This window comes from Cajanus cajan, chromosome 5 (genome assembly GCF_000230855.2).
Source record: "Cajanus cajan strain Asha chromosome 5, NIPB_CcT2T_4, whole genome shotgun sequence".
NCBI lineage: Eukaryota > Viridiplantae > Streptophyta > Magnoliopsida > Fabales > Fabaceae > Cajanus > Cajanus cajan.
Genome location: NC_138521.1, coordinates 18,346,529 through 18,418,617, shown reverse-complemented (window position 1 = coordinate 18,418,617; position 72,089 = coordinate 18,346,529). Strand labels below are relative to the sequence as shown.

Sequence of the window (72,089 nt, the reverse complement as noted above, 5' to 3'; positions counted from 1 at the left end):
TAAAGCTATAGAGTCTTGTGGAGTGTTTTGTCAAAATTCAAGAGTAAACAAATGAGTTTGTGAGTAGCTCTATTCAAAACTTAGGGGCTAAAGTGGAGCAATTAACAAGTAAGGTGTAAAATTTAACTATTCATGGAAAAGTGTTGGAGACTCAAATTACCCAACTCCTTCCTACCTCATGTTGTGCTCTAGGTAAGTTCCCTACTAAAACTGAAACAAATCCATTTGAGCATTACAATGCGATTATCTTAAGGAGTGTGAAAAATTTAGAAAGTCTTAAGTCTAACAGAAAGGAAAAATATAGAAATAGAAGTGGAGACACTTCCCATAGTCTAAAAGGAAAAAAATTAGGGCATTTCAATAAAAGAAAAAGTGTCTCCTAAGACTTCCTCTAAAGCTTATCAACCTCACATTCCTTTTCCTCAAAGATTAGCCAAATCCAAGTTAGATAAACAATTTGGAAAATTCTTGGGTATGGTTAATCAAATTTATGTTAATATACCTTTTGTAGGAGCTTTACAACAAATGCCTATTTATGCTAAGTTTGTAAAGGATATTTTACCTAATAAGAGAAAATCAAATGGACCTAAGACTGTGACCCTTGTTCAAAGTAATTTATCTCCTAAACTTAAGGACCCAACTTGTTTTCTATACCATGTTTAATTGGTAACATTAGGCTTGAGAAAGCCTTGTGTGATTTAGGAGGTAGTGTTAGTTTGGTGCCCCTTGTTGTTTACAAAAATCTTAGTGTTGGGAAATTACAACCTACCAACATGTCATTGCAATTGGCGAATCAATTTGTAAAACATCCAGTTGGAATTGTAGAAGATGTTCTTGTTAAAGTAGGGGATTTAATTATTCCATTTGATTTTGTTGTGTTAGAAATGGAGGAGGATGTCCAAACCCCTATTATTTCAGGAATACCTTTCATAGCCACCGTTGACTTAAACATAAGTTGATTTGTTTAAAGCTAACAATCACCCTGTTCTTAAGAAATCTGTGTGCAAGATTGACTCAAAAGAACAAAAAGTGAAAAACAAGGTAATGAAGTTTTCTAGTAAAGATCCATTATAGCCATGCTTAATAAAAAAATCAACCCATTGACCATCACATTGAGGAAGTCAACATTCTAAAAAAGGAGCCTTATATCCCTCCCCATTGGCATAGATTAGGAAACGTAGGAAATCTACAAAAAGGAGACAAAAGGATTAAATAAGGATTAAAGTCACACCTCTATGAAGATCAACTTGAGAAGACAATGTCAATTAACCTTCTCAATTCTCTCTCAAATTGCTAAAATAGTATATGTGTCTACTTGTAACATTAATCAAGTCTTTATTGGGAGGCAACATAATCTTTATTAGTTTTAATTATAGTTTAATTAATTTTAGTAAGTTAAATATGATCACTTGATCTGTTTTGTTGAGGCACCTTGTAGGAACTAAAGAGACAAAGCTAATTTTTAAAAAATCCATTCATAGTGAGATCTTTCATTTTCACCCTTCTCTCTATGATTCATTGCTTAGGGACAAGAAATTGTTTAAGTTTGGGGTTGAAGGGGCGATGCATTTACATTTGTAATCATGTTTTCTTGTTGTCTTGCATTCATGCATTTATTTAATAATCTGAAATTTGAACTTAGAGCTTGATAAAATTTGATAAAAATGCATGGTTCTAGATAAATAGATGAATTTAATCAAACTTTGTTCAACCCTCATGGTTAGAAGCTTATGGGGATAAATAAAAAGGAAAAAAAATGAGAGTTTTAACCAAGCATCCCTTTAAGGTCATAGGTTTGAGGGGAAAATGTTCAAAACCTTAGAAACCTAAGGAAAAGAAAAAGATAATTGATTAGCTACTGGAGAAATGTTTGGTATTTAGCCAAGCACCCCTTTGATGCTATAAGTTCAAGAAAAATGGGTCCCTCAAACTAATTGGTTACTGGAAAAATGTTTTGGTTGAGAAAAAATATATTAATTAAAAATAAATCTTGTCCATATTGTGCTGCATACATATTGAGAAATTTTTTACAAACATTCATTTGTCTATTCAAGTTAATAAAAATAGAAATGTGTTTGCTGAACATAGTTTTGAAAGAATGTTTCCAATGGAGAAAATGATAGTTGAAACTAGTTTTGAAAATTTAAGACTCTAATTGGACTTTAATGAGATCATAAAAAAAATTTAATTGGATAATCTGCCTACATTATTACAATGTCTTCCTAGTAGATTAGTTCAAAGATTATGATTATTGTTTGAGGATAAGCAAAAGTTTAAGTTTGAGGTTATTTGTTTTACATTTTCATCAAGTCTTTGTCTTAAGTATTTAACTAATTAGAAGTACTTTCATGCATGATATAAGATAGTTTACCATACGAATTGCTTTAAATTCATTTTTTTTCTCTTTAAGTGTGTTACATTTCTCTTTTGTTGTGTAATTCGCATACATTTTAGGTAAATACATGATCTCTAAAAAACCAATAAATAAGGAAAAGAAAGAAGGAGATAAAGATGAAAAGATAAAGAAAGAAGGAGAACAAAGACCAATAGAACATGTCATGGTCATGACTCACCAGTCTCACTTGTGATCGATTGTTACAAATTATCTTTTAGGATTATCTTGTTTTATTTTGTCATTAAAAATTCATTGTTGGCTTGTCTTTTAAGGTTTTCTAGGTTATAAATTAGACTATTAGGGCTAGAAAATAATACCTGGCATTTTACGCTTGATAGATATATTGAAGAGGAGTAATCTGTGTTGGTGTTCCTCCAATTCTTAGGTTTGTTTCTTTTTATGTTATATTTCTTTTCTTTTGGGAGAACTACTTTGAACATGTGTGAGTAGTCTCTTTTTGGGATCGGGGTTTAGCCCTTGAGAACCTTTATGCTAATATGAATTATTCAATTATTTAATTTTTGTTCTATCTTTGATCTTATTTCTTTACAATTTATATATGATAATCGATTAGCCATCGTTTTTCATAATCTTAGATGTTTAGGAACGTACTAAGAAGTGAACCTAAATATTGGAACCTAAAGAAATATACTAAGGCTTTAAACCACAAAAGTAGGTTTAATCCTTCATGGATCAACTAAATTAACACAGGTCATAATGGGTTTAATTGAATTGTAGCTACCCTGAGAGTAGGAGTTAATTCTATTAAACACGCCTTCGTATCTTGAGAAAGTAGGAAGGATACTCTTGGTTAATTTACCTTCAATAGTATTAAATCTCTAGGTAAAGGCATGTGAACATAAAGGAACTCATTGAACGAACCCTAATTTTTAGAATTTTCTTTATCAATTAAAATTCCTACTACAATCAATCTTAATCATTCTCAACTTAATCTTTAATTACTCTTTTCTATTTTTATCTATTCAAATTTAACTAAATATTAATAATTACAAGGTCAAACACGTAGTCCCTATGGATTCGATAAATTATTACTTGACGATAATTATACACTTGCAATTTTCTCATAATCGATAATGAATATAGAATAATTAATAAGATACAAATTTTATAAAATATTAATATTATTAAATAATAATATCATAAAAAAAAGTACTATAACTATAATATTGATAAAGTGATAGTATGAGACAATAGTGTTGGACTTATACGTTACTAATAAGATCATAATATTATAAAATAATATTAAGTTAATAATTATAATAATAATAATTTTAATTGGTTCTATTCTCAGATCTTTCAATTTGAAAAATGTAAACTCATAATTTGAACCAATTAAAATTGAATTTAATTGGTCGATAATGTTTTTTAAACCTTCAATGCATAACTTTTAAGCTCTTGGTACAATGCGTAAAGTGTAAATCTTGAATAGTTATTTTAGTTTTGTCCTAAATTCATTAGGAATATTTTGCTCAATATTTGGTCATATCTGGTTCCTTAAAGAAACGAATAAAATCAGCTTAGTGACCAGAAGTTGAAATAATGTCCAAGACCTTTAAATTGAATCTTGTTTTGGTAGTTTGAAAGAAGAAAAAAAAACTCGGCAGATATTTTAAGCACAGATGATCAACTTAGACCATCAAAATGACAAATAAAGCAACAATGTCAATTTTTTTCTTTAATAATGAAGAAATAAGTAAAAAAATACTTCATATGAGAGAGATTGTTTGGTTGAAGAAAAATAAAAAGAAAAGAAATTAAAAGATAATAAATTCTATTATTTTATTTATTTATTTATTTTTCTTTCCTCTCTTTTATATATACCTTATTTCTCACTTATTTCCTTTTAATAAAATAACTAAATTTTTACATATTTTTCTTCACTTTTTATTTTATTTCTTATCCATTTCTTTGTTGTCAACCAAATAGATCGATAAATGAATGAAATTAATGGTAAACAATCAAAATTCTCAAAACCGAGGTGTCCGTTTCACTTCGCGTCATGTGTACTTTTCAAACTTTCAAAAGCTGAAGAGTCCCAAACATGAACGAGTATACCTCAAATACAAAGTATTGGCTTCCAAGCCATTATTAATAATTGGCTACAAACAAAAACAAACAAAGCTAAAAACACACCAACACACATTTTTTCAGCACACTACTTATTATTAAATGGAATTCGTATGAATCTACCACTAAAAAATAAGACTTGTTAAACGAGAGAAAGACTAATATTATTTAGTAAATGTTGAAAGAATTGCATCCAATCCAATAATAAAAATGTGTCCGAGAGAGCATGTAACACAGTGTATTATTAGCATTTAAGTCCCTATATAATACATCTGGTGATGTGAGCCCAGCTATAATACAAAGGTAATGAAGGGTAGGGACCCAATTCAACCTACTTTTAAGTAATGCCCTACCAACAGCTCTTAAGACTCTTTGAAAAAAAAAGGGCTCTTCTTGAGTTTTCCCTCATCAATGCCATCAACCTAGCTTTGAATAAAAAGCTTGGTTATGTGTTAGTCCGAATCACTGTCCAAATTTTCCATTCCTTTTAAGCCTCTGCGCTTTTGCTGCATATCCAAGATAACCCCCAACAACATGTTAGTCTCTTATAATGCACAGAACATGATAAGATTAAATATTGTATATTCTTGATAATATAGCAATAGAGTAATACACCAATTTAGTCCTTAAAATTATAGTTACCAATTAGTTTAGTCCCTAAAATTACTTGAAATTGCCAAACATCAATATTTTGATTCTTATTGTTGAAATTTCATAAATTAAAGTAAGGTGACGTAGTTTGGGAACTATTAGAGTAACAGTGAATTAAATAAATAAATAAATTATATTTAGGTGCGATTTATCTTTAATAGAATACTTTGGAATAAGTTAATTAGCAAAGTTTATTAGAAAGTGTGTATGTATGCGTATGAGAGGTGCAACATAATGATTCCTATAAAATGTGTTGTTCATATTCTTTGAAAAAGAGAGAAAAAGAGAATTGTAATATTTTTATCTTCATTGATTGATTTTATGATTTTAAAGGATATGATCAATACATTTTGTAGGAGCATTGTAATGCACATACATACAATACAAGTTTTCTAACAAACTATGTCAGCTAGCTTATTTTAGTGTATTCTATTTAGAATAGATTGACACATACATATAATTTATTTATTTAATTCACTATTACTTCAATACTTCAATAGTAAATTGAAAAAATACAATGATCATCTTTTGATAATTTGGAATTGGGGACCTAATATTTTTTATTTTTTTAATTTCAAAAACTAAATTTATCGGTACTTACTTAAAATTTCAGGATCAAAATTGGTGCATTACTCTAAAAAAATGTGTGTATAAGAGGGGGAGAGAGGAAGGGGCCAAATTTTATGTATCTCCAATGCCCCAGCATCCAAGCTCAAGCAAAAAGAGCAAGGTTACCTTTTTCACTGATTTCTTCTCCCTAACTTCATATCTACTCTTTGTCAGCTCTGATAGCCACATCCCAGGAAAACAGCACTGTAAACCAATAATAAAGATATCATAAGAAACCAATTTCTCATTTGTTCTGGTTTATAAATTAAATAAGCATAGAATTGAAAAGTGTGTGGCAAAGGAAACCAATTATATTTTATTCCCTTTTGTGTAAATTGGAAGTTGTTCTAGTAGTAATACCTGTAGAATTCTGTCAATGTTCTTTGCTCTCTTCTTTGGTCTTTGAGGGATTTTTGTTCCCTTCATAGCAAGAAAGTCATCTTCTTTCTCCTTTCTTGAGAGAGCAATGTATATCCTTGGCCACTGAATCACCTCAACAGTCTTGTTTCCATTAGCAGGAGCAGTGGGAACCCCACCTTCTTGTTCAGATTGCACTGAGGCAGAATCTCCATGACTATTATTAGTCAGTCTCTCATAGCCTTGTGTAGTTGAAAATCCAGTTGGCTTTTGACACTTTGCTGATCCAGAAGAAGGCATCCTCCTGCTACTTCTTTCCATGCCAGAAGAAGACACTTTTGGTGCTGCAGATCTACACACAACTGGGTTACTCCCCTGGCTGTTCCTTGATGGTGACTCACTTCCACCTAAAGAGGGATCTTCCAAATTCCTGTCTCCAGAGAAAAGATCCAGGGTTAGATAAATCAAAGACACAATTTAATTGCCACAAGTGGGGATATACATAATTGACTATTAACAAAATTTGAAGGACACAAACTTGACTATCTAGTTTGAATTTGAAACAGAAGAAATTAAATCTTGCAGCAAATCTAAGAACCTATTAAGCACTTATTTCATTTTTCTTTTCTATTTTTCTGTCTTAGATGTGTTTCTGGTGAAATATATCCAAACAATTCTCAAGTCCATTACTCCATTATAATACAGAATCTGAAACAAAAACAAACAGGGAGAACTGAAACAATATTTTAAGAAAGTTTACCTTCAAAAGTTGGGGGCAACAGTAGAATCAAGGTGCTTTTGGAATATATGTGTGTGTTTATCAAGCATAAAGAAGAGAAGGAATTCTTCCATAAGAATGAATGCTATATCTAATCTCACTTGTTTTTGAAACTTTGATGTTCAATGCCATGACAAGATAAAAGGGAAACGCAGTAGAATCTAAGAAAGATTGATAAGCAAAAGCAAATGTGTATTTATTTTTAATTAATTAATCATAACACATAATGTTATTTAAAAATGAAAATGTTGATACCTAGGGCTGTGGCTGTGGCAGTGGTTTCTAACTCTGGCACTGGAGGCAGTAGAGGAAACAAGAGGAGGTGGCGGCGGCATGGAGAAGTTGGGAGGAACAGTGTGAGTGATTACTCTTCTCATGTTGTTGCTGTTGTTGTTGTTGTTGTTGTTGGTGTGAACAGAAGATGATGAATCTTCAATGGCAGCCCTTGAGAGCCTTGATCTCTTTCTGTGACCCCACTTCAGCAGCACATCACCACCACTTTGACTTGTGTTGGTGCTCTCTCTTGTTGTTTGGGGAGAATCAAAAGGACACATGTTGCTCTTGTTATCTTGGATGATGATATGAATCTCAATGAAACCTTTGCTTTCAAAACCAACACAGTAGGGAGATGCAGATGCTGCTGTTGTTGCTGTTGCCAAGTGCCAACTCTTAAATCACTTTTGCATTTCTATTATTATTATTATTAGTAATAGGGTTGTGTATCTATAAGATATAGGTGGTTATTAAGATGATATAAGAAATTATTTTTTTTAACAATGGAGAGATATAATGATCTACTTCAAAAATAGAAATAAAAAATATTATAAATCTTGATATAATATTATAATATATATAGATATGATATGAATTGTTATTATTATTCTAGGTCTTGCACGTGCTACCCATGATGTTTCTTTTTTTTTTTTTTCTATTTTCTAATCCTTAAACTCTCCCTTTGAGGGAAAAAAATTCAAAATAAAATATAAAAAAAAAATAAAGATGCATCTGTAAATCAGGAACACAATAACAACCCTGCTAAATAAAATAAATATACTTCTATTCATCCACAAAATGAAGCACCAATGACTAAATTTGACAACATGAAAAGAAAAGAAAAGCCATCTGAATTTAAGGTGATGTCAATATTGGAGATTTAAGAGCAGGTAGACCTCATCATTATGTTCCTTCCTCCAAACAATTACAATGATTATGATTCAAAATGGAATTCTTTCGGATTCGCAGAAAAATGGCCTAACATGCAGTCCTCTATGCAAAAGGAATTACAGAGTAATGCATAATTTGAGTCATGCTTGAAAAAAAAAAATCTTCTTTTAATTTTCTTCTTTAATTTTATTTAATAGCAATATCCTTATATTATTAATTACTCAAATATCACTCTTAATATATAATTTTTTACTTTTTCATCTATACTTATTATAAAGAAGATATATTTTGGTAATTACCCTTTTGGTTTCTACTTTTTAGTGGATCATTATATTCTTTAGATATAAAAAAAAATTTCTTATATTTTGGTAATCACCTTTTTTATTTCCACTTTTTAGTAAATCAATATATCTCTTGAATATAAAAAGATCTTCTTATATTCTCTTTAAATAACTATCCGCAACTTTTACTATTTGTCTGTTTATAATTATTTGAGACACGAAGTGTCTCGACTGCTCTGATCTATACTAATATATAAAAGGGATACTTTTTTAGTAACTACCCTGATTTTCACATTTTTTTTAACCATTCTACCCTTCTATTTTAAAAAAAATTAGAAAAAATATTTTTTTATCAAATTTAAGAATTTAAAACTAATGGATTAATCATAACATCAATTAGATAAATATACTTTTATTATTTAATTTTTATTTTTATTTTATTTTTATTTTATTTTTAATAAATGCACGAAGTTCCTTGACCGTACTAGTTATTCTAAAAGGAATACATTTTTAAATAATTGTTTTGGTCTTTATTTTTTTTAATTTTTTTATACATTCGATTATGCAATAAATTTTTATGGATAAGGATAAAATGGAGAAAATATATATAAAAAATGTAACTGTGTATAACTGTGAGAGGCACGAAGTGTCTCAGCACCTCTAATCATAAATAATGATAGTATAAATTTATTTTACACTTGTTAGTGCATTAATTGTTTTCTTAATTTAATTGGTTTAATTTGTTTCACTATATTATATTATTTTAATTAATTAATTAATATAAAATACATAAAAATATTAAATCAATTTAAATTTGAAGACTGTTATAAAAGAAAGTAAAATAGAGAGAACAAACAAGACAATATGAGATGGAGAAAAGAATCTGACTAGTGTATTATCTTTGGGAGAGGAGTAACCTATTTATAAATACATGTGGTAACTGAACAATTACACAATAAGGGAAATAATATATAACGGAAATATAAATGGTAATAATTGATAATGAATATTGGCATCCACTAAGTAAGCCACTAATTATTATTCATAACACTCCCCCTTGGATGTCTAATATTTAGAATGTGTCTCGTTAAAACCTTATTAGGAAAAACCTTATGGGATAAAAACCTAGTGAAGGAAAAAGAGTACATCATTCATAAATATTTATTTCTCCCCCTCATGCATACAATCTTTAAGAAGACGGAGTCCAATCTTGTGTATCAACTGTTCAAAAACTTTTCTTGGAAGTGACTTTGTAAAGAGATCTGCAAGGTTGTCACTTGAGCGAACTTGTTGAACATTTATATCACCATTCCTTTGAAGATCATTAGTAAAAAATAATTTTTGTAGAATATGCTTTGTTCTATCTCCCTTTATGTATCCATCTTTCAATTGTGCAATACATGCAACATTATCTTCATATATAATTGTCGATGTCATTTTTCCAGAAGATAAACCACAAGTTTCCCGTATGTGTTCAATCACAAATCTTAGCCAAACACATTCACGACTTGCCTCATGTAATGCTAAAATTTTAGCATGATTAGATGAAGTGGCTAATATGGTTTGTTTTACAGATTGCCATGAAATGGCCGTACAACCACTTGTAAACAAATATCTTGTTTTTGATTTACCATTATGAGGATCCGACAAATAACCTGCGTGTGCATAACCATTTAGTTCTGGTTTGGAAACATTTGAATATAATAACCCCATATCCATTGTACCTATAAGATAACGAAGGATTTGTTTAACTCCATTCCAATGTCTTTGTGTAGGTGAAGAACTATATTTTGCTAACAAATTAACAGCAAATGCTATATCAGGTCGTGTATAATTAGCAAGGTACATTAGTGCTCCTATAGCACTAAGATATGGAACTTCAGGACCAAGTATTTCTTCATCCTTTTCTTGGGGTCTAAATGGATTTTTATTAACATCTAAAGATCTTACAACCATGAGAGTGCACAATGGATGTGATTTATCCATATAAAACCTTTTAAGCACCTTTGTTATATAAGCTTCTTGATGCACAAGAACTCCATTTTCTAAGTATTCAACTTGTAGTCCTAGACAAAACTTTGTCCTTCCTAGATCCTTCATTTCAAATTCTTTCTTTAAGCAATCTATTGCTTTTGAAAGCTCTTCAAGAGTTCCAATAATGTTTATGTCATCTACATAAACTACAATTATGAAAAATCCATTTTGAGATCTTTTAATAAATATACACGGACAAATTAGATCATTTTTATATCCTTCTTGTAACAAGTATTCACTTAGTCGATTATACCACATACGACCTAATTCCTTTAGCCCATATAGGGACTTATTTAATTTAATTGAATAATCTTCTCTAGAAATTGCATCGTCAGGCAAATTAAATCCTTATGGGAATTTTATATAAATGTCAGCATCAAGAGAGTCATATAAATATGTTGTAACTACATCCATTAGATGTAAATTAAGTTTTTCATGTACAACCAAATTAATTAAATATCGAAAAGTACTTGCATCCACTATAGGTGAATATTCTCTTCAAAATCAATACCGGGTCTTTGTAAAAAACCTTGAGCAACTAGTCTTGTTTTGTATCTCACAATTTCACCATTTTCATTTCGTTTTTGCACAAAAATCCATTTGTATCCAATTGGTTTTACACCTTTTGGTGTACGTAGTACTGGTCCAAAAACTTTTTTTTAGCAAGCAAGTGTAATTCTGCCTCAATTGCATCTTTTTATTTTGGCCAATCATTTCTTTATCGACAATCGTTGATGGACTTTGGTACTTGATCCTCAATATCATTTATTACATTTAGCGCTATATTATATGCAAACACGTCATCAATATTGACATTGTTTCGATTCCATCGTATTCCATTCATGACATAATTTATTGAGATCTCTTCATTTTCAATAATTTTAGGTACCTGAGTTTCTTCTGGAACTGAAAAATTAGTTATGTCAGAGGAATCTTTTTGAGTTTTTACATCCTCAATTTGATCATTTTTTTTTCTTTAGCTCTCTTTTTTATTTGAGGATTCTTATCCTTGGAACCAAGTGGTCTTCCACGCTTCAGGCGTATTTGTGACTCGTTTGCAATATTAGATTGTCCAACAGGGACTGCTACTCTTATTGGAGCATTAGTCGCTAATACATATGACTTAGTCACCCTTTTTGGATCTATGAATACATTTGGTAATTGATTGGCTAGATTTTGCAAATGAATTATCTTTTGAACTTCTAGTTCACATTGTTTTGTACGAGGATCAAAATGAAATAGTGATAACTCATTCCAACTAATATCTTTTTCTAGCTATTTGTGTTCTCCCCCTAATGTTGGGAAAATAAACTCATTAAAAGAATGATATGTGAATTCACCAGCATTATCTAAACGAATTTTCTTAATTGGATAGTCAGGAAAATGAGCTTTTAATTTAATTAGTTGAGCTAATAATCTCGCAAACGTCTGGTTGCGAATTGATAATAAACAAACATGTGATCATCTTGTTGATGCATCAATTAAAATCATAAAATATCTAAATGGTCTACATGGGGAGTGTATTGGTCCACAAATATCACCTTGTATTCGTTCTAAAAATAAGATAGATTCATCCCCAATTTTTGCTGGTGATGATTTGATTATTAACTTCCTTTGAGAACAAGCAGTACATGAGAAAATATTTAATTGAAGAATCTCCTGGTTCTTCAATAAATGTCCACATGAATTTTCAATTATTTTTTGCATCACAATAGTCTTAGGGTGACTCAACCGGTCATGCCAAACCTCAAATTTATTTTGATTTGTAAACTTCTGGTTTACAATAGTATGTGTTTCAACTATATTAATATACGTGCAATACAGTCCATAAGAAAAAGCAAATAATTTTTCCAATACTTTCTTTTTATTCAAGTGGAGTTTCGTGATGTAAAGATATTCTACATTTCCTTCATTGTTTGTTTCAATATGAAACTCATTTAAACGAATATCCTTGAAACTCAATAAGTTTCTATAAGACTCAGAAAAATATAATGCATTTTTAATATGCAACTTCGTGTCTTTCAGTAATAATATATTAGTTCTTCTGAGGCCTTCAATTATATTTGTAGTATCATATAACATTAATTTCTCGCATTATTGAATATGAGAAAACAAAAATTAATACATTAGAACATTCACTTCAGGGAATGAAATAATGCTAGTTAAAATGGTCTCTTGCATAAAAAAATCCCAATATTTTGTTTTAGTCTTAAAGAGACAATAAACCAACTAAGGATATTTCTTAATCCTTTTTTTATATAAAAAAAATATTGCTACTTCTGGAGCAAAATAGATGTATGAAAAATATAATACGTTTTTCAAATTGAGAAATCATTATAAAAATGACATTCTTGTTATGTATCTTTAGACACCAATCACTACAAAAAAAAGTCAATTTAGCCACCGAAATTAGCAATATTTTTTTTTTCGTCGCTAATAGCGACATAATTAGCGACCGAATATGATTTGGTTGCAAATTTTAGTTAGCGACCGAATTTTTTAGTGGCAAATAATCGGTCGCTAAAATAATAAATTTTGATTAAAATAGCGACAGAATGGGTTTCGGCCGCTAAAAAAATAAAAATAATATTATTTCTAATAATTTTAGAGACCAAATTAAAATCAGTCGCTAAAAAATTAATAAAAAAAATTATTATTTATAATAATTTTAGCGACCAAATTAAAATCGGTCGCTAAAAAAATAACAAAAATTATTATTTATAATAATTTTAGCGACCAAATTAAAATCGGTCACTAAAAAAATAAAAAAAAATTATTATTTTTAATAATTTTAGCGACCAAATTACAATCAGTAGCTAAAAAAATAAAAAAAAATTATTATTTATAATAATTTTAGCGACCAAATTAAAATCGGTCGCTAAAAAATAAAATATTATTATTTATAATAATTTTAGAAACCAAATTAAAATCAGTCGCTAAAAATATAAAATAAATATTATTATTTATAATAATTTTAGCAACCAAATTAAAATCGGTCACTAAAAAAATAAAAGTATTATTATTTATAATAACTTTAGCGACCAAATTAAAATCGATCGCTAAAAAAATAAAAAATATTATTATTTATAATAATTTTAGCGATCAAATTAAAATCGGTCGCTAAATGTAAATTTTTTAAAAAATTTAGAAATATATTCCTTTTAAATGAAAGCAAATATAAAAATATATAATATTATTTTTATAATGATAAAAATATTAATGATAAGAAATAAAAATCAATACCCTCTTAATAAAATTAATTTTTTTAAAATAATACAAATTATATAATTTAAAATAGATAATTAATATATCATGATGTATTAAAAAATGAGAAACATAATGTTATAAATAAAAATTAAATAATAATCTTTTTATTAAATATTTTTTTAAAAAAAAATAGACTAATTTAAATAATAATTTATCTAGAAAATTTATTTATTTTTCTCTTGAGAAATTTATTCTCTTTTACCATGCTTAATATTTTATTACATTATTAGATAATATGAAAATACATAATTTATTGTGCTTTCCAATTTTGTTAAGATAAATAAACTTCTTTTCATAAATCTTATTTTATTTTCATTATTATTTTCAAAATTGACTAAAACATCTAGTTCAATTGATATAAACATGTTAGTTCCATTAAATTAAAAATAATTGGCTTATATATAAGGATTAATAAAAATTTATCAAACAAATCTAAAATTGATAAAATATAATTAATGTTCCATTAGTTTAATAAATAAAAATTATAAAATAAATTATATATATATATATATAAATATATACACCAATAACACATGAGATCAATTACTTAAAATACGTTATACCATCTATCTTCGATTATGCTCGTACTACTTTGGAGTAGATATCGCTTCTTTGAGGAGACATGATTCTATTATTATATATGAATATGATCCCACCATGGGAAATTGATTCAACAACAACCATATTTTGAAATATTTTTATTTTGTTTAATGATAAATGAATTTTTAATATAAAAATATTTATTTAAAATATATCTAATTATACATATATATTTTAAAATTATATTAATTAAATATGTATATAATAGTTTATCTTAAAAATCAATTCATTTAGATATTATAAAATATTTTTTTTGAAACATCAATTAAATAATACCTTGCTACTTATAATTTATTTAAATATTTATAAATGAATATTACATTAACTCCATTGATTATTTTAATCCTTGTCTTTAATTTTATTATATATAAAAATTATTTACCTAATATATTTTGAAATTATTTTCATGAATCTTATTTTATTTCAATTGTTATTTTAAAAGTTAGGCTTAATCATTCAATTCAATTGATATGATCGTGTTAGTTTCATTGTTTAAAAGCAATTGACTTATACAAAAATTAGTAAGAATTTGTGAAACAATTATAAAATGAAATATTTTTTAGTAATTTAAAAAAATTATTATCCTTTGATTTTAATTTACTCATAGATGTTCATAGTATTTAACTTATGATATATACACCTCCTTTTTATTACAATTACACATGTTTTGTTTAAAAAGGCTAAAATTGCTGATAGTAGAGCTCGAATTCACATACATACTTAGGTGGAGAAAATCTTAAGTCTTCCCCCTTAACTAATTGGGCAAACCACCCACTGGTTCTTTTTGATCCGTTTTTAATACATCACAATGCGTTTCCTTGCTTTTTTCTCTATCAAATAGAATATGTGACTGTTTTAACGAAGTTTTTTTTATTCGCACATTTATTTTAAAGTTTCATGTTGAAATAAAATTCCAACACAAATTAACATATTTTATAACTAATATCTGGTTTTAAACTTGATATGAAAATATTATGATATAACTTGATAAGATTTTAAATTAGTATTTTATTAATGGTTGATAATTAGAAAATAAAATAAGGATAAATACATTTTTTGAATTTTATATCTTAGATTTAAGATGAATAAATATATTAAGTTAATTAATAATTTATTTAAAATGTTAAAATTTAATTTATAAAAATAATATTTTAAAAGAGAAGTGTTATAATAACACAGGTGTAACTTTTACTAAGTATTACATTGCTCAATAACTTTATATTAAATGTGAATTTTATAAATTCAACCGTTAGATTGAAAGTTTTTGACTCTTAAATCATATATACAAAATTTTATATGAATTCAAGATGATTTGATACTTCATTCTTGTAAAATAAAATTGACGTAACATATATATTTTAAAATATATTAAAATATGGACACTTTGATTACCTTCAAGTTGTTGTATAATTTTAACAAAACTTGATATAAACATATAAAGTGATATGAACTTTCAATTTAACGGTTGGATTTACAAAATTCACATTTAATATAAAGTTATTGAACAATGTAATACTTAATAAAAGTTATACCAGTGTTATTATAACCATTCTCATTTTAAAATATAAAAATTATTATTTAAATTTTTAAATTTATAATAGATAATTTAAATTGTATCATAATATTAATTTTAAATAGAAATAAGTAGATTGTTAATTATAAAAGTAAGTATATATAAATAAAGATTAATTAAATATAATATAATTATTATTATTGGTAATATAATTATTAAATATATTATTATATTTTTATAACGGTTCGGATACACCGAAATGAGAGGGATCCAAAGATAGTATATGAGATTGTATATTTGAGGATGACTTAAATGAATTAATTTGTACTACCTATACTGACAATATGCATATGCCTTTCTGTAGCTTATCTCATAAGAACTCCATAGTTAAGCGTGATTGACTTGGAGTAATATAGGGATGGGTGACCTTCTGGGAAGTTTCCCAAAAATTGTGTAATTAAGGACAAAACATGCTGAAAAGTGAAGTATTGTGAAATAGAACCCTTGAGAGGCCAAATATGAGTATTTCGTAGCGACTGAATTTGCAACGTCTATAAAATTTAATAAAATAAAAAATAAATATTTAGCGACTGATTTATTCAGTCACTAATTTGGTCCCCATACACATCAGCGACCAAAATCATTGCAACCATTTTGCGACCGAAATTTTCGGTCGCTAAAGAGCGACCGAAAATTTTTTGGTCGCTATATAGCTTTGCGACTAGGGTTTTTGCGACTATTTAAATTCGGTTGCTAATTCGGTCGCTAAGGAAAATAGCGACCGAATTTAGCAATTTAGCGACCGATTTTGGTAGTCGCTAAATCCAATTTTTTTTGTAGTGAATTTAATATTAAAATCTACACTATTTTTTTTATATCATCTCATGTATATTATCTACAAATTAATGCTTCACACAATTTTTTTTAAAAAAACATATCTTACTAACACTTTATTTTATCATTTTAGGAAATGAAAGATACAACACAATCATATATTCATTTGGAAAAAAAATCATAACTTGTTTATGTCTTTCGCTATAAAAAAAAATATGAATCTTTCTCATTATGTAACGACCCGTCATGGTCTCTACACTTAGTGGAATCGCACTACTACTGGTGAACTAAGGAAAATATTAAATTGGATAACTCATACATACGGGTATAGATAAGAATAAAAATAACCAAATTCTTTAAATACAAAATAAAATGCCATATATGTACAGTCATCCCAAAAATAATATTCCCTAGTGCCGGTCAAACAGACAAAAATCGCTACCCAAAATGGTAACCCTAACACGAGGATCAAACTCCCCGTCTCGCAGCGGTCACCTCGACTCCAAGCTAGCCCTGATCTGCTCCCATACCAAGTATGATCATCGCAGTTCCACCACATGGAAACATAAGGGTAAGCTAGAATTCACAAATGAATCATAATAATCTATACTACACAATCGTATTCATAGAGTCACACCATACACTCTATCCAATACTACTCATGCATAAAATATAATCCACCAGTCATGAAGTCAAACACCACACTTCATCATATTAATAATCATGCAATAAATGCATCTCATGACAGATATCAATGCATATCAATCATCTAATGCGTCGTCACGCATACACCTAGGAGATCTCCATAACAATAGAGCTGTATAAGTGACATTCCATCCTACCGAAACCACCCCAACCGTTTTCACGCCCAAAGCGCCCGCTCGGTCACAGCTAAACAGGATATAATCCTCCCTCGGGTTTACTCGGATGATGTCACTTACACACTTGGAAGTACAGATCCATCGTCAGGTATAGCACAGCTGGGTACGGGCTTACCACGACCTTGGCATGCATTAACCAAGTCAATTGTGGAGTTTGCCCACCGACTATCCGCAAGGATCCACGCACCTTCCCGAGTACTTGGTTAAGGGAATAACCCTCGACCTCATACCCCGCTCCAACACTAGCTAAGGACTTAGAGGAGACTCACCCAACCCAGTGGCCTATCTGAGCACCACTCTCCCAAATCCAGTGGCCTCCCAAAGCACCACTCTCATATATCAGTGGTCTATCCAAGCACCACTCTCAAGAGACTCTATGTGAGCTCTTCCAGTTCGAAAATATTTTTCCTCTCCTCAAGTCCTAGGCTAGACTCATGCCATAGGCATCACATGCAATCATGCATCATACATCATAATGGTCTGCCCACCATCATGATCAACAATCATACACATGTCATAAGACATCACATGCAATAATGCATCATACATCATAATGGTCTGCCCACCATTATGATCAACAATCATACTCATATGAACATATACGCATGTCATATCATATTCAAACATTCATACGTATCATCACAAAGCATACATATGAATCACACCTCACCATACATCATATATCATACATACATGATCTAAAACTTTAACTTTAAACATGCATAAGCATCAATTCATTCATAAACTTATTCACCTCGGCGTAGCCTGAGCTCGCCCAGCCTAATCCCAGCCTGAGAGTCCCAAGACTCATCCACGCCTAGCGCATTCAACCTGCGCCCGGCCTAAATTCCAATAACAGAGTTCACAAACTCTCATCCACACCAACAAATCCAGCCACATGCAAACACAAAATACAATGCATAGACTCCATACAACTTAAATAAACCTAGAATCAACATGCACCCATCTGATGCATCAAATTCACCAGAACCCCCATTTTTTTTCCAAGACTTTGAACAATTAGCGAATTCTCCGATCCAGCCATGGATCCTCAACTTTCATGCATCAATTGAGTTTCTAAACTCACATGCAACTTAAATAACAAACATTCTAGCTTCCCTTACCTGAAGATTGGCTCAGATAGCCAAAGACTGAACAAAAGTAGAATTTCCCCTCGAGGCTCAACTCGGAACTTCAGTCTTCCCAAAACAAGCTTTCTGATCTGAATTTCAAGAAAAGTCAGAAGGAGTTAGTGATCTAGAGGAGAAAAGGAGTCAAACAGAGAAATTTGGGAGAGAAAGGAGCTCACTGACCTAGAGACCTTCTCTCTAAAACTTCTCTCTAAAAACTCCGAAACTCCTGAAGGCCCCCAACCCCCTATTTATAGACTTTCGGATTGGCCCAGAACGGCCCGTACCGAGTTCATAACGGCCCGTTCCGAACTCCCAAATCACGCACAAAAATAACGCCCAGAACGGCCGGTTCTGAAATCAGAACGGCCCGTTCCAGGACTCATCCGGAACGGCCCGTTCTCCCTCTAGAACGGTCCGTTCTCCCTCCAGAACGGTCCGTTCTCCCTCCAGAACGGTCCGTTCTCCTTCCCAGAACGGCCCGTTCTCAACTACAATATGTAGTTCAATTCAGTAGCTTGGAACGGCCCGTTCCAATTTGGGAACGGCCCGTTCTGGGCTACTGAATCAGCCTTCTTTTTTTTTTTTAACAATGTTACACATTATGCTTATAAAAAAAAAAATCATTTAATAAAAATATATTTATGTCATTGCTAAGTTGACTTTAAGGAGATAAAAAATAATGCTAAAAATTAGGAAAATTATTCTCCTTATAAATGTTGTGTCGAAAAATTAAGGAAATAAACATTGATCATAATTTTATTAAATTCTATATTTTTGTACAAATCACAATCAAATTATAATTCAATGATATTTTCATCAATTAAAATAATAGACGCAACATTATGAAAATAAATAATCCCAATTCTATCAATAAGATTTGAAACTAAACTCTTTAAGATTCAATGACGTAACACACGATGTCTCAAATATCATTCAACATTATAATTATGACATTGACAAAATTATTTCACTTTCGGTGGTGACCTCATTTATATCAAAAGATCAAATACAATGTAATATATTTATATCAAAAATTTTACTTCTGGTGAAATTTATTTTATTTTTCACTTTTCATATTATTTTCTCACTTCTAGTGAGAAAATTTATTCTTTCGGTTTTTTTTTTCACTATTTTCCCACTTCTGGTGAGAGAAAAAATCTTAATGTATGACGAATTTTTATTTTCACCATTCTTCTTTGATAGTGTCTTCTAGACATATTTCAAAAATGTATGAAGAATTTCTTTATTTAATAGTGTCTTTAGAACTACTACAATGTCTTCAAGAGTACTTTGATTCATAACAATGTAAACAATACAAATATTTGATAAAATTCTTATTATAAAAAATGAATAGCTAACCTTGAAATATTTGTCTTGAAAAATATGACTTTCTTCAAGAAAATTCTTCACAACTTTCTCTTGTAGTTGCAACACCAATAGATAAAAGACCGTCGTGCTGATAACGTGTTATAAAAGAAAGTAAAATAGAGAGAACAAACAAGATAATATGAGATGAAGAAAAAAATTTGACTAGTGTATTATCTTTGGAAGAGGAGTAACCTATTTATAAATACATGTAGTAACTGAATAATTACATAATAAGGGAAATAATACATAACGAAAATATAAATGATAATAATTGATAATGAATATTGGCATCCACTAATTAAGTCACTAATTATTATTCATAACAAAGACAATATATATAGTGTAATCTTTACGTACGATGAGCTCGATAGTAAAACTTAGAATCTCACGCTATTTTTGTGAGTTTAATCTTTAAAAATATATAAAGGTAATTCATCATTTTTTGTTTATACAAATTTTAAGATATTTTTATCCTTTATTTATTATGATAATTGTATAAAAAAATTTGAAAGATAACTCAATAATTTCACTCAATCAATTTAAATAAAAATTATTATTTTTAAAAATAAACTGCAACATAACTATTTGGTAACTTCCATATCTCACAACACTAACAAGAGACGTGTACCTTTTCTTTTACCAGTATAATATTATATCAATATTTTTTAAAAACTAAAATTTGTTAGAATTTAATTTGAGTTTAAAAATAACATATAATATTAGTAATTAACACAGTCTAATTTAAGTTTAAAAGTGATAATAATTGTTATAAAATATATGATGTGTAAAGGTTTACATTTTTTTTCCTCTCTATATATTTACATAAACTTTATGTTTTAATCACTATAAATGATTAAAAGATATAATTCGTGAAATTAGAGAAAAAAAGGTATTTAAATCTTATTAATTTATTTATCTATTGAAACGTATAATATGATTATTTTATGTTAATTTAAAAAAATTTCCTTTTTCTTATAATTTTAGGTTAGTTTATTACTTATAAAGGTAACATGATAGTATTAAATCTTAATTTTTAATTTAAAAATGTTAATTTTTTGACAATTCTATAAGAAATTTATGTTAAAAATACTTTTAGAAAATAATGTTTCTTAGGAATATTTTTTAAATAACAAACAAAACATGAAAAACTAACATTTTTAACTTTAGATTTAAAAAAATTAAAAATATTTTACATGTTATAAAAGAAAGAAAAATAGAGAGAACAAAAAAGACAATATGAGATGGAGAAAAAATAGAGAGAACAAAAAAAAATATCAGATGGAGAAAAGAATCTGACTAGTGTATTATCTTTGAGAGAGGACTAACCTATTTATAAGTACATGTGGTAACACACAAAAAAGGAATAATACATAACGAAAATATAAATGGTAATGATTGATAATGAATATTGGCATCCACTAATTAAGCCACTAATTATTATTCATAACACTCTCCCTTGGATGTCCAATATTTAGAATGTGTCTCGTTAAAACCTTACTAGGAAAGACCCTGTGGGATAAAAACCTAGTGAAGGAAAAAGAGTACATCATTCATAAATATTTATTTCTCCCTCTCATGCATACAATATTTAAGACGAAGGAATCCAATCTTGTGTATCAACTGTTCAAAAACTTTTCTTGGAAGTGACTTTGTAAAGAGATTTGCTAGGTTGTCACTTGAACGGACTTGTTAAACATTTATATCACCATTCCTTTGAAGATCATGAGTAAAATTTTTTTTGGGTAGAATATGCTTTGTTTTATCTTCCTTTATGTATTCATCTTTCAATTGTGCAATACATGCAACGTTATCTTCATATATAACTGTCGACGTTATTTTTCCAGAAGATAAACCACAAGTTTCCCGTTTGTGTTTGGGAATATTTGAATATAATAACCTCATATCCATTGTACCTCTAAGATAATGAAGGATTTGTTTAACTCCACTCAAATGTCTTCGTGTAGGTGAAGAACTATATCTTGCTAACAAATTAACAGCAAATACTATATCAGGTCGTGTATAATTAGCAAGGTACATTAGTGTTCCTATAGCACTAAGATATGGTACCTCGGGACCAAGTATTTCTTCATCCTTTTCTTGGGGTCTAAATGGATCTTTGTTAACATCTAAAGATCTTACAACCATGGGAGTGCACAATGGATGTGATTTGTCCATATAAAACCTTTTAAGCACATTTTTTATATAAGCTTCTTGATGCACAAGAATTTCATTTTATAAGTATTCAACTTGCAGTCCTAAACAATGTCTTCTAGACCATTATAAAAATATTTTTATAATTTTTTTTATCTTTAAAATCATTTGTATTTAAATAAATTTCACAATCATGAAAATACAAATATTCTATCAAATTCCTAATATGAAAAACATGATTACATAATAATGACAAAATATATTACATCAATGAAATATTGATATTTCTCACTTCTGATGAGAAAAAATGATAAATTAAAAAATATTGAATATTCTCTTTTGATAGCATCTTCTAGACACATTTCAATGATGTATAATTTTTTTTTATTTAATAGTGTCTTCAGGACTACTATAGTGTCTTTCAGACTACTTTAATACATAACAATGTAACAATACAAATATTTGATAAAATTCTTATTGTGGAAGATGAATAACTAACCTTGAAATATTTGTTTTGAAAAATATGATTTTCTTCATGAAAATTCTTCATAACTTTCTCTTGTAGTTGCAACACCAATAGATAAAAGACTATCGTGTTGATAACGTGTTATAAAAGAAAGAAAAATAGAGAGAACAAAGAAGACAATATGAGATAGAGAAAAGAATCTGACTAGTGTATTATCTTTAGGAGAGAAAAAAGGAATAATACATAACGAATATATAAATAATAATGATTGATAATGAATATTGACATCTACTAATTAATCCACTAATTATTATTCATAACACTACATGCCAAACACCCCATTAATATATTTTATATTATTTGAAACGTATCTTAACCAAAATTCAACAAATAAATTTTTGGCCACTATCTTAACTAATACAATTATCGATCTCAATTTAAGGGGGGTGTATTGGATTATGATTTTAAAGGACTTTTTTAGTTATAAAAAATCCTGCGGATTTTAAAAGACTTTGCAGGATTTTCATGACTTTTAAGATTTTGCAGGATTCTATAAGATTTAAAATCAGGATTTTAATGGATTCTGCAAGACTTTTAAATCAGGATTTTAATGGATTCTATGGGATTTTGTGGAGTTTTGACATTTGATAAGATTTAAAAAAAATGCATACATTCAAATTTCAAAAGAGTCAAAGACAAAAATAATATAAAAAAAAATAATGTCTAGATAAATAATAATGATAATTCTCCATAATATCCTATCATCTTTTTATAGCATCCACTATCAATTGTAACAATTCATCGGAATCCTCCTTGGTCCAAGCTTCATAGTTTTCTTTCTCTTTCCCTTTTTCTTTATTATTTCCTCGTGAATCTCTCATTTGAATTACTAAAACAATATATGTTGAAAACTAGTTATATAAATAATTATGGATAAGAGACAAAATCAATAAAATTATATTATATTATTATTTTTAGAAGCATACCAATCATACAAGATCGAATATATCTTGGCTATCTAAATGGATCAAATACCTCAGTCATTATAAAAAAAAATATGTAAAAACGGAAATATAGAAACATAAGATAATTTTTTATATAAAAAAGAAATTAGTATATTCGATACTGAGAAAATATTTAGATATATAATTTTTTTTATATAAACGAAAGTATTTAGATATAGAGAATATATATATATATATATATATATATATATATTATTTTAGTTATATATTATATAATAATTTTTAACGATATTTATAAATGTAAATTATTCTAACAAATATTTTAACAATATTTTCTTTTTTAAAAAATAAGCTAATGAAGGCATAAATCCTAAACCCTAAAAAATTAGATACTACAATGTCTTATGTTAATTTTCTTTTTTTAAAATATAAAAAAATCTTAATTTCACAATATAAAAATAAAAAAGAAAAATTCATAGTAAAAAAAATAAAATAATTGTTGAGTCATAAAAGGATGAGGGATAAAAGTAACAAATTCAAGGGAAGGAGAGAGTTTGCAGTTTTTATGTTGAAAGGGTTCTTTCCCCAACTAAAATCCATTTTCATCTCATTCTACTCACAGAAACCCTAACAAATTCATTTTATATATATATATATATATATATATATATATATATATATATTGTAGAGATTATGTATCAATTTCAACTTTCACCTTTTTCTTTTCTTGACGTGTGTTATAAAAAAAATTGTCACTTAAAATTTGAAATTTCAAGCATTTTTTTGTGTTATATAAAAGAACAAATTCAACTGCATAAAATAAATAAAGCAAGTCAATTAAAGAGAACGAACAGAAAAATAGAGCAAGTCAATAATACTATCATTTACATAGAAAAAAAAATGAAAAACTCACTTGAAAATTCTTGAAACACTTGAAAAATCACTTCAAACAATCCTTCAAAATCCGATGGGTTTGGATGAGATTGTTTTATGAATCTGGTATTTATAGATAACACTAGAAAGTCCTTCAAAATCCCTCTCACACAACAATCCTTTAAAATCCTTATATTTTTGAATACCAATGGATTGTTTTTAAGTCGTAAAAAATCTCAAATGAATACCAGTGGATTTTAATAGACTCTTTAAAAAATCTTGAAAATCCATATTGAATACCACTGGATTGTTTTTAAGTGACATAAAATCTTGATTGAATACCAATGGACTTTTTTACTCAAAAAAAGTCTTTTAAAATCTTTCGAAATCCTAAACCAATACATCCCGTAAGAATATTATCCTTTCAACGACCATCAAAAGATTTATACAAGGGTTATAGTCTTTTTTTAATCGATTATTAAAATCATTCTAGTAATTTGAGGGGAGACATTAGTTGTTTCACATTAAAATAGTGTGAATGTTAATTACTTTTTCCATATTGAAATATATAACTTGAAAACTGCAAGACTAAAATATATATAAATTTTAATTACTTTTACTATATTTAATAATATCATTTTTAAAATACTTTACATTTCATTAAGATCTTATTTTCAATTATTCTTTTAATTATTCATATCAAGTTCCGATGGAGATTATTTAAGAAAAACAATAATTTTAAATAAAATTAGTAAAATTAATTGATGTTAGCAAATTAATATTATTAATCTGATTCAACTTTTATTTTTCTTCTTAAATTTAGACAGAAGAGTATTATTTGATCTTGGAAATGGATTTTCATAAGGGATTTCTGTAAGTAAGGATGTTTATTGATACAAACCAATCCAATGAACCTGAAAATTTGAACAGAACCGAATAAATTGGGTCATTTTTTATTTATTTATTAAATCATAACTTGAACCAAACCAATGAAATTCAACTTTCATCATTCGAGTATTAGATTTACAGTAAAACCCGATAACTTGATACTCGAACCCATCACTCTTAAGCTTATAATTTTATTATTTTATTACAAAGTACTCTGATTGTAAAACACTAAATGGACTTTTATGATATAATCATGTATTTTTTTAATTAATTTTATCTTTAGATAGTGCAAATCAATTCCAATCGAATGATATTATACACTTTTAATACCAAATTAAAATTTGAGTTTTAAGACAAAATCCTGTATTTTTTTATTTTTTGAAAAAGAAAATATTTTTCATTTTTATTTAAAAGGATATACAATTAACCCGAATCAAATCAACTCTCGATTAAATTTGGTCCGGCTTGTAAGATTTTTTGTTTTTTGGACAAAATCATCCCAAAATATATGATTGGCTCAAATTTCATTTTCCTTAAATAAGAACCAAACTGATTTCGTAAGATTCTTCCTTTTATGATGAAGTGACAGCAATTTCGTCTCAAATGAATATGAAGTTATATTGAGCATTTATAAAACGAATCAAAACCACATTTACATGACAAGTTTATATCCCATCACATCAGATATGACTATGTAGCCAAAAAAAATTTAAAAAAAAAAATCCACTAAGCTGCTCCAAAGAGGTATTTGCAGAAACTTTTTCTATGCTTCTGCAAATTTAATAGGTCGGTCAAGATGTAGATTTTCTTTCTCCGCATATGTTAGCCATTTACAGGCATTGAGGCATAGATGCCTCAACTCAATTCTTTTCAGAAATTTGAGAATGTCCTCAGAACCGCAAGACAACACTAACTAGACCAAAATGGTTGACTTCTATTCTGTGAATTGCAAAGGGTTTGCTCTCCTTGCTTACGAAAGCTGACTTCCTACAAAGCACACACTTGAGGCCAAACCTAATTGTTGTACATTAAGGACCATATTTTGTTTCATCAACATAGAGGTGAATAGCTATAGGAGTTATAGGGTTCCTATTGCATTGTCCAACTCATTGTCTTCAACAACTTAAGCTCAATAACACTAATGCCTCATATGCTATGCACTAATGACTCACAAATTGGATAGTTTCTTCCTTTTTGGGTTTGTCTTGCCTGAAGAATCACCTGAGTCTCGCTTCTTCCTGTTTTTCTTGTCATCAGGGTTATCATTAGGATTAACAGCTGCGCCCCCATCTACCTTTTCTTGCTCTTCTAGAGCATCTTTTACAAAAGCCTTCAACCTCCATAGAGTGTAGTCACTCTGTATATAATGACAAAAACACGTTGCGTAACTAGAAAAAGTAAATGCTAAACAAAAGAACCACTTAAATTGTATAGGATAGAAAAATTTTGACAATAGATGAGGTGAACATAATCGACTAGACAATGATCAACAGCACTGACCTGAGCATCTAAGTCAAGGTCCACCTCATCAGCCGTAGGTTGGAAGGTTGGGTTAGACTCAGCAACTATCTCCAATGCCCTATAGAGGTTTTCGGAAGACAATTTGCCAAGAGCTGTCCCAAGCATTTTCTTCTCTTGAGTAGACAGTTTCCTACAGTAATCAGAGCAAAATATGCATAATCAGCACTATCATAGAATGACCAAAAAAAAACAACAGAATACCATCACAAAACAAGTTAGAACTCCAAACTGAAATACAATATTTTGGACAAATTAAATATTGCCACTTGCACATTTCCATGTGACGAGTACAATCCTAACACGTCTAAATTCCCTACCCTAAAAAGTTGGGAGGAAATAACACACTAACTGACTGATTTACAGGGTACGAGGTTAATTATAACTTGTACCCTCCGGTCTTTTGCCGAAAGGGTCTATACGGGAGAGTGCTCCAATTTAGCCTCTGTACTAGAGGCTGGTGAACAAGTGTTGCCAAGAGGGTTTGGCCAAGTGTCTAGTTAAGTCCCTCACCACTCATATCCCTACTTGTAAAACATATCAGCATTTATCTGACTCAAGGCCTATACCTGATACAAAATTTAGTCATTAATGATCATAATTGAGCACCAAAATACGATACTCTAATAGGTAAATTTTCACAAAATCTTGAGATTCTCGGAGCTCATAAAGGCATAACAATTAGTTATAAAATCCTCATTCTAAGTAAAGAAAGATAGAATACATTTTTGAATACTCTGACTTTGGACAGGCAGCTAGGTTACTGCTAGAGCATTTTTCAGATCAGAACATAACTAAATATTAGATTTCTGCACAGTACACATTACTGCTCCGTCCCAGCATGGTTCTGCAATTACTCTTCACATTACTGTAGTAGTTTATTGTAGCAATGTTAGACTGTACATGTTACTTTTATTTTATGTTAAACTTTAGCAGTTTCGCACCAAAAAGAATAAATATCCAGCGGCTTAAATGACTAATCCCTTAATTTTTATCCAAGAAAGTAATTATAACTAGTAATAGTTTTACCTTTAAATCTTCTGGTAATAGCAAACATAAAGGGACACTTGCAACAGGGTTTCCTATGATATAGATTTCTTTTATTCTCCTCATTAAATAGGAACAGGACTTCAAAACTTGACCAATGACCACAATAAACACATACTACCTCTTCATATATTGGGAATAGCTTATTTTGAGTTTAAAATAACTAATGAAAATATTCCTGACAGATGTTACCCCATGAAAAGAATCTTACTGAAAAAGCTTTAGACTAAGAAAAAAGTAATTTTCCCTAAAAATTAAGCTAATCCAAACATGCACTTGGATCATGAAGCATCGAAGGAATTTTTCATGTCTTCATGGTTGTTGTAAATATCATTGAATATCTTCATGTTTCCTGGCTGCACTTTCTGTGAAATCTTATTGCGCAATAATAATTGAGGATAAAATAATTACTTTGGACTCTAATGAGTAATGACCTTCCAGATTAGGTAAATTCCTATCCACTTGGGGCCCATTTGGTAGCTAGGATAGGATAGGATATGATATAAGAGTAGGATAGGATAAGAGTATGATTTGACAAGAGCAAAATAAACTTTAACCATATCCAAATGTTAGGTGCACATCATGATAACAAACCAGATAACATTATTATACTATATGTTTTGTATTTAATATATACCAATAAGATATTGTATAAATTATATTTAAGTAACAAAATTTATATTTTATTAAAATTACATGTAACTAGTATTTTAGCCTGTGTAATACATAGACATGTTTTTTTATATATAATATAATTAAAATTTATAAAAATTATATATGAAAAATACAATATTTGAATTTATAAATTATACTTAAAACAAGTATACATAAGGATTTTTAAACATATAAATTATATTTTAGATTTATGATAAATAATTTATATTGTAAGAAAATATTTTTTAATTATTGATAATTTATTTTAAAATATTAATATCTAATTAATAAATAATTATGATAAATAAAAATCGAATTAGATAAGAAATTAAAAAAACCCCTACAAATCCTTTCGTCCAAGAAAAGCCCCTAAAAGAACTCTACAAGATAGAGGATTGTTTTCATATATAGGAGTTAATTTTTTTTAAAAAAATATTAATTTAATTTTTAAATTAAAAAATATAATTTTAACTATATAATATTTTTTCATCTATGTAGTTAATTTTCTTAAAATTAAATAATATTTTTAAAATTAAAATTATTTTCAAATATTTTTCTAAAAATTATTTAAATAATAATTTTTATTTTAATATTTAGTTAATAATATATTCTATATTTATATATAAATTCTGAATATAAATTTTATAATATATATTATATAAATTAATATATTATATTATAATATAATATAACATTATATATATTACTATGCAAATTAATATTATATAATATATATTATGATATATTTTATAAATTAATATTTAATATTATATATGTTAGATTTATTAATTTTTTGTTATTTATATTATTATTATTATTATTATTATAATAATAATAACAACAACAATAATAATAATTATATATTTTAAAATATAACATAATCCATAGAGAGAGAGGAGGGAGAAAGCTTATGTTGTTACTTCCTAACCCAACTTCTCAGGATAAAAAAAAATATACTAGACTAATAGGACATGATAAAACTATCATATACCGCTAACACATCAAACAACAAAGTATAACAAGATAGGATAAAATTATCATTTCCTGACTGCCGAATAGGCCCTTAATAGTCATAACTATCTACATACCCTCTAAGGGCATATGAAACTAAGTCATAATGAAGGGGGTGGTCCACCTCAAGCTGACCCAAGGTTTGATACTTTTATGCTTGGGATAATCAAGATTCCTATGACTTAAGAAATAAGTCGAAATTATTTGTGTTATCCCTTTGTACGTGAGCTGTGGGACAATCTTAGTGAGACTACTCCATGAAGGACATTTTTCTACCTAGCCAATAGGCAACCATAGACTTAAGCAGCTTCCCAAATTTGACTTCACCACAAGCATCTTGAACATCCTTTTTTTAATTTGCTTAGGTCTTTATTTTCCCATTTGTTTTTGACATTCATTGAGGACTGTGTCATAGACCTTTCTTATGAAACATAAAGGTTTGTCAAATATTTGTCAATTTTTAATGTCTTATTAAAAACAATTTGGTGAGTCTATTAAGAGACTTTGGTTGGACAATGATACAAAATATGTAAATCTTGAATTCTCTAAATTTGTTAAAGACAATAGTATTAACTTGAGTTAATACCCCCAACAAAATGGAGTTTTGGAAAGAAATAATCATCACCTTCTTGAAGTTTCCAAAGCTTTCCTCTTCCAAATATCTATCCCTTATGTCTATAGGGGAGAAATTTCCTAATTGTCACCTATTTCATTAACATGTTACTCGCGTTTTAAACAGTATTAGTCTAATTGAACACATGTTTTCATCATTTCCTTTTCCATGTCATGTATTTGGGTGTGATGCCTTTCTCAATCCTCATTGTCCCCACTATGGTAAGTTAAACCCAAGAGTTGTCAAATGTGTCTTTATTAGTTACCCCTCAAATAAAAGAGTATAATTGTTATCACCCTCAAGGTCGTTGAGTCCTTGTATCAATGAATATTTCATGAAACAAAATCCTTCTTAGTTGGCCTTCAGCTTTAGGGGAGGGTATTCTAGAAATCAAGTCTGTCTTAGGGTCGTTAATTTTTATTTCTTTGCAAGATGTTCAAGAAGTTGACACTATAGAAGCCCATAGTGAAGCAAAAAAGGGAGATCATAATGAAGTAGAAGAGAAAGATCGGTTCTTTAGAAAGAAATACCAAAGGGGAGAGAAACCCACTCTGGTCCCACAGCAAAATCAATTGTCCAAGCAGGAGGTATATGTCCCTAGAGATAATATCAAGGAGGTTACTACTAACATGCCTATTGCTTTGAGGAAAGGAAGAAGATCATGTGTCAAGTATCCTATTTCTCAGTTTGTTTGTACTAATCGTCTGTTTGTCAAACATCAAATTTTTATGGCATCCATTGATGCAATCAAAAACCAGGTATTGTCTAGGTAGCCCAGAAAAACAAAATTTGGATAAAAGCCATGAATGAGGAGATGAATGCATTGTAGAGAAATTCAACTTAGGAGATAGTTGACAAATCCAAGGACAAGAAGCTTGTAGGGTGCAGATGAGAATACACATTGAAGTGTAAGTCAGATGCAACCTTCGATTGATACAAGGAAATATTGGTGGAAAAGGGATACACAGAGACCTATGGATTAGACTATGAAGAGATGTTTGTCTCTAGGCAAAAATGAATATAGTGAGAATTATTAGCTGCCCATTTTGGCTAGGACATGCTACAGTTTGTTGTTAAAAATGTCTTCCTTCATGGAGACCTAGAAAAGCAAGTCTACATGGAGATTCCCCTAGGATTTGAATCTAATGGTGGAAAGAACAAGGTGAACAAGCTAAAGAAGGCTTTATATGGCGTCAAACAATCTCCTCGAGCATGGTTTCAAAGATCTACTAAAGCTATGATATCCTTGGAGTACAAACAAAATCTAGGTGATCACACCCTCTTTATAGAACATTCTCCTAATGGAAAACTCACTCTTCTAGTCAATGAAGACAACATGATCATTGCATAAGGCAAAGAAACTGACTGAAAGAAAAGTTAACAACTCATTTTGAAATGAAGTTGTTGGGAAAGTTGAAGTACCTCATTGGAATAGAGGTTGCCTATTCTAGAAAGGGCATCTTTTGTTGAATCCAAAACCCTAGTGGTTTTAATTATGACAATAACATTTATATATGCAAATAATAAGAATGATGAAATAACATCTGAACTAATAATTCTGGTAAGTGTTTCAGTAGATAAAGTCAGAATAAGCAGTTCAGATTATAGTTCAGAATGGTGACTTCCAAGATGAAGAACGGAAGGCCCCTGCAAACTTCATCTAAATGATGAAGAGAATGCTCATCTCTGATAACTTAGTCAAAATCAAAAGAAATATCTTAAAGGACTACATCAGAAAGAAGCTGTCTTAACTATTACATCATAATGGTGTACTTGGATTATTTCAATCTAAGCATGTATTGTATAAACAAAAAGAAGTGAGATTTAATTTCCTGAGAGGAAACCTCTACCATTATAGACAAACTTGTTGTATTTTCTACCTTGGGTATCTCAACCAAGACCTGTGAGGAGTTGTGGTTAAAGTTTTGCTGTGAGCACTGAGTGTATCTGTTTTAGGTGCCTTGAAAATAGTTGTGTGCTCTAGACAGTTGTACAACCAAGTGAGGTTGTTGTATTACCAATTGTGTTGGTTGGAGTTTACTTATTATATAAATCTCATTAGAATAGTGAGGACTAGATGTAGCTCTAGATTTAGGGTAAACCAGTATAAATCTGTTGTGGCTACCTCTTTACCTTTCTCTTTGATTCACTGATCTGAATCTATTTATCTATTAAATCTGAAGATTTAAACTTCATTACAGAACAATATTTTCAAGCAAAGTAAAATATAACACTAAAACCAATATTCTTGAAAAGTATTCTGAGCCTCATACTAATTTTATAAAACTACTGTTTTTACATTCTGAGCTTGGAACATTCTGAACCAGTAGTTTCTAAACATAAGAAAGGAACTCCCACCCCCTCCCCCCTCATGTGTTAGTTTATTCACTTCATCTTTAATTCCCGATAGATGTACTTTTTTTTCTGAAAGAGACGGAAATAATTGGAATATAAGACCTCAAGGGTAACCATTGAATATAACCACAAGGTTGGATGTGAAGAAAGTCTATTTGTAGAGAAGTCTCAATACAAAGATTGGTAGGGAAGCTAATATATCTATCTCACACTAAACCTAATCTTGCTTATATTTTTAGTGTGTTCGGTCAATTTATGCATGGCCCTTGAGAGATGATGCACCTTCGAGCAGTTGATAGAATCCTCAAATATTTGAATGTAAGTCCAGGGAAAGAACCATTATTCAAGAGTATGTACATTGTTCGAGGAAATTTATACTTAATGCAAATTTTGTAGGGTTAGACGTATATCAGAGATCGACCTTTGGTTACTACATGTTTTTGGGAGGGAAGTTGGTAACATGGAGGAGCAAGACAAAATTTATTTGCTCAATCTAGCACAGAAGGATTTTGAGCTATGACACACGACATATGTGAAGGATTATGGATGAAGATTATTCTAAGTTAAATATGAGGGACCCATGACGTTGTTTAGTGGCAACAATTCAATTATTGGTATTGCCCATAATGCAGTCTAGAATAATTGGCCAAAAACATAGAGATTCACAAGCACTTCATCATAGGAAAATAGGACAACGGCCTTATAATTATAGCACATGATCCTACGGGGATCCAATTGGCCGATGTCTTCACTTAGCGGCTTCATATTGCTAAATTTTAGAAACTTATTGGCAAGTTGGGGATGATTGATATTTATTTACTAGCTTCAAGGAAAGTGTTGTAAACATCATAGATATTTTAGGGGGTCCAAAACCATCTCATTGCATCTTGATATTTATTTCTTTATTTCCTTATTTTCTTATTTCTGATTTTCCTTTTTAAGATTTCCTTACTTAGACATAGTTGATTACCCTATTAAAGGGAGATTAGAGAATGTATTGTATTGTACAATCAATATACAAATCCTTTATCTTCCAACTATGTTTCATCACCAGGAAAATTGAAAATAATCTTCAGCCCATTGAGGGAGACCATTACCATAATTGGAAAATTGTGAGCAAGTAAATTAGGCATAAAGTTTCATATCTAGGAGCTGCTGGGTTCTAAAGGGGCAATTTTTTAAAAATAGACGACATGGTTTTACTACAACTACTACAAGAATCTAGTGATTATATACATAGACTGAAAGTGAAAAGAACAGAAAGCAACAAAAGAAGAAAGAACAACAGCTATCAATCAAATTACTGCCTAAAAAGACAATCATATAATTTTGTTGGTTTTATTGTTGATGTATAAGAATAACTTTCAACTTTGACAAAGTTGGAAAGACATTTTTTCAACTTATTTTATCTTTAGTCTCAAGTCTCAACAGCTTTTATTTTAGTAATTATGTAAATAAAATCCTTCAATGCACTTATTCTTCAACTGACTACAGAATGGATGATGCCTAGTTAATCTACAAGATGTTGAACTATTTTCCAAACCTAAGTGCATGTTTGCTCCAACTTATTTTCAAGAAATAATTGCATATTTTTACTAGTTTTCTTAAAAGAACTTTTAAAAACTAAACAAGTATTTCTTCAAAATTAATCTAGAGATTAACAAAATTTAAAACTACATAGGCAATCAAAGTTTCTTAACAACATTTATTGTTCTTTTTTTTGGCACCAAACAACATTTATTGTTGAACCTTCAACAAAATTACTTGTATGACATAATTAAATTGTAAAAATAAATTACTCATTTGATTTCAATATTAGAAATATGGCGGTTTTCATTTTCCACTTCTTAATGAATCAACTTTTCAATAAACAAAATATGCACTACATTTTAAACAAACTTAACGAGAGGGTTCAGTAATTTTTCATGAATTTAATCACCATTGAGTTTAACATCAATCATATTGTCAAAAGAGCAAGACTTAAATAAACCAGACTAATAGTAATATGACACAAACTTCACAGATGCAATATCAAATTTCCACTCCATTTGATGTCAGTGACATGGAAAAATGATGAATGGTTCACAAACCTGCACTTTTGAATCACCATTTCTTTGAGATTCTTCAAAAGCATATCAACCTTATTAAGCTGAAAAAATAGGTAGTTGACAGCATAAATTATCTAATATACTCCTATGTGACATCAAATAAATGGTTTTCCTGAAAAACATAATACTAGCAAACAATAACCAACAACTAACCTCAGTGCTTATATCCTTAGCCTTATTGGCATAAGAGGTCTCTTGAGCAAGTTGAATGTCTAGTTGTGCCTGTGCTTCTTCCTCTAATTGTCTTTTTTCCTACCATGCACAAATATAGAAAGGTAATGACAAATAATATAGGAGGACCAATATTGCAGCTGCAACATGTACAGCCTCAGAAATTGTACATAAACATTTCAATTTTTTCTTTTTTGTAAAAGAAGAATATCATTGAGATAAATAGAAGACAAATAGACATAGGAGGATAAAGGATCCTCCAAGAAAAACAATCATTCAAACAAAAGAAAACAATGCCCCATTCAACTAAGAGAGTCACCTTTCCGAATAGCATTGACCTATAATGTCAAAGCAGTCATGCCTATAGAAATTGGAGAAGGAAAATGAAAATCTCCTCCCAAAGGAGTTAAACATGATTGATGAAAGAAGAGCAACTACCCACAAGTTGAAGCGGACAAAGGGCCACCCTACAACACAAGAATGTCATCCAATGACATTCAATGTCAACAACCTCATTCTCAAGACAAGAAGGTTAGAATAAGCGCAAAGGACTTCCTAAAGGAAAATTGGCTCCTAATTGGGAATGCCCACTACAAGGAATCAAATAAAGTCATGAAAGAAGCCTATCCCCTAGAAACATTCTAAGGGAAAGAGGTATCAATTACCAAGGTATGGGAATGTCAGAAACCATTGGAGATACCACAGTTAAAACTTACTGTCTATTCTAAGCACAATGTTCATCTACATAAAAGATTAGTTTGGCCAGATCATATGATCCTTGTAATTCTAGGTGCTGAGATGTGATTCCAGCATGATCCAAGCTAAAACAAGTTTCTCCTAGGATCAGCAAAGTTCCATCCTCCAAACTTAACAGGATCATGATTTTGACAACCATGTGTATAGGTAAAAAGACCATAGCTTTAAACCCAATCCCTTAACAAATCTATAAGAAAGTGCTAGAATCCAATGGCAAGGTATGGGACTTGTGTCCCACATTAGAAGTATGGGTTTTAGTGTGGGATTTTATGATATTGGGTTCTCCAACTACACCGGCTAGTTTTCATGGTATGGTTCTCCCAAGATTCTTATTAATTGGTGTCGGTGTTTTTTACCATATCTCTTAGTTGAACATCCAATGCACATGGTGATGTCGACATTGCAGTGTTTGTTAGGCACTAGTCAAAGGCTCCAGGGCTACGGTACACAGTGAAAGGTTAGGATCCAATTACAAGGCATGAAACTTGAGTCCCACATATGAAGTATGGCATTCTAGTATGGGACTTATAAGGTCTTGGGCCTCTCCAATTACAACAATTTTTTGTGGTGTGGTTCCCCCAAGATTATTACTAGAAAGCTTCATTTTCAAAAATTAAGGAAACTATTTTGGAAAACAGTTTACCTCTTCAGCAACTTTAGGTAAAAGTTGCAGCCATTTTTCCTCAAATTTTGCCAGCAAGGTCTTTGCCATAACATGGACATCATTTTTGTCACTGTTGTATTTCATTGCATTCTTGAATATCAACCTTACATCTGCGTATATCTCCCGGACATTATTATATCCTGTGCCATCCTTAGCTTCCATTTTATTTTTTATTGTACTGAAATCCATGGGCTTATCAATAACCTAGGGCAGAAAATTAAACAAATTATTTTCGGATATATAATCAAAGACAATCAGCAAAAAGTAACTGCTATAAAAGATTGATGATCAACTAGTGAAACCAGTGCTACAACTTGCTGAACACAGACTAAGCCAATATTTAAACCCTTTTCCAATAAAGCTTGCTCAAGCATATTTGGTTGTAGGCAGGACAAAAGATTTCATATATCAATTATGTAAAAAGATAACTATAGTGTAGACCAAGAGAAAAGCTTTAAAATGAAGAAAAGGCATTACCTCATAATAGTCATGAAGCCCAAGACCTTCTACATCTACAGGATCCAGGAATGGCCAAGCCCATTTATGCTGAGTTATCTGCAAAACATCAAGATGTATCACTACTGATTTTTCAAAGGAAACTTGGTAGGGTCAATATATTCAACAGAGGAAAGGGAAATCATTTGACCATCATTCAACATGCTACCCTCCATTCTCTCTAAAGCTTTAAACAATAAAAAATAAATTGAGCTTTTTTGAATGTCTTCACAATAAAAATTGAGTACATAATATCCACATTTTCATACTAGTTTTTATTTTAAATCGAAAAATGGAGAATTTAAACAATGAATTAGTCATAGTTAAGGGATTGAGAATTTGCATTTCAAAGATCTTGTGTTCTGGTGTTTCCGGTAGCTGCTGTTATTTGGTTTGTTATTCACTATGTATTTACTTATTCATTACTCTGGTAGTGTTTGAAGTTCCTTTTGACTTGATGAAGGAGAATTTGCATTTCATAGATCTTGCTTCGAGTTATTTTAAGTTCAAGCATTATGAGCTTATCCCATTATCATGTTTTAAATTGGCATGGTCAGACAATGTTGCTTTATTTGTTTTATGATGAATGTTAAATATAGATTATGGACACGGCAACAAATTATGTCAGGTACTATATGATGATTACTGTCGTAGAAAGGGTAAACTTGTGGGTGGAGCCAAAATAAGATAAATGAAAGCAACAACAAAGCCTTGGGTCAGATACATGAATCAATCAAATGTATTGCACTCAATCAAAAGCCAAGTGTTCAACAGCAAGAAAACCATTTAGAGTCGAGATAACCCTGATAATCTTGAGTTCTACATTTGAGTGTGTGGTTCACTTTTTTTTCCCTATTTGAACCAGGATTGAGGATACGACCAAGTTTGAGTGAACCACAGCCAAAAGGAGTACAATTCCAGGTAAAATTCAGCATCTTGGAGATTCTAAACAACTCCTGGAGATTTTACATGGCCATGTCAAATGTGCTAATAGCTTATGGTGTAGTAACATGATCATGAAAAATGTTACAGCCACTTCTAGCAGAGAGACATGACAATGTAAAATGTCAACATCAATTATGGAAGTTTTTCATGACAATGCCTTTGATGATGCACCAAAATTTGAATTTTTGGCCCAACTCAAATAAAAAGGGACTAAGCCATCATTTGGCCAACTTTAACCTAATTTCAATACTTTTCTACAGAAGACAGTGAAGTAACTCCAGGATAGATTCATAGAGACATAGGATTGAAGATCATTGGGATTCTTTCGGCTTCCCTTCTCTGTCTACTTGGTTTTTTAGGATTTCTTTTGGGATATTAGTCTTTTTTTCCTTTCAATTCCTTTTTCATTGTGTGTAAGGTCTACCATTTGGGCTCTGGCAAACCTTGCACCTTGATTGTGGCATTTCTTGATTTCAATACAATCTGTCTTTCCCTTGCAATTGGATTTGTTTTGGCATGTCAATTATGTATTAGAATCTACCCAAGTTTGATATGCTTTCCGCATAGATATCTACCCTGGACAGTGGCATGTAGCAACCAGCCCCAAAACCACCATTAGTTGACCGATATTTTAAGGAGCATAAATACAGGGTAAAAATCTTATACTATACATATATAAATATTTAAAATAAATAATTGCCCAAAATTAAAATATTCATAATTCACAATGAGAATTCAAAGTCTTGAGCTAAACTCATGAGTGAACAACAGAAGTCAAGGAACATCTAAAAAAAAAAAAAAAAGACATCAGAATAGTCTTCTCCAAAATTTAAAATTATAATAAAAAACACACTAGGGGAAACATGAGACTTCTCTAGAAATAAAAATAACGTAACACATGAGACTATGTATTTCTCTTAACTCCACACAAAAAATACAGGAGAGATATGCTGGGAAAAAAAAAAAGTGACCTCTAGGAATAGAGAGGACATGAACAGTGGAGAGACCAGAGGAGAATTATGCTTTGATGCATTCAGTTTTGGCCAGAACAATTTTGCAGTGCTGTGGGTTGGCCAGAAATACCAAATCTGTGTAGTGACTAAAAAGGGAGAAGATCAGCAGTTATCATGTTCTGTGATCTCTGATCTCAAAAATACATGTGACAGAAAGGTACGCTTGGTCTCTAATCAGACAGGTGTACAACTTTTTTAGGTAAAACGTGGTGAACTTGTAAAAATACCTCCAAAAGTGGCAGATAATACAGGTGGATAAATACGGGATTTTAACCCTTTGAAGATTGGTGACCCCAAGGGCTATGATTTGCTGGGATAACACCACAATTTGTGGATGCAACTTCACTCCTTCAAAACACTTGGCAACAGTGAACAAGAGCGCAGCATGAGGCCACTAGCAGCACTATAGCACGCTATTGACCACTATGGCTTTCAATTGACTCCTTGATTGCAATTGTCGCTTCCAATTAGTTATTATTACATTAACAAATCCCTCAGCTCTTTATGCTTTCTTTATCTAGTTCCATAACTGACCAAATAGGGGATTTGATTAGGGAAAAGGTTGGTAATGACACTTGATTATTAATCATTAATAGACTAAAAGAGGTAATTGGATTTTCAAAGGAAATTGAGTAATTGTAGAGAAAGAGGGAGTTAAACAAATAAGTGCAAGTAAACTTAATCCCTATACCTATCCATAATTGATTCTCATGTGTATATTGTGAATTTAATCCTAGGTTTACTCAATTTGACTACTTTTAGCACAATTCCGTTAACCTTGTGTTCGATTATTTAGACAGCATAAGATTCTCGTGGAACCAATAATTGCAACTTGTGGATTTGTTATAGTAGGAGGTATCAGAACAGCAAGCACCATGATAAGTGTAAATTTAGTCTAGGACATTTGTATGAATCATAATACAAGCCCCATCCAGCCAACAAGTATAACTACAACTAATTAACAATATTTGATAATAAAAAGTGATTGCCCATGGGAGAAGGGAAATATAATTTGATAATAAAATGTGATTGCCCATGGGAAAAGGGAAATAAAAGGGCAATGCCTCTTAGCCACTTACTCCACAACCAAATCTTTTCCCAGAGGATGGGGTCAGATACATGGATCAAATGGAACTATAATGTTCAATCGAAAACTTAGATGTTTAGTGTTCAAAGGTGATAGAAAATAGAGGTGGTGACAGTAAAAATAGGATTATGAGTTCCTGCATGAGTTCAAATTTTGAGATATTGAAAATGTTCAATACATTTTGAAAGGTAATCTCAAAACAGAATTACCTTTTTGGCAGATCATTAACTCAAATACATAAAACATTTTCTAACAGACAACTACAGATACCTCAAGATCAATTATTTAAAAAATGAAATTCAAATATAAGGATTAAGGAGACTCATGAGTCAGGAGAAAGTATATTCATATAGATCATTAAAAAAAAAAAGTTGCAAAGTATTCACACTTGCCTGACGTAATATTGTGGAAAATTGACGCATGAGCTCTTGCATTCTCTTTGCAGCAGCAGCTTCGGTATGTGATGCATCTTGCAGTGGCTTTTTGGTGCCAATAAGATGCTTCTCCTTGCCCTTTTCTTTCACAAGTGAGCCACCTTTAGAATTATTACCTTGAATATTATCAGTGGATTCATAGAACTGTTCAACCTCAGTCACTTGATTCTCAAGCTGTAAACAAGGCACTATAAGATTATTTTTCAACTTGGAATTTCACAGCACAAAACTAGCAATAAGTCCATAATTCCATGCTAGCAAATTTACACTTATCATCAAACATTTAAAATTAAACAGTTTAGAGTCTTTAGACCATCAAACATTGATAAAATTAAAATTTACTTATCCTTTAACTTACACATCAGCTAAATAGTAATAAAAGTATCATGCAGTGAAAAAACAAGAACAGCAGCTTCATGAATTTATGATTAGGAGTAAGAAAAAGTGCAGCAAGAACAAAGCTATGGATTTATTTCTAGGGTATCAAAAAATTTAGATCTGGAAATATATTGTATAACAGATGAAAACAAAATCATAATTCAAACTAGGTTAAATGGTTTTGGTCATTACTAAACCAGACCCCAAAATAATTGGGGCGGGGGGAAGGAATCCCATCAAATTAAGGCCACTGCAACTGGTCATTAAAAGGCTACTAGTCATTTGAAACTTAATTTAATAAAAATCACATTAAAATCACACCAAAAGGGAAACAAGAAACTTCCTCATAAAAAGAAGAGAGTAAAGTTGGTAAATATTCCCAAAAAATAGAGCATATTTCCGCTTCCCCCACCCCCCGTAATCATTGAATGACCCAACTATTTTTAATTTATTTAAGATGGTTTATATTTTTTTCTCTCTTAATGGAAGAGAATTTCATCAGGAATGTGTTTCCAATTCAATGGATGCTTTATAACATGATGATAATATATATATATAGTACCATATACATCTTACATCATATATTTTTTTTCATGAGAAATGTCAGGAACTGACTCTTTAACTCGCTCTTTGGAATATTCTATCTCTCATTGGTTGAAATTTATTAAAAATTACTAAATTTGGTGGATCTCATACTCTATTTAATAAATCTCACTCATGATTTTGTATTTTTCAATAAATTTTAACCAATAAAAAAGTGTTTTACTACCACTATTCCTTTTTCATAGGAATATCTGACAAATAATGTTCAAGAGAAATTGTATTTTATGTACACACGCCCTATCTTATTTACAGTAGGAGTGCATCTGTAGAGGAGATAATTGAGGACTGTGTATACAACTATAGTTAATTAATATTTTAACAAATGCTAGTGAATCTAGGCCACTATAACAACTTTAACAAGGTTAACTTTGAGCCCTAAATCAACTCAGAAATCTCCAACATTTCAGAGGACCAAACCATCACTTCCTTTTCCATTAATAAACTTGCAATCATACGCAGGGGCAGAGGGAACGGGGTGACTCACTGGTGCCATGGTCACCTCCATGTTTTTAACCTCTCTTAATATTAATATCTAAAATAAATAAAAAATAAAAAATAAAATAAAATAAAATAAAAACTATGCTAACCCCTATGTTATTAATTTTTGTACATTTGGATGGTAAATATTTGCATGTGCCTGGCAGTGCTCACACAAAAAGTCTTCCTTATAATTTTTAACTTTTTTTGTTGACATCCTTCTCATGTAATTTTCATTATTTATGTTAACTTTTTTGCATTTGCAGTACCCTTCTCTCTCTAATCTTCATTGAGAGAATTACACAGCACCATATATCTAAATCCCTATGTTGTTTGCCATTCACGGTTCCTTCCTTCCCAGAAGAAGAATCAAACTCACTTTTGATTTCTTGGTTGCTTCACTAGACCCACCCTCCATTAGTTGAATCGAGTAATTTTACTTTATTAAACAAGTTTATGCATACCATATTAGTTATATGTCAAATTTGTTGCACAAATTAGGTTAAACTACTACATAAATTATGCAAGTGATAGATAAAATTTCCTTTACTTATAAAGTCACAAGCACCCTTGAACTATAATTCCAGCCCCTCCCCTAATTGTAAATTACTACAACTAAGAACACAAGAAACAACAAGAACAATAACAGTGACATAAAGCAAACGCCGATTTATTAATTAAATTTCTAGGGTAAGCTAATTCATACAAAGAATCCGAGTTCAACTAATTAAAACACTGTTGCTGCTAAACTAACTTGAGCTTTGAAAATGAGTATAACAAGCATGATAGTGATGGAAGAAGTGTTGGGAGAAGGAATTGAGCAATGAGAACCTTGTTGACTCTAGTGAGAATTTGTTGAACAGAAACCCTGAAAGGTTCCAAATAATCATCAGGCTGAGCAGAATCCGCGTCCATCACAACTCAATTTGCCTTGAGTATTGCGCTTCGATAGTCTCTTTAAATACCACCGTTGTGTTGCCTTTGGTTTCGGGTCTCTGATGCTTGCGCTGCATTTAATATGTCCATTAAGTTAATTTACACTTCTGTTTAATAACTAATCAGTGTAAAACGTGTTGGTTTTTAATTTTTTTTATTCACTAATGTTACTTGGTATTTAATGCTTTTTTTTTTGTCTGTGTGACTTTTTTTTTTAACTGTGAATTTTTATAAGTTTTAGGATTTAGTGTTTATAAGATATATATTTTTTAATTGTGAATTGTGTTAATTATATTGATTTTAAAATATATTTATTTAATTAATAATTTTTTTGAAAAAAGAGAATAAAATTTTACAATTAGTTAGATAATAATTTGGATTAAATATATTTTTGGTCTTCTAAAATTTAATTCTATTTGATTTTAGTCCCTAATAAATTTTTGATTTTAGTCTTTTAAATTTATATAATATTTTTTTAAAATATCATTAATTTTTGTTGTTAAAATAGGTCAGTTCAGTATTTAAATTATCGTTAATTTTACTAAAATGAAATTTTTTAATTTTAAAATATTATGATTAAGTTAAGATTTATAGTAAAAATTAATTTGACACTTAAAATTTTTGACTATTTACTCTTGAACCTAAAGATAGAAGTTTTAGAAGTGTTCTATTTTATTTTTTATTTTTTTTATTTTGTTTTTACTCTCAACGAGAAAGTCAAGGGTCTCTTGTTTTGTAAAGGCAATACCTTAAAGCGCTTGGGAAGGGAGAAGAATGGGTATTGTTTAGAGTAATTAGCATATTGAGGTTTAGAGTGAAACAATGTCACCAGAAATTAGAAATTAAAAATTTAGATGTTTGTTAACAAAGACGTGAAAATGAATGTTTATGGATATAGTGGATAGTGGAGAAAAAAAAATCTTATTTTAAATTTGTGAAAGGATTTTATTAAAGTTTGGTGGGAGACTCTTTGTTTAAATAAAAAAATTACTAGAAAATTTATTGTGATTTGGATATTAAAGTGACCTATTTTAACGGTAAAAGTTAATATTATATAAAAATGATTAAAAATATGTATTATATAAACTTGGAGGACTAAAATCAAGCAAAATATTTTTGAGAGACTAAAATAAAAAAGAGTCAAAAAGGACTAAAATCATATTTAATTCTAAAAAAAAAACTCTTTTATTAAGATTAGAGAAAATAAATAGATACATAAATATCTCTCTTCCAAATATTAATTAATTAGGTGAAAAATGATTGAATGGAAAGAAAGAAGATTAATTTAAGGGATGTTAAATGTAATTTTGGAAAAAAGTTTAAATTATTAACAAATTTAGTATTGTTAACTAAATTAATTAATTTTCTTAAATAGTGTAATTTAATTGAAAGAATCTTATAATCAGATATGAAACTGGTGATTTTTTTTGTTTAACTAAATTAAATAATTTTTTTCGATACTCACAATTCACTAAAGGAACTAAAATGTGATAAGTAGCTTCCTTGATCAAATAAGAAGTGACAATTTGATGAAACGTAATTAATGGAAGCATTTAATGCACAAATAGACATTTCCCTCTAAAAGGAATGGTGTTGAAGATAGACAAAATAAGCCTATGAGAAATGCTCAAGGATTTACAACGATCATCTTTACAAAACAACTATATAAAGAAACTAGAAGTTTTAGAAAGAAAAGAGAACATTAGTTCATTGTAAAAATACACTCATTCTTTTTGTAACAATCATTGAACTTAATAGGTTGTATCACATTATGATAATAAGATAAAATAACATTGTTATCTTATTCAAATTTAACTTAGTATTATTGTTTTGAATGTAAAGAGGCTTAACTATAAAAGAATACTTAATTGTTTGAAGTTGAAAAAGACTTTGCATTAAAATAATACTTGAATAGTTGCTTAAAGAGACAAGTTAAAGAACACTTAGGTTAAGCCAAAAATGGTTTGTGAAAGAATACTTGTATCTTTGTAAAAGATAGTGGAACTTATCTAATTAATCAAGAATTGGACGTAGTTTCAATAATTAATAAGAATCACTATAAAAATATTGTGTATTTTTTTACTTATCTCTTCGTCTGTACGCTTACAATCATGTTACTAATTTGTTGTTTCAAAAAGTATTGAATTTTTTAGTGATTTTATTCAACTCCTTCAAGTGTCTCTACTTTCTCCATAATAAGAATTTAAAATTCTTCATATTTTATTTTCTCTTATCACTTATATATATTTTATCTCTCTTTATTATAAAAAAGTATCAATAGCTTTTTTTTTGTAAAATTATTGAATATTCAATTTTAAAAATTTATTAAAAATGTTTTTTTTAATAAAATTATTCAATATTTAAAAATCGGTTACTATTTATTTTATAAAGTTTAATTTTAAATTTTGAATATATTTATTTATTTAAAACCAAATTCTTTTTTCTACGGTTTAAATTAAATTGACTTATCTAAATTAAAAATTCAAAAATTTAAAAATTTAAATTGATTTATCCAAACAAAATATTTAATAAATAATAGAGATTGAAATCAAAATAATTTACATTCTAAGAACTTCAAATTTCTTGAATTTTTAAAATACCCATCCAAACACAACCAATGTTCTTTTTCTCTTTTCCTCAATCCACACTCATCTTAGATGAAAGCTTGTTTGCAAACTTATTACTATTCATTTGTAAAAAAAAAAAAAAAAAAACTTTTAAAACTTACATACAAACATTCAATCCCTATCTGAGCGTTTCTTGTTTTTTTAATGATATTTTAGGAGTCAAATATTTTGAACATTTTTTATTTAAAATTAATTATTTGCTAATGTCATTAGACTTCTCGATAAGATTTATATACACCAAAAATCCAGCTGACTTTGTTATTGATATAGTCAATCTCAATAATTAACATGATGTGATACAATTGTTTGATAACTTTCTTCCTTAAAAATATGAACAAGGGTTCATTTTTCATAATTGTATGTTTGAAAAAATATGTTGGGAGAATTCGATCTTTTAAATAAATTTTAATAGTTTAATATAATATTTTTTTTGAGTCAACGCCAAATATCACCTTGAATTAAAAGAAGAAAACTCAATCTCAATAAGAATATGAAAAACAATTGAGTGATAAATGAAAATGCATTACATTTACATCCATATTGGATGTATAAGGAAGAAAACATGAAAGTTAATAAAATTTTCTGGTCGATGTTATTTTTATTATTATTTTTAATTACTATTGTGATAATAATAAACAAGATAAAATAAATTGACATTAAATGCCTAATTTTTTAAAACTATATTTTTAATAACATTATAAAAAAAAGTTAAATTTATTATTTTGATCATACGATATTATCACAATTATATCTATCATTTCAAATATTTGTAAAGTTCTAATTTAATAATAATTTTTATATTTTAAAAACATATTATATATCGAAATAAAGTGACATAGTAATCCCAAGCGTGTGGTTCAGCGGTAGGGGTTGATCCACGCTTAAGCAAGGTCAGGAGTTCGAATTTTACCTTGTGTATGCAGCCGCGTTAAATCTTGGGGCCAGCTATCCCAGGTGCCTCCAACGTAGCGAGGAGATTAGTCACCGCTGTCAGCGGTAAATACTCCAGGGACGAAAAAAATAAAATAAAGTGACATAGTTAAATATTAATAATTTCTTAAAGTATCATGTTAATCAATGTTCTTAGGACATGACACGGGCCAAAAAAACAAAATCGGCGAGTAACTTTCTTTATATGTTGGAATTGTATGCAAAATAATGCGAAAATATAGTCTTATTCTTTTAAAAAAATATACTTTTTGATTTTTTATTCTCTAACCGGTAATCTCAAAACATCGCTTAATATTTGTTTGTTTAAATTCTTTCTCGACATAAGCTAACATAATAATGCATAAAAGTGTTTTCTAATCATTATTTTTAGTTGTTTTTGTATTTAAAAATTCTTTGTAATATCTTATCTCTTTTTATTGATTATTTTATTTAATTTTAATATTTCAGTAATTAAATAAATATTTATTAAAAAATAAAATTTATATAATAAAAATATTTATTTATCATAAATTTTAATTATATAAAATAAAAATTATATTATGTACATCTATACCATTATATGAAAGAAATAATTCTTTCAATAACTACTTTACTCTCTATTTTTATATAGATCATTTTACCTTATTTTATTGTACTCATAAATTCAAGTTTTTTTTAATGTCATATCTCAATTTTCTTATCTTCTATAAATAACTACTCTTACATGATTTATTTTTTATTTGTTTAAAAAAATAGAAAGACTTGAATCGCCTATTTTTCTTTAATACTAAGATGATAGGTATATACGAACACGTCATTAGTTTAAGTGATACTAAATTTAATTTTTTTAAGCAAAATTTTAAATTTAAATCCTTTGCATGAAGAAATATTGCTGGAGAGAAAATTCTACTAAAGATGAATAGTTAAATTTTTGGACAATGATTAATTATAGACAAAGTCAATAATACTAAAATTAAAAAAAAATAGATATATAAATTTTTACCATAAAATAATAGATATATAAATATTTACCATTGATTTGTGAGAGAGTAAAAGCAATGTGGTGGTGATAACACATGTAATGTAATGTAAGGAAAGTAACTTCAACTATATAGTTTAGTGGTAGGGGTTTGGGTCGTACTTTATGTATGTAGTTGCCGTTAAATCTTAGGGTCAAGTATCCTATCCTTTGAGTGTCTCCAACGTATCCAGAATAATTCCTAAGAAAAAAAAAAAATGTAAGGAAAGATGAGTTTGGTTGGCAGCACTTGATGGACCTACTTGATTTGGTATGAGCGAGTGCCACAACCAGGAAAACAGAAAACATGATAGGATAGAAGCCAGCAAGGGAGAGTAGCAATGGCATGCTCACTCACACTGCCAACACCTCCTTCTCTTTCTTCTTCTTCTTCTTCTTCTTCTTCTAATCTTCCCACCTTCCACCGCCACACCCACTCTCTCTTTTGCAGCGGAGCAGCGTTCACGCGCCTCCGCCATCGCCGAGCCTCGAACTCCCTCTCGCTTGTTCCCTCTGCGGGGAAAGAAGACACTGACCTTCGTGTCTCTTCTATTCAGGAGCAGCAACGCGACGATGATGAACCAACCCCCGAGGACCTTCAATACGTCGACCAAATCAAAAAGGTATCTCTGTTTTTATTTTCCTAAATTTGGTTGTTTCTTTTGTTGTTTTTCCGTTTTCCTATTGCATTTCCGTGCTCACCTGTAGGTTTTGGAGCTTCTCAGGAAAAACCGGGACATGCTCTTCGGCGAGGTACTTTTATTTATTTATTTTTAATTTTTGCTTTACTAATCAATATTGTGTTTGTTGATGATGGTAATCATCGTACTTTACGAGACGTTGTGATAGTGTACAGGAACAGTGATATTTGTTAAGTGTAAAAAGTTGGAGTGAAAATAAACGTGTGTATACTGTATAGTGCTTGTTCTTAAGACATGTACTGAGGTTGTGATGATTTCATTATCCTTATTTTTTCTTTCTAAGCTTAATTCTAGAAGGAATATAGAAAAGTGAAAGGTGGTAATTTGGGATGTTTGAGTAAATGAACTAACTAAGAGTTGAATTGTCGTGTGGCCATTTGTCTCTTAAGAAATCATCTGTGATGGAGGAGCAGAAATATGAAGTGTGCGCGAGTTTTTTTTTTTTTTTTGGGTGGGGGGAGGGGAGGCCGAAAGATATACAATATGATTTTATAAATAAGCTTAATTTTTTTACTTATAGGCCCTAATATTGCTTGCTACGCCACTACATTTCACAATCATATTGTCTTTGCCTATGAAGATCATCCAGTGATTCTTTCTTTATCCTACTTTCAGGTCAAATTAACTATAATGATTGAGGACCCCAGAGAAGTGGAAAGAAGAAGATTACTTGGTATTGAATATTCTGAAGGACCTACAAGAGATGATCTAGTTGATGCTTTGGATGAAGTAAGTATTTCTTCTATAATCATGATTGTTAAAATTGTGCTTTAATGATCAAAAGCTTCAGAGTTTATACAAAATCTTGTTTGGACTGGACATCGGGTTGTTCTTTAGGGGACAAATATCTGGCTTTTGAAAGACTATTAGGATCCAACTTGTTGAGAGTTAAGTATATAATGTATTATGCCCGTGGTTAGTATGTGGAGGGTACTATATATACTATAATAGTATATTGTATTGCTAGCCCAATTTACTAAATATAAGTACCATTTAGTAGCCTTCAATTTTTTTTCTTCTTCTTTTCCTTTACCCTTTCAGCATGCAGACATATACACAAATAAAACCTTTACAAACACATGATCTAGGTCATGATCTTATTTGATTTGGTCACTTTAGTGATTTTCTGGTTTGTGTAGTGACCCCTGTACATTGCTTATGGGGGTCATTAATATTATATTACAGTGACATGTCCAGACATTTCTTTCCCAATAAGTATAGTTATTCAGTTTATGTCATCTCTGTGAGGTTCTCATGGGATGCAGTGTGCACACATCTTAAAGTATTTGAAAGGAACTCCAGGTCATGGGATTCTTTATAAAGACAATGGGCACAACAGTGTATGCTGTTGGAATATGAAACTGGGCTGGGTGTTCTATAAATTTAAAATCAACCATCGATTATTATGTTTCACTGAAGGAAATTTGATATCTAGGTAAAGTAACAAACAAGTTTGAAAATTAAGTCCAAGTGCAAAGTTTGAATGTTCAGGAGTGGTCATTGGGGAATGAGTGGTCCAAACTTTTGAGTTATTATAGGTGCATCTTTTACTCAGTGAGATTAGGTTCAGCGGCCCTCTGCAGTTGTGACCTTGGTGTGACAATCAAGCTTTCACCCACATTGCCTTGAACCTAGTTTTTCATGAATGAACATAACACATAGAAGTTGATTGCCATATTTAGGAAAAGATTCAGAAAGGGCTTGTATCCACTGGGATTGGAGAACAAATAGCCTATACCTTGGTTTCTTAAGTCAATTGCTGATTTCAGAAAAAGAATTGACTTTGCATTTATTAGGTCAATGAAGGAAAAATTCCAAAGAATAGAGCTGCTCTCCAGATGCTTGCTGAGGAATTGGCTGCATGGCCTAATCTGGAGGTATGAATTTGAATATTTTATAATCTCTGCTTCATCATGCATGATGTCTTGAACATGTTTGTGAGGTTGTTGATTGTTTTGTGTTTATAATTAATAGAGTTTGAACTTTACTCTATCCATTTCCTTGTGTTGTTTCGTGGATTTCTTTATATCTTCAATGACCTGTGTGAAATGGATGAAAACAGTAATTGTATCTTATAAGATAGATTTGAACTTTATTGCAACAAGAAGTTTTAAATATACTACCGTTGGTTCTATATTGCTTCACAAACTGTGTTACATAACCTAGACATCAATTTTAGTAGTTACCTTATTTAAGAGTCTTAGTTATTTTATGGAAATTTTGTCACTCATTCCTTTTTGGTAACACACAAACCATGTAGATGATAAAGTTTGTATTGTAGAATGTCATATAAATTCAAGACATAAATGGAGAATTCAGAAATGAGAGTTGAAAACTGTTGGAGATCACGTATCAACTAGCGATATAACCAAATTAAAGTATATAAGTAGGGAATAATCCTTATCTTACATGCCAGTTTTGTAAGGTTGAGTTTGACCCATAATCCACTTTCTTAATAAAGTCTAAGTGGAGTTAATGATGGTTTATACTTGAAAGCTTGTTTGAAGTCTGAACCCCAAACCTCACTTTTGTAACACCAAATTTTTTTTTCAGTCTTCTGCCTTGCATTGTTCTTGTTCTAGCCATTAAATTGCTCCAATTTGCTGCTACCCAAAATTCTATTATTGACATTGTCAACTCTGACAGGAACCTGTCCAGATTCATATGAGCTAATTTAGGAGAAATTAATCTGGAAAAGAAAAGTCAGATATGTTTAGAAAGTTCAGTATCTTTAAGGTTTTATTTCCTTATTTCTCTCCAGATTTGTAGGAGATATGTTTTTCTATTTATTTCCATATTTGTAGCAGAACTAGTCATCTGATTCTGCATGAAGTACCCTATGTACCATGCTTTTGTCAGAACAGTAACGAATAAAATATTTTCTCTAAACCTAGAAACATAGATATTGATTCTGTCACCATGTCAACTTAGAAACTTTAATCTTTTCATTGATAATCGAGTTCTCAAATTAATTTCATGTTTCTTAAAGTCTTAAACCTAAACCTTGAAATCTTTAACCTCAGATCCTTTAATCTAGAACAATGATTTTCTGCTGAATTAGATCACGTACTGTTAAGAATACGAGATTAATACTAATCTATTGTCAATCGGAAATTCTTTCCACCATCATTGAATTTTGTGCTAACACATCACAATGAGTTTCACATTTTCAAGTAGTTATTTTAATGATCAAACTCATTTTCAACTATTTAACAATGTGTCAATCAATATTTATGATGTGATGATTCTATGAAAAACTGTTGCACTAACCATGGATCAAAATCAAACATATAAAATATATTGGAAGAGTAAGATATATTTATTAGACTTAAATATAGTTTTAGTCTCTTAAATTTAAGGTAAATTTGTTTTTGATTCCTCAAACATAAAATTGATTTTTTCAATTCATGTAATTTCAAAAGATTGTTTTAATCCCCTAGGACTACCTGTAGCACCACTGGTTGAGACAAATTGAGTCACTTGTTCAATATCAACTTAGTTTAATGTAATGTTTTCACTAAAAATAGCACTAGTAAGGGGATTTTATTGGACAAATTTAATAATAGGTGAGTTTTGTTTGACAAATTCTCTAACTACATCTGAACAAAGGGACTGAAGTATATAATATATATATATTGCTTTCAAATTACTGGGACTAAAAAACACAATTTTAAATTTGAGAGGCAAAAAATAAATTTATTTTGTATTTGAGAGATTAAAAACATATTTAAGTCTATTTATTATTTAGAAATTAGAATAGTCATTGTGTTGTGGCTACTATATTCAAAAGTTTTGTCTTACACATTTTTTCTTCCGTTAATTTGAAGGTCCATGACATAATATCCAATTATTTAGAACAAAACCTAAACTATTTGTTTCAAATTCAATCATTGAATTGTTTTGCATCCCTTAAACACTCTAAGTCAAGGGGAGTAACAATGTTACTGGTTTATGTGGATGATATTATAGTGACAGGTGATGATGAGGAAGAGCAACGATTGTTAGGCCAACATCTAGCCAAGGAATTCGAAATTAAGACCTTGGGAAAATTGAAGTATTTTTTGGGAATTGAAGTGGCCCATTCTAAAAAGGGAATATTCATATCTCAACAGAAATACATCACTGATTTGTTGAAAGAGACTGGTAAGATAGCATGCAAGCTTGCAAGTACACAAATTGACCCAAACCTAAAATTGGGAAACGCAGAAGAAGATACTGCAGTTGACAAGGAAGTGTATCAAAGGCTAGTTGGTAGACTAATATATTTATCTCACACTAGAACTGATGTTGCATTTGCCGTGAGTCTAGTCAGCTAGTTCATGCACCAGCCGAAGGGGGTTCACTTACAAGCTGCACTAAGAATTGTGCAGTATTTGAAAGGGACCCCAGGCAGGGGACTTTTCTTCAAACGAAATGGGAATGTAAATCTGGAAGCATATACAGATGCAGACTATGCAGGGTCAATTGTGGATAGGAGGTCAACTACGGGATACTGCACTTTCCTTGGAGGGAATCTTGTGACTTGGAAGAGTAAAAAACAAAGTGTGGTAGCCAGATCCAGTGCTGAAGCAGAGTTCAGGGCAATGGCACAAGGGATATGTGAACTACTCTAGCTGAAGATTATCTTGGAAGACCTAAGGATAAAATCGGATGAACCAATGAGACTTTATTGTGATAACAAATTTGCTATTAGCATAGCTCATAATCCGGTGCAACATGATAGAACCAAACATAGAGGTTGATAGACATTTTATCAAAGAAAAATTAGATAGTGGTCTGATATGCACTCCATATGTCTCCTCACAAGACAACCTTGTAGATATTCTAACAAAGGGGCTGAACAGCAACATCTTTGAGAAGATTGTTTCCAAGCTGGGAATGGAGAATACCTATTCACCAGCTTGAGGGGGAGTGTTAGAATCTGTTTTATTAGAATCTGTTTTATTAGCTGTGATAAGATATTCTAAGATATAGTTTAGATATATTAGTTTATCTTTTCCTAATTTATAGTTTATCTTAATCCCTAAACTTTAGGGATTGTTTCTGTTTCTTGTTTATTTATTTGATTGTACCCATCAAATTCAGAATAATAAGAAAAATTATTCTACTCTAAATTTTAAGAGTAATCCTAGAATGGTCTTCTACCATAATACTTGGCTGCTAGTGGGATGTTGGTTTCTTTAAGTTTTGTAAAGTTTGTTTTAAGGTTCTCGGATATATTGCTAACAAAATATGCCTTGTAGATTATTAATAACCAGGAAAATTTGGAAAGTAAGGTGGGTTACAAAATGTTGACCGACAAGAATGTTAAATTCAAGATCTTATGTAAAACAAGTGGAAATGGGTTGTTCAACTGTCTTGAGGCAACTAATTAGCTATTATCTTAGTTTTTTATATTTTGGGGGACCCAACAGATTAGGCCAATCTATTGGACGTGTGGAAAAAAGAACTGTTGTTTAATCCATTCCGAGTGGAAGTGCCAGGTTTCAGTTATTTTCAAACTTTGGTAAAGTGATATATTGCTGAAACTCTCACCTTCTTTGATGTCTAAAACCCCATAGTCTAGGCCCGTCTATAACGCTATTAGTCCAAGAGAAGCATTTTGAAATGAACTAAAAAATGAATTTATACAACAACAATGCATTTTTTGATTAGGTAGAGCTGGCTATAGATTAAACGATACGAATTATTTGTCATAAACTAAGTCCTAAAAAATGTAATTTAGATCTTATTCAATGTTTTTAGCCACTACCTCTAAATTTTGAGTTATCCTCCATTTGGTCAACCCTTTTGTTGGGCATCTCTTGGTTCTCACATGACCAAACCACTTCATTGGAAGTAGAGAATTGAATGTATTTATCTCCATGTTAATGTTAATTACTATTGTTTTATTTTATGAAATTTTAATTGCATGTTTGCACTATCCTTTGCCAAGGCTGAGAGCGTTTGTGCTTGCTTTTTTTTACTCTGTTCCTAAAAAAGGTCAATTGCCATGAAATTTGCAAAAATTATTTTGGTTAGTAAACAAATGCTCTCTGGAAATCTTGCTGCTTCTCTTTTATATGTTTGACATATTTTAATTTTATGAAACTTTAAAGTTTGTCACTTTTTCCTGAACCAATTGTTTATTACCTTTCATTCATTTCTTCTGATATAATGTGCAATTGTATTAGTATCATCAGATGAATGCATTTGCTGATTATGATGATACTTTTCTTTGAAAATGAACATTCTATTAATTACTGATTTCTCTTATTTTTTACTTTTAAAATTGGTTAGGAAGAAGTGTCGAAGAAAAAACCCAGAAAATCTCTCTATGCAAAGGCCACTGACACAGGAATCGATCCTGAAGTGGCTGCAAAGAAACTGAACATTGATTGGGATTCTGCTGCTGAAATTGAAGAGACAAATGCTGACGATGATACAGAAGTGCCTCCAGTTGTGGTCAGTTCCTAACCTTCCTTAGAGATTCTTTTGTTTTGCTTTTTTGGTTTGGTTAGCCACCATGACTATCACTATTTGAATTATGATTCCAAATTGTAATAAAGGAATTTGGTGCAATTGCATCCATAAACTTGCATGAAATCTCCAGATTATTTGTATTGTGTGCCTCCGCATTTTTTTTTTGTGTAGAAACAATACAAGATATTGTTTGCGCTGGAATTACATGATTTAAAGCACATGCGTAGTTAGTTATATTTAAAGCACGTTAATATTGATTACTACTAGCTATTACTCATCATGCATGTGCTGATTTGCTCCTCTTGTAACTTTGTAAAAAGATCTAGTTATGGGGGTTGATTGTACTTAGTGTTTCACATCAAACTATTCTAATTCTATGTTGTATTAGTGGTTTAATGATTCACATAAAATGGATTCCAATGTCAAACTTGGGTCAGGAGAAGCCTGTAACAGACCGTTGGAGATTTGAACATCTATATTTTTACTGTGATACTGATACACATTATTAGTCTATTTGCTAAGGGTTTGGAACAAAATAAGGAGTTTTTATAATTATTCTTTAAGTACTTTTCGCTCTCTTTTGGAGATATTTATCATTATTATTATTATTATTATTATTATTATTATTATTATTATTATTATTAATGGTTAAGCCTTTGAGCATTCAACTGAAGATGTTCTTCCTACTGCAGGGCTATGGAGCTTTATACTTGGTTTCGGCTTTCCCAATTATTATAGGTATTTCAGTAGTTCTAATTTTGTTTTATAATTCCCTCCAGTAGGAGCTGGTATTCCCCTCAAATTCAGTGTATAATATTACACTATATTGAAATGAGTTAGTATATCGCAATGTTCACCTAACATCGTCACAAGCTTGTTAGCCTAATTGTATTACATAATCCATCTTTTTGAGGAAAGGTGCCCACGAAAGAAAAGCCAATGCTTGCCCCTATAAGTGGTGGTTTATTTTTCCCACTCAATAAATGTATGTTGATCTAATTATTCCCAATGGTTAACCCTAGGTTCTTTGTATGCGTCCAAGACTTATCCATGGTTTCTTTCTTCCTTTCTTTTATTTTCCCCCCGGAAGAAATGCTACCACGTTTCAGGTTTCGTTTGTGATTTACTCGTGTCTCATTCTCGTTTGTATCATGTCGTGCACACGCTGATTATATATGATTTAAAGGTAAAAGTGGCGATTGACTCATATCCGTGACATCTTATAGTGTGTTTGGATGGAAAATTTAAATGGAGTAATTTATTTATTTGAAAAATTTTAAATTTTTTGGGGGTGAAATACCTTGTTTGGATGGAGAATTTATGAAATTTCTTGAAATAGTAAGATTTCAAATTCTTCCAAAAAAGTAAGAATTTAAAATTTTTTATATTTTTTTATTTCACTTATATATTTTATTTTATCACTTATTTCTTCATGTTTTTAATTATTAAATATTTAAAATTATTAAATATTATATAATATTAATTGTTAAAATTATTAAATATTTAAAAATTAGCTAATATTTATTTTTATAAAATTTAATTTAAAAATTTTAACATATAAATATATTTTTAAAATCAATTTTACCATGATAGAATCAATTATCATATCCAACGTATTAATTTAAAATAAGAAAATTGAATTGACTTATCTAAACAAAATATTTTAAGAATTATAGAAATTGAAATTAAAGTAATCAAATACTAAAAATTTAAAATTTCTTGAATTTTGAAAATTTCTCATCAAAACATACCATTATAGTGTTTGGATGGGGAATTTAAATGAAATAATTTATTTATTTGAAGAATTTCAAATTTTTTGAGATGAAATGCCTTGTTTAGATGAAGATTTATAAAGAATTTGAACTTCAAACATTTGTGAAATTCTTTGAAATAGTAAAATTTCAAATTCTCCTCAAAAAGTAAGAATTTAAAATTTTTCATATTTTTTTTCTTTTTATTTCATTTATATATTTTATCTTATCTCTTATCTCTTCATGTTTTAATTATTAAATATTCAAAAATATTTTTAAAATTATTAAATATTATCTAATATTAATTTTTAAAATTATTAAATGTTTAAAAATTAGTTAATATTTATTTTTATAAAATTTAATTTAAAAATCTCAACATATAAATATATTTTTTAAATCAAATTACCATATCCAACTTAATAATTTAAAATTTAAGAAATTTGAATTGACTTATCTAAACAAAATATTTTAAGAATGATAGAAATTGAAATCAAAGTAATTCAAATATAAAAAATTTAAAATTTCTTAAATTTATAAAATTTCTCATCCAAACACACAAATCAGCATATTTTTATGGTTAAAATATACTATTAATGTTGACTGGAAAGAGAACATGATCATCACGACTAAGACATGGATTGACATGTTGCACACTCTTCACGTCCTATGCATTTTTTATTTTTTATTTTATATAAATACAACATTCAGTTACCTTCTCCCATTCCACGAATCCATGGCAATCCTAGTTTCTGATCAGAAATAAGTACCTATCATAAACATGGTTTCCAGAAATATATAAATTAAGGTGAAGCAGGCATTGCAATCTGAAGGTGATTCCATGTAGCAATGATGGAAAAACCCAAAGTCTCGAACACAATGAAGGCGCATAAAGAAAAGCAGATTGTAGTGAATGCACAATCACAGAAAGAATCTTGTGATGCCAGTACAACGATGGCAGCTACTGACTTGCACCGGCCATCATCACAACCTCCAAAGCCAAAATTCCTGAGCCTTAGTCTTCCGAATTCAGCCAACTCATCACCTTCAACTCTGATGAAGAAGAAACTGAAACACAGGAGCACAGAATCACCATATGAAGCCAGTACACTCAAGCATCAGTATGATCAACAAGAAGAAATGCACTTAAGGAGGAGCAAATCATGTGGTGAGGGAAGAGCATGTGCACCCTCAGATGACTTTGATCTCTGGTGGGCCAAATCAAGTGCAGTGGAACATGAAAACATGCATCATGGCAGCTTCTCCAAAACTGAAGCCATCAGAGAAAGTCTTGTGAGTTGCAAGAATGTGAAAACACATGAAGATGAGGGGTTTAAATGCAGTGCTCTTTGCTTGTATCTTCCAGGATTTGGAAAAGCTAAGGCAGTTAAAACGAGAAAAGAAGGATCAGAAATGGAAGCTGGTGTAATATCTAGAACGGTTTCTTTGGAAAAGTTTGAGTGTGGTTCTTGGGCATCTTCTGCACTGTTCCTCGAGATTGAAGGAGACACCATGAATTCCTCCTACTTTGATTTGCCAATGGAGTTGATCAAATGCAGTGCTAATGATGTGCATGCACCTGTTTCTTCAGCTTTTGTCTTTGAGAAGGACCTTGAAGGGGTTCACAAGACTGGTTCCTCTAGAAAATCACCTCACCATGTTCCATTTTCCACATCTTCTACTGCAAAGCCTGTCTCTCCAGCATCCTGCATTACTCCTCGTTTAAGAAAAGCCAGAGAGGATTTTACCGCCTTCTTAGAAGCACAAAGAGCATGAACATGACGGAATCACTCCTGTGGAAAGTGGAGTGAAAAAAAAAAAAAAACTGCTTATTACACTATCTGCAATCGGTTCTGCCACTTTTATCACAATGTTTAGCCAGAGTCAAATGCTGAACTTAATACTTAAGGGAACACTTTAGGATGATTTTCATACGAATGCTTTACGCAAAAATATCTTTTCGTGCGAAAATTGTACTTAGCTTATAATCTCATGAAAATGTTTTAGTTTGTGTTTGCACAAAATTTTCACTTGAGGCATATAACCTTATGAAAATAATTTAGTGTGTTTTTGGATCAATGTTCATGATCCATGTTCTCCTTCAAATTCAAGTCAAAACTAGAAAATGATGTACAAGCAAACTCACAACTTTAGATGGATGCACGTTTCAGAGCACAAAACGTGCAATCAAATTATCAAATATTTTAGGTATGAAATAACGGGATTCATGCATTTGTCAGTTCAAAACAATTTTTTTTCGAGGATTTTATGTGATTCATGAAATTCGCTTGCTTTTTTTTTTTGGACAAAAAATATGTCCTCTTTTTTTGTCATTACGAATATCGATGAAGTTATTTTGCTTTGGTTTATTAAGAATTAAATACACAAAGATTGATTTAGTTACCAGACATGATAAATGATATTAATTCAGAGTAAATGTCTTACAAATGAGGTATTTCATCTATTAGATATTTATGACAAGATAATGAATCGTCTTAATGCATTTGTCTTATATAGAGCATTCCTCTTATTGAATGGTAAAGATCTTTTCTCTAAAAGCATCTATATTTGTTACCATTAAAATGTTATAGTTAAGGGATCTAAGATCGTGTTTTGACTTAACAAATGAATCGTCTTATATAGAGCAATCCTCTTATTGAATGGTAAAGATATTTTCTCTAAAAGCATCTATATTTGTTAACATTAAAATGTTATAGCTAAAGGATCTAAGATCGTGTTTTGACTTAACAATTTGCAATAGTCATATTCACGAAACACCTATATAAAGAAGCTTGAAGTTTCATAAATAAGAAAGAACATTTATTCATTGTAAAAATACATTCATTCTTTCTGTAAGAAACATTTACTTAATAGGTTGTATAACATCTTAATAGTAAAATGAAACAACATTGTTAGCTTACCTAATTTTAACTTAGTGTTATTGCCTTAAGATTGAAGAGGCTTTATTGTAAAAAAATACTTGGGTGTTTGAATCCTAGAGAGACTTTGTATTAAAAGAATAATTGGTTGTTTGAAGCCTGAAAAGACTTTGTGTTAAAAGAATACTTGGTTGTTTTAAGGTTCCCACATTTCTTTTGTTGTTTAGCAACTATAGAACTTGTTGTATTTAGTTTTGGATAATGAAAAAGCCAAGATGTATTTGACTTTGGTGTTGAGTTGCAATATGTTGTAGTCATCCTGTGTATATTGGTTCTCTGGTTTTGTTTCAATGACATCTCCTTCTGTAATGATCTTCCAAAGTTGGTATTGGGTGGATTTAATGAACATCTTCATCTTATCATTCTAATACGGGTAATTTTCTCCATTAAAGGCTGAAGGTCTTATGAAAAAATCTCATTCTGGTAGGAGTTTTCCATCATTGCTTGCCATGTCAAAATCTTTCCTTTGGCATTGTTAGGTGCTCAACCCTATCAAAGGTTGAACTCTGATACCAAAATGTGGAGAAAAGAGGAACACCAGAAGAGGGTGTTGAATAGTGTTACTCAAAACTCTCACTTTTTGTAGTGTATTGAAGTAGTAACTATGACAAATATAAGAGAGCAAACGAAGTAAAAAATGAACTTGGGGATTTATATTGAACCGTCTCAACTACAAAGACCACGTCTAGTTATTGATCCAACTAGACCAAGTTCTACTATCTCGTCAAAGATACAAGTATTCTTTAACAAGTCACTTTTGACTTAACCCTAAGTATTCTTTGAATTGTCTCTTCAAGTAATCTACCCAAATATTATTTTCACACAAAGCCTCTTTAGGCTTTAATATGAGCATTCTTTATAGTCAAGCCTCTTTAGATTCAAAGCTAATAACTTAGAGTTACTAAGGTTTACAATGTTGTTTTACTTTTCTATCAAGACATGATGCAACAAATTAAGTACAAAGATATTTTACTAATAGGAAAAAAATGTAATTTTTGCAGTTGTTGATCTTTCTCTTTTTGACCCTTAAAACTTCCTTTTATATGGTGTCAAAGAAGATGACATTACAAATCCTTGAACTTCTCTCCCATGGCTTGCTTTTTCTAGTCTTCATGATTTGCCTATTGATGAGAGAAATGTTTCTTGGTGTAATGACTTCTTACATTAAATGCTTTCACCAAATTGTCACTTCTTATTTGATCAAGGAAGCTCTTTATCCCTTTTTGGCACTAACTAGGTAAACCATGTAAGTACTTTGTACTGATGAAACAACTTTCAACTGCAACTTTCCATGTTTGCAAAAGATTTATTTGTCCTTTTTTTGATGCAAAACATGTCTTTCTTTCCATTTTGTATAATGTTGGTAACAAGGAAGCATTTTTTAAAATGATATATGTTAAAGGATTGTTCAAATGTAGTTAGTTCCTTTTTTAGAGAGTATGAATAATAAAGATTTATGAATATCTCTTTTTATGACTAATGATTCATCTTATTCTCTAATAGAATTGTCTTAGTCACCATATCATCTTATACATGATTCATCTTTCTAATGACTAGTGTATTAGTGAACAATTTGTTTTAGTCATTTCGAAACCTTTATACCATAGATAAAAAAAATTTATATTTGTTATTAGCAAAACTTTAAGATTAAGGGGGTCTAACATTGTCTTTTGACCTAACAACTTGTTTGCAAAATAATACTTGGTTGTTGAGCCTAGAGAAACTTTCCTGTAAAAGAATATTTGATTGTTAAAGCTCAGAAAGACTTTATGTTGAAAGAATACTTGGATAGTTATTTGAAGAGGCAAGTCAAAGAACACTTAGTTTTGAGCCAAAAGTGATCTGGTAAAAGAATAATTGTATCTTTGCATAAGATAGTAAAACTTAATCTGGTTGGATAAAGAATTAGACGTAATCTTGATGGTGAAAATGAACTAGTATAAAAATATTTTGTGTTCAGTTTCTTATCTCTTCATGTGCACTTTTTCATAAAGTTACTAGTTCATTATTTTTGAAAAGTGCAAGTTTTTGATTGATGTGACACCCATTCTATCCCAACATATAATATAATATAATAATAAAGAATAACTCCTTCAACACGGGTAAAATGGTTCATATACCAAAATACTTTCAATTGTCCAAATAATTTTAAACAAAAATTATAAAATATAAGTTTGTAAACTCAACTATCAAAGAAATATAAAATCCAATTACAATAAAATTAATAATCTAAAATCCCTTGCCTCGATGTCACATTATCAGAGCAATCCCATGACTCAACTATTGATACCTTGAATGCCACTCATGTCCGGGTCTTCTTCACCTAAAAATAACCATGAAACGTATGGTGAGAAAAGAAGACGTCTATATGAAAAACACAATAAGAAATTTCCACAAAAAAATCTCAATTTACAATAATATAATAACACAATATCTATCATTTAAACATGCTTAACATCATCAACTTTAAATCAATCGATTTCACTATCTCATCACAAATCATATATACACTGTGTCACACATCCAGCACCGTATCATGCACACGTCCCTACTGATGCATCATACGTCCAACATTGTGTCATGCATACGATTGGGCCAATGTATTCCACTACCAGCATCGTATCACGTACACGACCGTACCGACGCATCACACATCTAGAACCATGCCTAAACATCACATAACCAACATCGTATCACACACACCCATGCCAACACATCTCACGTCCCGCACCATGTCACACATACAACTATGCCAAAGCATTACACAACCAACACCATATCACGCACATGCTCGTGCCGACGCATCACACGCCCAACACCGTATCACGCACACGAATGTGCCGAAGCATCATACACAACATTCTCAATTTATCTCAATGTCACACACACCAATATTCCCGTATAAACCAATGGATCATAAACAGATCACGCACAACATCCTCATACACATCAATTTTGTAATTCACATTTAATTACATAACATCCAACACTCACCAATATATATATATATATATATATATATATATATATATATATATATATATATATATATATATATATATATCAACACATAATCAATCAACAAACATTTCATCTCAACACAATTCCATTTCTAACTCACGTCCGATGAGATTACAATTTCACTCGCGCGTTAAGCTTAATATGAGAGCTCCTATTCTCGCCTGTGCCTGGCACCGAGATATCACACTCGACGTTAAGGCATGCTAGGGACCACCTTAAAGGATTACGCTTAGTGAAATTACATTTTCACCTGGTGCAAACCTTTTAGTTCCACCTCCATCTCCATGAAGGTGCGCTCGATGCGAGGAACTAAGTCTGGCGCCAACGTGATTTTCTACAACCTAGAAACATGAACAAAATTTACAAACATTCATCAATCAACAAATAAACTATATTTTCACATTCTAATTGGTCAAAGTTCATCATTTTCATGCACGAATACATTATGTAGTCTTAATTTTCCATAAACATATATCATTGAACAAAATCCCAATTCCCTTGAACTCTAACCTACAGGCACATTTAATTGATCTAATCTATCATTCAGAACTGCAATTTTAGTAATTTAACACCATAAAAACTAATATAAATCCATACAAAAATTGTTACTATTATCAAACATGCAAATAGAGAACATCATAAAATTACTAATAATCCTAGGGAATTCTCAGTTTACCCATTCCCTCTTGTGACTATGCATATGAAAATCCCTTTTTCCTCCGTACCTTGTTACGTTATTCCAAATAATTCTAACGCAATTGGAGATTGTTCTTGAGTACTCCTCCTCAGTGCTCTTTATTTTTTCTCTCCTCTTCTCTAACTCCTTCAGAATGTTAAAATGAAATCCCAAAATGAGGGTTAATCTGCTAACCCCTTTCCCTCGGGCTGGGTCAACCCAACTCATTTTACTTCTTGACCTGTTTCTCTTTCCCCCTCAAATAATCAAATAAATAAATAAATATAATACAAAATACTTTTTTTCCCAACATTAACAAAATATTTTTGACCCAAAATATAATATATAATTTTTATATCAAAATATCGTATAAAATCAACCTTTTAAATTTTATAACAAAATATACAATTAATTTAATTATATTCAAACCCCCTTCTAGTGTCTCTTTTTTCTCTACACTTCCCATGCACCTGCACTACTCTTGTAATAGCGATCAACATAAACAAACATAAATGCAAGGAGTACAAATATACTTCATCAATGCATAACACATACAAGACATATGGATAGTACTAACACACATGCATCCATAAATAAACATCAACAACACACACACACACACACATATATATATATATATCCAACATCCACAACACACTCATCTCAAAACACCAATACATTTAATCCAAAATAAATCTCAACATAAGAATAAGGACTCATGCGATGTATGCTCTTAACTCTACATATATGTGATACCAATCTCATCATTACTAATACAGGGCAGCTTAGGAGCCATGGATCGAATCACCACACACTAGGTGGCCTTTTCAATCCATTTTCAACTAGATGATATCTATTAGGATTCAGTTGAAACATTGCAATCGACCATGGTTACCTCTCATTCCCATTAAAGGCATCCTATCATAGAACTCCAAGGTCTAGGTAGATGATAATAGAGACATTCCTACAAAGATTCACACCACTTTATTGAAGAAAGTATGCAATGAATGGACTTTATACACAAACAACACACACAACAACAAATGCAATAACCACCCCAATAACTTTGTCAGACCTTAGCCTGGACTTCTCCATAAGATATCAAACCCTGCTTGGATTTTCATCAATGTCAAATCACAACTTGGACTTACACATCTCATCATATCATCACCATACGTCATCATCATAACATCCTCATTATTCATTTATTATACATTATATCATACACTTGACCTCACATATGTTAAGTCAGACGAAGATGAAAAAAATTCCTAGCAAGGTTTTGAATGAGACAAATATAATACATATTGTTATTACTAACAAGTGTGTTAGTATTTCAGATACAAGTACAGATAAACTGCTGAATAGAGAATATACATCCATACCAGAATCAAGGAGATGTGAGGCAAGCATTGGATAAAGGCTGAGCAAACAAAGGGAATACATCAGATGAAGACTCAAACGATAGAAGACCCTGGACGATGGGCAAATCCTAGTAAGAGCACCATAGACGGAGTCAAGTACTTACAATAGCCAACTAGACGGAGACTCGAATACATAGACGATGGTCAAGAAAGATGTATTGCGTCTGAAGACACAACGAGACGAACTATCTTACATCCACACTTCCAGAAAAACACATGAAGACATCAAAATAGAAGAAGAAAGATAAGAAAAACGGACAAACGCTTATCCACAAATCAAAACAGCGTGTGTCAAAGCAAGTACACCTACCAATTAGCAAAGGACAACGCCTCTGTCGCTAAAATACCAATAAAGTACAGAGATATCTTAATGCCAGTCATAAAAGCTCACAAATGGTACAAAAGATCTCAAGAAGCGCATATTCAACAAGCAAATGTTAAATGCAAAGTTAGAAGCATTAAATGTCATAATCCATGAAGATTGTATAAACTAGATGAAAGAATCAGATGATAGGTAATCAAACATAAAAATGAAATCTGCTCATAGACGAAAGAGGACTACCACCAGAATGAGACACTGAAATATCAAACGAAGCTTATGAGGAATAGTCAAGGCAAGACACGAACTAGACAAGTTGAGACAGATGAAACAAGTGATGTAGGAAACCAAGCGTCAAGAGAAGAATAATTGGAACACGTATATGCGCGAGTTGATCATAAAATACTCAGACCAAAATGTGTCTAGTACAACTATCCCAAAGCGCAAATCAGACGAGGCATATGACTAAGGTCGAAAAGAAAGCCAACTATGCATCAGACGAAAGACAACACAGATTGAGAGACACTCCAAACGGAAACAATATTTGTCTATTCACATTGTTAATCATACCAAAGAAAATTCAAAAACTCAGACGCTAAAGCAAAAGTCAAAGATTGAAATACACTGGACCAACAGATGAAGATGAAGACTAGCACGCAAGTAAATAAAGAATCACGTCTTAAGAAAGAACCCAAGACATCTTCTATGACCACACAAAAGCTTTCAACGTAAAACACGTGATCTAAGTGAAGAAACAAAGAAGAAGAGAAGCACACAAAAGCAGAGCATGCATGTGTAAGAAAAAGTGCATTACTTTTTTAGAAAAGGACAACGGCTATATTACTGCATGACCAAAAAAAGACAAATAATTTCTTGGTCTCAGATAAAGTCAAACACTGCTGCAACAAGATAGAGAGGAATACATGCAATGTCTAAGAATAAGAAGCAACATTTAATGCAAGACCAAATGCATTAAATGAAAGAATCAAACTAGTCATGAACGACTATATTAGGTTCAACAGACATATGCAACGGGAAGCTACACGTCAATGGACATATTCAAAATCAAGCAACGGGCAGATTCTACAAGAATGTATATATATCACTACCTCAAACCTTGAGAGGCTAGCTTTTTGATTGGAAGAAAAAGAGTGATATCAAGCCCACGAGACAAAGACTAGAGATGAGCATACATAGTCATATGTACAATGTAATATTGTATTTTTTATCTCTGTAGACTAAAGTGTTCGAAATGTCAGTGATGGACTAAACCTTAGTGAGTGTTGTAAACCTATGTATCCTCTTCATGAGAGTAAGCCAAACACTCAAACACAAGTCTCTGTAAAACTAAGGTAGAAAACCTTAGTGAGTGTAGGAAATTTCCAATCCTCTCTGTGAGAGTTATGTATGCACTCAACCAAAATTGTCTAGCTAACATTGTAAAGCCTGAAGAGGCTAGGAAAAGAATACTTGTAAAGCTCGGAGGGGCTTGTCAAAGAATACTCACTACTAGCCAAAAGTGGCTGAGAATAATATACTAGCGTTGGTGAATGAAGCCGACGGGCCAGGAGTGGTCGAGAATACTTGGAGAACCAGAAGTGATTTAAGAATACTAGCGTTGGTGAGTGAAGCTGATGGGCCAAGTGTGGTCGAGAATACTGAGGGTAGGAGTGGTCGAGAATACTCAAGGCCAGGAGTGGTCGAGAGTACTCAGGTCCAGGAGTGGACGATAATACTCAATGTTCTTCATTTCATATCTAGTGGAACCCTTCAAGTTGAAGGAGACTGGACGTAGCTCTGTTGAGCGAACCAGTATAAAATGATTACATCCTTTTATTTACTTAGATGCAAATCTTCCTTACTGATTAAACATTTGTGAAGGACTTCGTTTAGTGTTCATATATCTTTAAAACAACTTTTAGACGAAGACGCTAACTTTGCTTGACAAACTTATTACACTAAAAGTTTCATCTACTACTTATCCTTAAACAAAACTGTCTTGAAAAGGAAAATGTAAGAACTTCAATTAATATTTTTACGAGACATTTTCCCTAGTGGACGATAAACCCTTCAGATGCATTGATCGTATGTTAAGCAAACACTGCACAACCGTCTGATATTCAAAAGTGCAGTGGACGAAGAGCACTACTCTTGCGAAAACGGTTTTAAAATACCTTTGTTCACACACACACACATATTCAACCCCCCTTCTATGTGTTTTTCTGCTAACCTCAATTGGTATTAGAGCTTCACCCCTTAGGTTGAGCATCTAACAATGCAGGGGAAGATGACGATCCATAAAGGAATAAAGGACGAAGGAGTGCTGAAAAGACAGGAAGACAAACAACTGGTATAGGTAAATCTAGTATCAAAAATTCCGTCTGAATTGCGCATAATAGTTATATTGTAAGTATAAATTATGTTTGATAGATTAATACATTATGTATGCTCATGCAAATTCGTCTGAAATATACTAGAACAACAACTGTAGCAAGACACTACGTTAGTCATCACGCTAAATGAATAAGAAACCACTAGGTCTGAAAATCATCACTCAATGCCACATTATTTTATGATCATCTAAGCCTTATATCGGAAGAACTCTATCGATTGTACCCCAAACTGATAATAATCATCATTGGAAGGCGTGTTTGTCATGCGTAATCAAACGTTCCCCTTTACCAATAGATATGCTTGTCAATCAATAGGTTGTATGACCGTCATTTTTGCAACTGTTGGAAAAGACGACTCCCTTATCCCCAATTAAATGCAGCCACACATTACTCTGCACGAGAAAAATAAACAGGTGCCATGTAATGCATGAATAAAAAATATTCATAAATTTTGAAGCTTTCTCTAGCTATAAAAACTCATAAGAGCTCTTAGAAATCACAACACAACTCACACTTGCGAACTCCTAAAACTCCAAAAGTATTTCTAAATTCCTATACCCCACTCTCTTCCAAATGATTGTCATCCACTACAATGGATAGACATAACAACCTTGTTGAAATGTGCAATGCCATAACCTGTGCCTATATCTTCACCTTGAAGGCAAGGCTAGAAAAGTATCTAGAGCGTTACTACAATATCGACCAGATGAAGGAAAGTGGGATACTTTGGTGTATCCGCACTAGAAGTGTCATCTACACTAACTTGGTGTTGATGCACTATGTCCTCTCGAATGCTCCTCAAAGATTCATAGAAGGAATGGTGTTCGGTACACACCAACATTCTCAAAGTAAGGGTTCTACGTCAGAACAAGCAGAGGAAGACGCAACCTGGAATGGACAAATAAGTGAAAATAATTGTTCCAGAGTCGGTGCTGTAAAAGCACAAGAAGAATGAGGAGTGGGCTTTGGCAGAAGAAAGGAGAGGCAAGTTCATCTGCAAGAAAAACTCCTTGAACGTGCTTCTCCTCGAAAAATGACCTTCTCCTAGAAATCAAGTAGAAGTTCCCTCATTCTCGTCCTAAAAAGGCTTCCATGCTCAAACAGATCCTCACAAGGAAGTGGGGCTTTAGGATCACTGGAGGAGAAATAGGAAAATAAGGATAATCGAGCTAAAAACCTCTATGTGTAGATTTCTCACAATGTAACTCTAAGTCTAGTCAATAATGCATTTACTTCTTCTTATATAAAATTATTGGCTGATATGTGATATAATCTGCTCAATGGTATTATCCTTTCTTGTTGTATATAATAACTCTTCTGATATCAGACTGTTTCCAAATACTTATCTACTTATTCGTCTGATTAAGCATAACAGAAATAGTACTTTCATTTGGTTATACAAAATCCTCATGTAGAACATATTTTTTAATTCAGATTAATGCATTTTTTTTGGTAGATCATGACTACAGGATTCTCTTTAACCATCTCGCCTACTATATAAGTTTTTCTGACGTCTGATTATCTTTAGAAACTCATCCATCTTGATGATCACAAATGAGAAAAATAATAATGTCTTTTTACGAGACATTTTTCCTAGTGGACGATAAACCCTTCAGACGCATTGATCGTATGTTAAGCAAACTCTGAACAACCGTTTGATATTCAAAAGTGCAGTGGATGAAAAACACTACTCTTGCAAAAACGGTTTTAAAATAACTTTGTTCACACACACACATATTCAACCCCCCCTTCTATGTGTTTTTCGGCTAACCTCAACATACTTATAGTCTTTTTTCATTTATTTTTTTCTTTACTTAATTAATCATGATTACTTATTCTTTTATTTTCTTCTTTTAATTCTAATAACTTGACTCCTTATAGGCTACTATACTATAACTTTTCTTTAAACCTAAAGGTTTTTTAGTATCAACGCAATATCGCACCTAATGCGGAGAGGTCAAGGCCTCTTAGTCATATTCACGCCTGATGTGGTAATACATGTGCTCGACATAGAAAGATTAAAGACCTCTTTGCATGAACTACATCTGATGTGATTGATTCCTTATCTAGCAATGAGGAGTGAAAGACTCCTTCGAAACAAATTTGCTCGATGTGATCCAAGTCATTCCCAATGCCATTTCCCTAAAAAATGATGTCAAAGTAACACCATGCGAGACATCCCTCATCTAACACATAGAAGTTAAAGACCTCTCGAGCACTCTTGTGCCCAACGTGGCTCTCTCTATGCTCAGCACAAAGAACTACGTTCATTACGCCCAACGGTGCCACAAATCCTACACTTTGCAAAGTCCGAGCTTCGTGATATAAGGTTTACCAAACCTATCCAAACTCCTCAATATGTTCCTTTCTTCAAACCAATTGGTAAAAAAACTTTATAACATATATAGAACAAGTATTTATCACCAATTCATACAATTTTATCCAATTTCATAAGAAACTCCAATGTATACAAATTACCCTAATCCTCAAAATAATTCAATTCATCACATAGTTAATTCATAAAAATATTCACGAATTTACAGCAACACAATAAAAATCAACCATAAATCATACGCTTACACTACAAAAATTCAATTGACATCCTCACTCCATTTTACCTCAAGTGATAATCTTTGTAGCACAAGCACGCTCTTATGCTGCTTTTGCTGCTACTCCTCATGCTCTTCGATGTCTCCCCTTAGGTTTTCCACTATAAGTTCTCTTAAGATTCAGAATAGATGTGTAAGAATGACCTACCTTTTTCTTAACAAGTCTTTAGGTTGGACTCAAGTGTCCAACCCAAGACTCCACTCTTAACCCACAATCGTTTTTCTTTTATTTATTTAATAAAAATATTTTAATTATATTAATTAAATTATTTAAGTATGTAATATAATTCTTTTATAAAAACATTTATTTTATTTAATTTCTAAAAATATGATGTCACAACTATCTCCTTCTAAAAAGAAAATTCTTCATCGAATTTACCTGTTGCGAACAACTTTGAGTATACTTCCTTCAGTTCTTGCTTCCAGGTAACATTCTTAGAAGTAGGTCTTCCCTAGACAATCTTAACCAAAGGAATATCCTTTTCTCTAAGTTGTTTAACCATTCAGTCTTCAAATCTCACCAGTAAGGGATATTCTCATTTAATTTCTAAGTACAAGATTTATGTTTAGTGTTATATTTCCCCTTTAGTATGGAGTTTTTTTTGAAACTTATTACGTGAAACTCTTTACCCCAGGTTGGAGGTTTCACTTTGACTTTTTATGTATGAATTTAGAATATCTTTATATATTCACTAGAAAGTTTTAAATATTTTAAATTTATCTACATATGTGGAATAAAGGGTGTTACATTGATCATTTATAAAAAAAATTAGTTGTTTTAATTTATTTGCCTCAAAAAATCATGTTAATAATACAATGAACTTGGAAAACTAAAACCACAATAAAAATTCAATGTCTTAATATCTTCTCCTAATTTGTGATAAATATATGTATTTTACATATAATTACTATATGTATTTGCTATTTCAAACTTTTTATATTCACTATATATAATAATTTAACATAATTTTAATTTCTTTAAAATACTATATATATATATATATATATATATACATACATACATGAGGGATCCGTTTACTTCAATATTATACATCAAATTTTAACGATCTAACCGTTGAATTTAAAGTTCTTAATGCAATGATAAGTCTGCAAGTTTTAAAAAAATTAGAAAACTATTTGATATTTCGTTTCATTGATTCAAATTAACATATAAAATACTTTTATAATTATCCGTAAATTTAAACTATTGAAACAAAATATCAAATAATTTTTAAATTTTTAAAAATTTACAGACTTGATTTATGCATTAAAAACTTTAAATTCAACGGTTGGGTTGAGTTGTTGAAATTTGATATAAAATATGAATTATAAAATGTAGTAAATTTAGATAGACTTACTCTTAGAATAAATAGATCTCTTCTTTTATTTATTTATATATATATATATATATCTTTTTAACCTCTAATTATTACTACATGCAAATGTTAAAATAAAAAAGATTAAATTACTTAGCCTAACAATTTTCGATTTTTATTACTAACATTTTGTTCGAAAGAAGAAATGTGTTTATGTGATATTTATTTAAAAAAAAACGAAATATTTTAACAAATTACACTTTTAAATATGAGTTAATTATTCATATACTGTCAGTATAAATTTTTTTACACTGATAACTAATTATATATTTTAAATTATTTTATTTTATTTTTAGTTAATTAAATAAACAAATAACATAGTACTATTAAAATATATGATTGTTTGTCAGTGTAAAATTTTTTTACACTAATAGTATATAGGTGATTAACTCTTTAAATATATTTTAACAAATCCAAAGCCATAACTAGTTTTGTATTCTTTCCAAAAAAATAAAAATGTAAAACTAGATTGCCAACCCCTTTATCAACAGTTAAATAAAGAGCTAAATAGCTTTACATGATTACATAATTGGAGATTCTCTTGGTACATAAATTTTGAGTAATCAAAAAGTAAAAGCAAACGAATGAGTCAAACAAAATCAGTTACCAAACTAATGATTCGGTATGTCCTGGGACCACATTCCTTAGATGCCAATAGAAAGAGCACTCATATAGCCCACGCGTCCTTTTTGACTATGCCAAAAAAGCTACCCCTTTGATCAATGTTCTGTTCCTAAACCAACAGCACAGAATTTCCCATCTTCCTACAAATAAAAGGCATAGGGGAAGAAACTATAGGGTATGTATGCTTTCATCGAAATTTATTGAGATATAAGGATTCAGAAAAGGGCAAGGTCCAAAATAATGATAATAATTATAATAATAAAAGGAAAGATGCGCAAAGAGAAAGCAAAACAACACATTGGTCACCCTCCTTATGGTGGCACATAAGGTGGGGTTGCCTTGGTCCCCCACACCGACAACATTATTAAACCATGCATCTTTATTCATTATTTTTTACAAAATACATATAAAAGTTAAATAACAGAACATAGAACCCAAAAAAAAACAAAAAATTAAATATGAAACAAGATCATATACCCAACTGTATCTGTACCAAATAATTAAAAAAAAAAAACATATAATACAGAAATTAAAAAAGGAAAAAAGCTCTCAGTGATTTTTGTATCCTTCCACCACAAGTTAAATTATAATATATTTCTGTTTAGGAAAGCCCCATCAAGAGAAAAGGGAAGTAATATTTTGATGAATGTCATTGCCTTGT

General features: G+C 30.5%; 5 protein-coding genes and 1 long non-coding RNA gene across 7 annotated transcripts in view; 2 read left to right on the top strand and 4 right to left on the bottom strand.

The window, feature by feature from the left end:
* Positions 1-4,680: 4,680 nt before the first annotated feature.
* Positions 4,681-7,574, bottom strand: LOC109809075 (Serine/Threonine-kinase, putative (DUF1639)). Its single transcript, XM_020372297.3, has 4 exons — positions 7,134-7,574; positions 6,104-6,530; positions 5,870-5,947; positions 4,681-4,989 (listed from the first exon to the last, which is right to left on the bottom strand). Exons 1-4 carry the CDS (start codon positions 7,430-7,432, stop codon positions 4,936-4,938), a joined length of 858 nt encoding a protein of 285 aa, XP_020227886.1. The 5' UTR covers positions 7,433-7,574; the 3' UTR covers positions 4,681-4,935.
* Positions 7,575-16,909: 9,335 nt separating this feature from the next.
* On the bottom strand, positions 16,910-18,990 carry LOC145957736 (uncharacterized). The gene is made up of 2 exons (XR_014433737.1): positions 18,577-18,990; positions 16,910-17,089 (listed from the first exon to the last, which is right to left on the bottom strand). It is a non-coding gene; the product is annotated as an uncharacterized LOC145957736 (long non-coding RNA).
* Positions 18,991-25,888: 6,898 nt separating this feature from the next.
* Positions 25,889-42,630, bottom strand: LOC109808077 (transcription factor GTE1). The gene is made up of 8 exons (XM_020370903.3): positions 42,457-42,630; positions 40,126-40,341; positions 36,671-36,748; positions 36,173-36,397; positions 34,756-34,854; positions 34,585-34,643; positions 26,797-26,947; positions 25,889-26,653 (listed from the first exon to the last, which is right to left on the bottom strand). Exons 1-8 carry the CDS (start codon positions 42,538-42,540, stop codon positions 26,465-26,467), a joined length of 1,101 nt encoding a protein of 366 aa, XP_020226492.1. The 5' UTR covers positions 42,541-42,630; the 3' UTR covers positions 25,889-26,464.
* Positions 42,631-47,384: 4,754 nt separating this feature from the next.
* Positions 47,385-55,160, top strand: CEST (death domain associated protein). Of its 2 annotated transcripts, XM_020372343.3 has the most exons (6): positions 47,393-47,759; positions 47,845-47,889; positions 48,453-48,566; positions 49,634-49,714; positions 54,117-54,281; positions 54,992-55,160. In XM_020372343.3, the coding sequence occupies exons 1-6, from the start codon at positions 47,478-47,480 to the stop codon at positions 55,079-55,081; spliced, it is 777 nt and encodes a 258-aa protein (XP_020227932.1). In that variant the 5' UTR covers positions 47,393-47,477; the 3' UTR covers positions 55,082-55,160. The 2 variants fall into 2 exon arrangements, with proteins under 2 accessions (XP_082931164.1, XP_020227932.1); XM_083075038.1 differs by lacking the exon at positions 49,634-49,714 and having other exon boundaries at positions 47,385-47,759.
* Positions 55,161-56,224: 1,064 nt separating this feature from the next.
* LOC109806978 (uncharacterized) lies at positions 56,225-59,005 on the top strand. Its single transcript, XM_020369511.3, has one exon. The coding sequence runs from the start codon at positions 56,897-56,899 to the stop codon at positions 57,821-57,823; it is 927 nt and encodes a 308-aa protein (XP_020225100.2). The 5' UTR covers positions 56,225-56,896; the 3' UTR covers positions 57,824-59,005.
* A 12,784-nt stretch (positions 59,006-71,789) lies between these two features.
* Positions 71,790-72,089, bottom strand: part of LOC109809674 (galactan beta-1,4-galactosyltransferase GALS2) — a 4,315-nt gene continuing 4,015 nt past the window's right edge. Inside the window, exon 2 of the mRNA XM_083075036.1 lies at positions 71,790-72,089. This exon is cut by the window's right edge and continues 334 nt beyond it. Coding sequence (XP_082931162.1) covers positions 72,078-72,089 — 12 coding nt within the window. The 3' untranslated portion in view covers positions 71,790-72,077.

What these genes read in the sequence shown, in the direction of transcription:
- LOC109809075 (XM_020372297.3), bottom strand. Translation starts at nt 7,432, where the DNA reads ATGTGTCCTTTTGATTCTCCCCAAACAACAAGAGAGAGCACCAACACA. An exon ending in ACATTGACAGAATTCTACAG is followed by an intron (nt 5,948 to 6,103) that starts GTATTACTACTA and finishes ATTGGTTTACAG; the next exon opens with TGCTGTTTTCCTGGGATGTG. An exon ending in AGAAGAAATCAGTGAAAAAG is followed by an intron (nt 4,990 to 5,869) that starts GTAACCTTGCTC and finishes TTGGATATGCAG; the next exon opens with CAAAAGCGCAGAGGCTTAAA.
- LOC109808077 (XM_020370903.3), bottom strand. Translation starts at nt 42,540, where the DNA reads ATGGACGCGGATTCTGCTCAGCCTGATGATTATTTGGAACCTTTCAGG. An exon ending in TTTCCACAATATTACGTCAG is followed by an intron (nt 36,749 to 40,125) that starts GCAAGTGTGAAT and finishes GATGTTTTGCAG; the next exon opens with ATAACTCAGCATAAATGGGC. An exon ending in TACCTAAAGTTGCTGAAGAG is followed by an intron (nt 34,855 to 36,172) that starts GTAAACTGTTTT and finishes TGTGCATGGTAG; the next exon opens with GAAAAAAGACAATTAGAGGA.
- CEST (XM_020372343.3), top strand. Translation starts at nt 47,478, where the DNA reads ATGGCATGCTCACTCACACTGCCAACACCTCCTTCTCTTTCTTCTTCT. An exon ending in GGGACATGCTCTTCGGCGAG is followed by an intron (nt 47,890 to 48,452) that starts GTACTTTTATTT and finishes TCCTACTTTCAG; the next exon opens with GTCAAATTAACTATAATGAT. An exon ending in TAGTTGATGCTTTGGATGAA is followed by an intron (nt 48,567 to 49,633) that starts GTAAGTATTTCT and finishes TGCATTTATTAG; the next exon opens with GTCAATGAAGGAAAAATTCC.
- LOC109806978 (XM_020369511.3), top strand. Translation starts at nt 56,897, where the DNA reads ATGATGGAAAAACCCAAAGTCTCGAACACAATGAAGGCGCATAAAGAA.